The sequence below is a fragment of the Lagopus leucura genome, unplaced genomic scaffold, assembly GCF_019238085.1.
Source record: "Lagopus leucura isolate 7727_CA_CO unplaced genomic scaffold, USGS_WTPT01 Super-Scaffold_100002, whole genome shotgun sequence".
Classification (NCBI taxonomy): Eukaryota; Metazoa; Chordata; class Aves; order Galliformes; family Phasianidae; genus Lagopus; species Lagopus leucura.
Window position 1 is genome coordinate 72213956 of NW_024962263.1, and position 60948 is coordinate 72274903.

The 60948-nt window shown below is 40.5% G+C and overlaps 2 protein-coding genes across 3 annotated transcripts; one reads left to right on the top strand and one right to left on the bottom strand.

Annotated features, from left to right (window-relative positions):
- Positions 1-14202: 14202 nt before the first annotated feature.
- On the top strand, positions 14203-24070 carry LOC122179093 (dendrocyte expressed seven transmembrane protein). The gene is made up of 4 exons (XM_042869758.1): positions 14203-14258; positions 19630-20686; positions 21264-21578; positions 22628-24070. Exons 1-4 carry the CDS (start codon positions 14242-14244, stop codon positions 22709-22711), a joined length of 1473 nt encoding a protein of 490 aa, XP_042725692.1. The 5' UTR covers positions 14203-14241; the 3' UTR covers positions 22712-24070.
- A 4812-nt stretch (positions 24071-28882) lies between these two features.
- On the bottom strand, positions 28883-59933 carry DPYS (dihydropyrimidinase). Of its 2 annotated transcripts, none has more exons than XM_042869459.1 (10): positions 59578-59933; positions 56259-56417; positions 54600-54779; positions 53904-54093; positions 44041-44197; positions 42591-42732; positions 41952-42094; positions 32820-32962; positions 30544-30614; positions 28883-29000 (listed from the first exon to the last, which is right to left on the bottom strand). In XM_042869459.1, exons 1-9 carry the CDS (start codon positions 59830-59832, stop codon positions 30592-30594), a joined length of 1392 nt encoding a protein of 463 aa, XP_042725393.1. In that variant the 5' UTR covers positions 59833-59933; the 3' UTR covers positions 28883-29000; positions 30544-30591. The 2 variants fall into 2 exon arrangements, with proteins under 2 accessions (XP_042725393.1, XP_042725392.1); XM_042869458.1 differs by having other exon boundaries at positions 32755-32962.
- Positions 59934-60948: the final 1015 nt, after the last annotated feature.

Sequence of the window (60948 nt, forward strand, 5' to 3'; positions counted from 1 at the left end):
CATTGACAATTATCATAGAATCATAGAATCACAGACTCATAGAATGGCCTGAGTTGAAAAGGACCACAACGATCATCTGGTTTCAACCCCCTGCTATGTGCAGGATCACCAACCAGCAGACCAGGCTGCCCAGAGCCACATCCAGCCTGGCCTTGAATGCCTCCAGGGATGGGGCATCCACAACCTCCTCGGGTAACCTGTTCCAGTGTGTCACTGCCCTCTCTGTGAAAAACTTCCTCCTAGTATCTAACCTAAACCTCCCCTGTCTCAGTTTAAAACCATTCCCCCTTGTCCTATCACAATCCACCCTTGTAAACAGCCATTCCCCTCCTGCTCAAATGCTCCCTTCAAGTATTGGAAGGCCACAATGAGGTCTCCTTGGAGCCTTCTCCAAGCTAAACAAGCCCAGTTCCCTCAGCCTTTCCTCATATGAGAAGTGCTCCAGCCCTCTGATCAACTCAGTGGCCCTCATCTGGACCCATTCCATGAGATCCACGTCCTTCCTGTACTGGGGGCCCCAGGCCTGGACACAGTAGAATACACTTAAGACAAAACATTCTGTGCAATTGTTTCCTTGGATGGTCATATTTTGTTACCAAGACTTGTAGTCTGTTCTGTTGCTTAACTCTGCTCTGCTTGTGTTAACACAAATGACTACTTTTGTCACCAGTTGGCTAAGCTAAATGCAGAGTAAGGAAAACACATTTCCTGAGCTAATGGCAAGAACAAATAGACACAAAAGTGTATATTTACATGTTTCTCCATTGGGATACAAAGTTCAGAATAATTACCAGAAACACAGAAGATGCTGTTCTGGAGTTTTAATTAAAAACAAAAACAAAATAAAATGCACACAAAAGTTTTGAGTTGTGGAAAGAGAAATAAGTGCCATCCTTTTTGGTCATAAAGGTTAATAACAGCTATTAACGTGATGCATTTGTATCACTAAAATAATTTCTCTCAAACATTTTAAAATAATTTCTTAGATTTTAAGGAAAAAAATCCATGGGCCACTTTGTGTAGTCTTCCAAGCTTTGGTTGGCAGTTCAAAAATGTTGAAGTCAGCAGAAGAAGTACTTAACATTTGTACAACTGAAATAATGAGGTCCTGCAAATATTACAACTTTGCAGTATATTGAAAGTCATTATTCAGTGGGGAAGGTAACAACAACTTGACATTGGTTTTGCTCATGGCTTCATCCTCATATACACGGACAGAGTATTCAGGACAGAAAGTTTGGCTGTTTTAAAGAGGGAGAAAAATCAGCGTGGCCCCATGACTTGAAGGAAATGCCCTGTGTGTGATAAGGGGTCTCTGAAAAAAGATAAAACCATGAAATGGTTCAGGACTGGAAAAGAGTGAAGGCATGGGGTATATTTTATTGGTTTGTCTGGATATATGATTTGTTTGGAATGCCTCAAGAAAACCATAATTAATTTACTGGAAAGGTTAACATAGCGTGGTTGCGAGACATCATGGGTCTGAGCATGTAACTGAAAGCTAGACTTTCTGCTAGGATGAAGGTCTGCAGTTCCAACTGCTATAAAGTTTTCTCAGAATAGGACAGTGTGGCTGAAAACCAAGTTACCTCCCAGGTAAATTCCACTGATGAAAAGATCTTGGCCTTTACTTTTGTTAGGGACATACTATGCTGTGGCACTTAAAGAAACAAAACAAACAGAAAAGTTTCTCAATTAAAAATGTGAAAGGAACTAATTGTCTTAAGAGAATGAACATACAAGCTACAAGAAACAAAGATTTAGTCAACACAGACTTCAGTAGTTACAAGGTTTATTATACTGGAGCCATATTAAGCTCTCCGTGGTGTTGGTATTCTACATAAATGGTAGCAAATCAGTCTGACAAGTTTTTTTCTTTCCTAATCTGATCTTTATTGTCTACCTATTAGTTAAGTAGCTAAGATATAAATCATCTTCTTGTGAAAATTAAGTGAAACAAGGAACATATTCACCTACTTTTGCTGAGAAGACTTGGTTGCATTTCCTCTTAGAGACATTTTGTCCAATAATATTCTAATAATATTCTAACAGAATAGATAACAGAAAGGATAAAGAAAGGAGAATGAAAGTTCTCAGTATAATTCCAATGAAGGGGAAAGATCCATCAAGAGCTCGTAGATTAGGGAAAGGAAAAGTAATTATAGTGTATTAAGTATTTTATTATTCCCATCCAATTGACTTGAACATTTACAGCAAGCCAGAAGCAAAGAAAATCTGTAATTGTTTCACAGCATTGATATTTTCTCTGGAATTGTTGAAAAGTACATAATAGTGCATTTGTCAGCTAAGATCAAGTTTTCAAGCAGCAGTTATTCATTTGAATTATAGTAGGACAGAACTTTTAAATTATAATGTAACCCATGAGTGCCCAGCCTCTTGGCTTGCCAGGGCCACATTCAGTGACTAGAAATTGTCTTGGACTGCATATATGTAGGTTGCTCCGGAAGTAATGCCTCCCACTCCTTTCAATGGAAATGACAGTAGATCCAAAGAGCATAATAACACAATTTGACAGAGCAAATTCTCAGCTACAAAACACAATTTTTCAACATAATCACCACCATTAGTTATGCATTTTTGCCAGTGATGAATAAGAGCCTGTTTGTCGCACTCATAGCAATCTGTCTCACTTCCACCACTGCTGAAACACACCACCCACCATCTCACTGTGCTCACATTCACTGTTTGGTCTTGATAACAATTAAGAAAGCACAGGTGAGTGTGGAAGAAGTTTTTTCCACATGGAGGAATTCAGGATCCCACCTTTGCTTCACAGGCACTTCCAATTCAGATGCCATTTTGTCAGACTCCCCCTTTGTTGCCTTCCGTCACACTGCAACAATATGTAACGGAATATTGGTGGGAAGATTCACCTTCTACTGCCATATCACCAGTATCCACCTCTGGTGTCGTGGGCCAACATAATAGAACAGAAGGTATAACTTTCAGAGCAGTCCTTGCAAAATACACAATATTGTTAATGTATAAGTAACAAAACACTTTAATTTTAAATATTTTTCTTAAAACGTTAAAAAAGAAGAGAGAGGAACAAAAATATAAAACGAGTAAGTTAATTGACCTTGTTTTTGTGAATCTGACACAGAAGTCTGGTTTGATGGCAATGGCTGCAATTCTTAGTGAGGTCTCAAGTTGTTCATAAGAGAATTTTGATGAAATTTTACTCTTTCTGTACTTTATCCTTGACAATAATTGTTCAAAATATGTGTACTGCCGAAAACTGATGGCGTGATAAGGTCTGATTATGAAGTGAAGGATATTTTTCTCTCCTAAAATAGGGTAATGAAAGTCCAGAAAAGAGACATGATCCAATTCCTGAGTTGAATATCTGATTGCAACTCCATACATTCCATTTGAAAATTTGCAGGTCATTTATTCATATCAACTGCAAATGATCTCACAAATATAAATTGCTGATTTTATTTATTTATTTATTCAATCTTGCAATCCCAAGCTGTGGGGTGCAGCTGACATGCTCAAGGAACAGAATATCATCCAGAGAGATCTAGACAGGTTTGGACAGTGCACCCAGGTAAACATCATGAGTCTCAACAAAGGCAAGTGCAAGGTCTTGCACCTGGGTCAAGGCAACCCCTACTACCAGTGCAAGCTGGAGGATTAAAAGTCTGAGCACAGCCCTGACAAAAAGGACTTGGGAGTACCAGTGGATGACAAGCTGGATATGAGCCAGCAGTGTGCGCTTGTCAGAAAGCCAACTGTATCCTGGGCTGTACCAAAAAAGCATCACCAGCAGGACAAGGGAGGTGATCCTGCCCCTCTGCTCTGTGCTGGTGAGGCCTCACCTGGAGTACTGCATCCGGATGTGGAGTCCTCAGTACAGGAGAGACGTGGACCTGTTGGAGTGTGTCCAGAGGAGGGCCACAAAAATGATCCAAGGGATGAAACACTTCCCATGAGGGTAGGGTAGGCTGAGAGAGCTGTGCCTGTTCAGCGTGGAAAAGAGAAGACTCCAAGGTGACCTGACAGCAGCCTTTCAGTATCTAAAGGAGAGCTACAGGAAAGAAGGGGACAGACTCTTCAGCAGGGTCTGTTGTGATTGGACAAGGTGAAATGGTTTCAAACTTAAAGAAGGGATATTTAGACTTGATACAAGGAAGTATACAAGTTTTTTACAGTGAGGGTGGTGAGGCACTGGAACAAGTTGCCTTGTGATGTAGTTGATGCCCTGTCCCTTGAGACATCCAAGGTCAGGCTGGACCAGGCTCTGAGCACCCTGATCTAGCTGTGGAATCCCTATTCGTTGCAGGGGAGTTGAACTAGATGACCTTTAAAGGTCCCTTTCAACTATAAGGATTCTATGATTCTGTCATGCTATTTTCAAATTCCTGTATCAGAATGGAAAGCACAGCTGCGTATTCTTCACTGCTCAGAGCCACATGTTTAGCCAGTGTATCAGCATGCATACAGTTATGTGCCATCACTGGAGTCAGCACTGCACAGCACTGCCCTCCTCATGCCGTGTCTACAGTTGACACGTGCTGATAGTGCACCAATGGTTTGACTACTGCTGAGCAATGGGTGTGTGCCCTGGGCTGCTCCATGGGGAACTGCCGCTGTCCTCATGGTGTGGGAAGGGGAGGCCACACTGTGAGCTGTGCTGGACCACATATGGCTTGTGGGCAGCAGGTTGGACATGCCTGATATAACCTATGTTTCAGATTTGGGGCATATCCATGACCAGCTCTCTTTGTGAGGTGCTTCTCTATTGCTGCAGGTCCTCATTGGGCAAAGAACCAGCACTGACCTCTGTGCTGCTTCTAGAAGATGAGGCTGGTGTTTCCAAAAATCCGTATCTGTCACAATTATTACCATGATCTTTCAGCACAGTGTAATTCAACCCATTAGTAATTACTGCTCAAAACAATGCGTCTTCAAGATAACTGACTTATCTATAAATCTGCCTGCTAAGTTCTTTTTTAAACTGCTACAGGTATATGAACTGTACTGCCTGAGCACTTGAAGAAAAACAACTTCAGCTGCATAGCTTCTTCAAAGACTCATTGTTGGACATTCCTCACACTACTGTTTTATGCCAAATGCTCTATTATATAGAGCATTACATAACTGGGAATGTTTAGTCTGGGGAAGAGGAGGCTGAGGGGAAGACCTTATTGCTCTCTTCCATTACCTGAAAGGTGCTTACAGCAAGAGCGGGGTTGGTCTCTTCTCACTGGTACCAGGTGACAGAATGAGGGGAAATGGCCTCAAGTTGTGCCAGGATAAGTTTAGGTTGGATATCAGGAAAAACTTCTTTACAGGAAGGGTTGTTAAGTACTGGAATAGGCTCCCCAGGGAGGTGGTTGAGTCACCATCCCTGGATGTGTTTAAAAACCATGTGGATGTGGTGCTCAGGGATGTGATTTAGCAGAGGATTGTTAGAGTTAAGGTAGTATGGTTAGGTTGTGGTTGGACTCAGTGATCTTTAAGATCTTTTCCAGCCTGAGATTCTATGATTCTATTACCTGTGAAATCTTTCATGTTGCAACTTGCTGGCTGATCAAAAAATGTATGTTTCCTTCACATTTCCAAAATGCACAGAATGTTTTGTAATTCATCTAATCTTGAATGCTACCTTTGACTGATTGCAGGAAAGTAAACGGTTGATTAGTTGTTTTCTTCCTAATAAAGTACACATGTTGATGAATGCTAGTAGAAGTTGTTGTGATTACTGAAGAAAGGTTAATACACTGGGAATTTGAATGCTTCCTTCAGCAGAAGTGCAGGAGGAAATAAATCAGCTAGAACAGAAACTGCTTTTATTTGAAATCACATATTTTAACATCTAGTGGTGTGATGTGCTTTTGTTTTTTCCTTTATTAGATGTATGTTCAGGATGCCTACCTATAAAATCTTAAAAAATTAATTGCTGCAATTATTCTATTAAACTCATTCAAAACAGGCAAAGAATGGGCTTATGATACCAAAAATTGCTGTAACTATTGGAAATTTCTTCCATTCTCTCCTCTTTGTATCCAGCTAGCAGCACTGTCCTTTATTTATTGTCATCAATAAGAAAAAAATTTTCTTCCACACATCAGACATCTGTAAGTGTCACATGGTTAATCCTCTCACTTTAATAATGAATCTGGCATCACAAATTTCTGGGTATGTCAGAAGAGAAGGTGCTGCCATATCTTTGAGTTTATGTCACTGGAAGCAGACTTTTTATTGGTATTGTAACGTTATTTATAAATACCCATTTAACTTCTATGTTTTTATCTTCCTCTTTCTGACTAGAAGTGTCATGAGTTGCAACTCATGTATGCAGAATGTGTACCTTCCCTTTTTCTTTGTTTCCTATAATTTAATTGACTCCAGTTGGACAAACCAAATAAACTAAAAAAATCCATTACAGAAACTATAATAGCCCAACACGAATCTTTCTCATCTAGCTTTGTCATCATTCTTAGTGCAGTTCCTTCGCAAGATAGCTCTGTTTGCATTTGTATCCTCTCTGTGTCCTTGGATGTCCTGCAAACCAGGGCTCCCGATGAACCAGAAACAGGAACATCTTTTTAGTGATGTTTCCGTTTGCAAGCCCCCCTTCTTGCAGAAGTTTCTCAGAGCCTACATGCAGAGGAGGATTTTTACGGGAAGGCTGCATTTAGGATGTAATCAATCCCTTTCTTGTTTTCTCCCACTACTTCTTACTGAAAATAAAAGGACTGCTACCCTTTTCCACATCTATTAGGCAGCCCTACACTGTAGTTTTTTGCCCTGATTTTCTGGGGGAACTGCTGAGTAATGCTTACTCTCAGTTCCTAAATGCTTTCATCTCATATCTTTGGTTTTGAGAAGCTGAACTATGCTGTATTTTAATGGCTAGAATGTTAATATTTTTGGAGTTGATGGAGGCTTTGAATGCTGGGGAAGATGTCATGTTCTGTACAGATTCAGGATAGAGAAGAACCTGGAATGCTAGATACTAAGATCTAGTGAAATACTACCTATTTCTACAGTTCTGCAAACTTGTGTTTGTTAGGTATGCTTTGTGGGTTTCATTCTGTACCTTTCCCTTTGATAGCAAAGCAGTTCTTTCTCATCAAAACACTATTTCCATGCTGCTTGTAGTATCATATAATCATCATACACTACAACTAACTTCATTGTATCAACCACTTCACCCCAATACCTTTTTTTTTCCTTAATTTAAAGCCATTCTTTAGCTAAACTATGTGAGAGTCAGAAAACAACAGACAGAGAATTTGATCTTTAGCCAAAAATAGAGAACACAAGGAAAGACTCTGAGAACAGTGATGAGTATTGTCTTCTAAGCCTCAGGCTGCCTTGGTTTTTTCATGTTTAAGAAGGAAATTTCTTATTAGTCACTAACAAAACCCAATCATCCAAGACTGAAAAATAGTACTTTCTTGCAAGTTTGAAGCATGTTAGCAAAGTTATAAAACCCTTCAAAGTAATTGAGGGGTAAGGATGGAAATATCAGACCTATTTTATGACAATGCTGCCAGATGCTTTGATAGATTTACTGTAAATTCTACTTACATTATTCTAAACAAAGATTACTATCCACTTTGTTCTTTGGATATTTTATTTCTTTCCTTATCTCACAGGTTCTTTTCATAGCATTCAGTAAGGAATTTATTAGTAATGTATCAGATTTCCTGGTAAGATATGGTCCAACAAATATTTTCATTACATTTTCTTTTTTTTTTTTTCATATAATCTTTTTCCTTTATCACTTTGGCAGTCTGTTGTGAGGAGGTTTTCACTGGAGCGTTACTAGTTTCATCTATCTGAAATAGTGTATACTAGGCAAAAAATAATATGGAATAGTTTTGTATCTCATTACATGACTGTCTGAGGCAAAACTTTTTTGTGGTGCATCCTATTTGTTCTTCATTTCCTTAGAGTTGTTTAAAAGAGTCAGTTATTTTGTTTGGAATACCTTTTGCTTAGGCGAAGAATATAATGAGATATTAAGTGAACAATAAAGGGAAAGCAGAAAACTGAATGAAAAATCAGAAAGATAATGAAGTTATCAATGCACAAATAGGTTGGGGTTGAATTTAAGCTGATGAAAATGATTTGGAATATATACTGGAGAATGTGCTTTGAGTATCCCAGTTGTCTCCCAGCAGGAGTTTGCACTGCACATCTAGCCTGCCACTGAGCTGGGAACTTGCCTAGCTACCTGTTGCCTTTGCTTCGGCAACCTCTGATTAATGTCCCGTCGTGAAGTGCTCAGACAGCCCCGGCCAAATCACACACTTTTATGACACCAATGTGGTGAGCGGCAAATGGCACTTATTGCAAGCAACACACTCTTCTTATAGTTGTCCCTTATATCACAGTGCTACCAATCACCCTTGCTACGGTTATCTGTGTCCAATAGACATGTGGCATGTCTTGTCTTGCCATGTCTCATCATGGTTTTCTTATGAGTCAAGGAGCCCCCGCAGAGCCTGATGACTGTTACAGCCCCCCTTTCACGTATTCGCTAACCACGCAAGGGGCCCACACAGATTACACCTGGTTACGCCTGGTGACCTTGACAGCCCCCGCTTTACGTATTTCGTTGACTACATCTCTAACTTATGTATTTTGTTAACTACAGCTACCCTCAGACCATCCCCAACACTACGGCTCAGTGGAGATTACTTCCCCTCATATTTTCTGGAATAACCTCCTGTGCAATTTTTAGCTAGTAGAAGTGACACAGCTTATTTTAAGGGCTTTTAAATAGCAGCCTTTTTAAAATGTTTTTTAAAATGTTATTTTGAAATGGATTAAAGTGAAAAGTGGTTTTAAGTTGAAGGAAAGATTTAGGTTGGATGTCAGGGGGAATTTCTTTACAGAGAGAGTGGTGAGGTGCTGGAACAGGCTGCCCAGAGAGGTTGTGGATGCCCCATCCATCCCTGGAGGTGCTCAAGGCCAGATTGGATGGGGCCCTGGGCAGCCTGGTCTAGTATTAAATGTGGAGGTTGGTGGCCCTGCATGTGGCAGGGGGTTGGAGATTCATGCCTTCCAACCCTGGCCATTCTGTGATTCTGTGAAAATACAGTATTTGGGCCAGACTCTCTGTCCAAAACAAAGTGTGTGAATGCACCAGAGGAATTACCACAAAAGCCCAAAAGTCAGGCTTTAGTGTAAAGGGCAAAAATCTCACAAGAAGCCACGATCCCTGCAAGAATGTATCTCTCAGTAATATTTTTATCATAGACCATATCATATAATTAACCCAGGATCTCTCACAAACCTTGCATCCTCTTTTTCAGCAGAGCTAGCTAGGTAGGTGCAGATTTTCATTATATCTATGAAATGCTATGTTATTTTAAATATTGATTTTATTATTCATTAAAAATATTTCTTCTGTCTGCAGCTGGAGATACTAGCTATTGCTGTCTGCATAATTTGTTGAGTGGCATCTCTGTCATAGAAGATAATGAAGCATAAACAATATAAAGTAACTTACAGAAGTAAAAAGAGGTACTTCCAGCTTTCATTAAAAGAAGGATGTGACAAATCTGTGCTGAGGACAGTCACTTCATGATATCTCCTGAACACTCAAGTAGTAACCCATGGGGAGGTATCAGGATTATCCTATGATCAAGCTGGGAGTGTTTCTGTGGAAATCAATAGTGTATATCCAGGTGAAAACTTCCTACTTTGCTACAGACTGTTAAGAACCTTGCATTTAGCTCTTCCTCAGCTCACTCTACAGGGATGTTTCTTTATAGCAAGCACCAGGTTACTTTTCATAGTAACTCAAAGACATTATATCATACAAAGTCAACTTCAGCTACCAACCTCAAATGAAACTTTAATCAAACTCAACAGTATTTGAATCAGTTTTTTTCAGTGGGCCCCATCAGAAGTGAGTTTCTGTAATCCCGGTTCACTCTGGGAACCATTTACTCCTGGCCATTACATGGCTGGCTCCAGACATACTGCTCATCCGGAGCAGATCCGCGCAGTGCAAGCAATGATCCACTGTCATTATTTCATTTCCTCTGATGTTTAGAAAAGAAAATGCAATTGCCTTATTTTAATCTAAATTTCTGCCGTAGCAGTAAAACAGAAACAATAATTAAAACCAGGAGTAAAAACAAGACCACAAATAGTTACAAATACTGATCTTTGTTTCTTTCCTGGCTTTCTGGAAGCCAGTCACAAGGAAGGACTAGTACTGCTAGCCGGTCTTCCTTAAGGAGAAGCAGGCAGAACAGAATAACAAATGGTTTAAATGTGACACGGTGTTCTCAGTTCCAAACTTGCTTTGTTCTTGCAGCACATGGATATGTCGAGGAAGAAAGTAATGTTCAGAGTCCTAAAGAAAAGCTCAAAGAAATACACTTTGTGCTTGCATATTAAAATAGTGAGAAATCCCTGAGTTACCAAAACTGTGTTAATAGCAGCATCATTATCAGCTGAAATTCATTCGGGAACTGCTAGAGCAGTAGGATCTTCAGCAATGCCATTTTTAATACTTTTTATGTGGAGGCAAATTTTGTTAGTCTTTGTGCAGAGATTAAGAAAACAAATGAGAAAATTCTTAAACCAACCTCACTTTTTTAAAGCAGGCAGTGAGATTCATACTGCACCAGCAGATTGAGGGGAAGAAAGAAACCACAGCCTTTAGAGTATGGTTATTGAAATTAGCAGAATGTAAGTTCTTCCCATTTCATGGTGCTCAGTACTGGAAAATATTAGCAGGGAAGTCCAGGAATCAGGCAGCCCCAGCAGCTGTTAGCAAGACAAAATGATGCTGCAGCAGAGGCTGCTGCTGCAGTTTGTGACCTTTTGGATGCGGGAATTGTAGGCTGGCAGGTATCCATCTTGGTCCAACAGGATGTGGTTCACAGCTGTTCCAGTACCACAGTTTTTGAAGGTCAGTGAAATATTCTGCTGCAAAGGAACTCTCTCAAAAGCGGTGACACCAGCACACTCGAGAGGTGTGCTGAGAGTTGCTGCATATTGATTGTGAAAGACCAAGAAAGGCTATGAGCACTCGCATTCTTCATTTCCAGGACTCATTTGAACATGTATTGTGCCCACAGTTCCATGTTCTTGAAACAATAAAGGATGAAGAAAGGGACTCGGACAGAGATGGGTGTGTGAACATCATGCAGCTCAACAAGGCCATGGTCAAGGTGCTGCAGCTGGATCAGTGTTGCAGAAATTGAACAGACCAGCAAGGGAGAGTTAGAGGCTGAGCAGCAATCAGGGCAATCCCAAACATGGATACAGGTTGGGAGATGAGTAGATTGAGAACAACCCTGTGGAGAAGGACGTTGGGGTACAACTGGGGAAAATATCTGACTGTGAGCCAGCGATCTACACTTGCAGCCCAGAAAGCCAACCATATCTGGGCTGCATCAAATGAAGTGTGACCAGCAGGTTGAAGGAGGTGGTCCTATCCATTTATTCCGCTTTTGTGAGACCCCCACCATAAGTACTGCTTTCAGCTTTCAGGGCTCTAACATAAGAAGGACAGGGACCTGTCGGAGTGAGTTCAGAGGAGGTCCATGAGGATGGTTGGGGGGCTGGAGCACCTCTCCTAGGAAGATTGGCTGAAAGAGTTGGGGGTTATTTAGTTTGGAGCCTCTGGGAATACCTTATAGCTGTCTTCCTTACTATAGTAAAGGGGGCCTTTATAGGAAAGACAAAGAGGCACTCTTTAACAGTGATGGGATGAGGGAAAACGGTTTTAAACTACCAGAAGATTTAGGTTAGAATCATAAAATAGAATCATATAATGACTTAAGTTGGAAGGTATCTTAAAGACTATTTAGTTCCAGCCCCATGCCTTGGGCAGGGTTGCCACCTGGCACAGGCTGCCGAGAGAAATTGTGGATTCCCCAATCCCTGGAATTGCTAACGGCTAAGCTGGATGAAGCCTTGGGCAGCCTGATCTGGTGGGTGGCTAACCTGACCATGGTAGGGGATTGGAACTAGGTGATCTTTAAGGTCTATTTCAACTCAAACCACTGTTTGATTCTATTCTTTGTTGGAAAGATTTTCTGGAGTACATCTGATCCAGTGCTCCCCTCCTCAAGCAGGGTCACCATTCTATGAATCTCTAAACACCTGCTACATGATGAATTGAAGCTAATAAGTTGGGTTAGATAGAGTCTTTGTCTGCCTTAATATGCCCTTACCTGGATCACTTTACAGAATTTTCTCTTATATGATACTATGAACAATATGCTCTGCTCAAAGGATAATTTAATTAATTTCTTCTATAATGAAACTTTAGAAACTTTCTCAAGTTATGGATGGTCCACTATATCTAATTATATCTCTACATTATGCATAATTTAGATGCTATAAGTATTATTCTATTTTCATCTTGCTGCCTGAGGACTTGATGAACTTGTGCAGTAGCTGCTCTTGAAGTAGCAGGGGTATGGCTGTTCTGTGGAGGGGGAGCTTGGTCATACAGTGAACCAGTGCTCTCAGTGCCTGCTGGAAAGCCAGTTATTTGTAAAATTACACGCAGAGCCATTTCTACCAAGGCCAAATAGATAATGTTCATGCCAACACTTCTGTAGTTGCCCGTTGGAATCTACGGTTCACAAATAGACTGAGGACAGGACTAAACTTGAGGTACAACCCTGGATCTCTGAATTCAGAATTTAAATGAAAACTAATATCCAGTTTAGAATTCCTTAGGTCTAGCAAATAACATTTCTGCAATGGACTTAGGAGATTTCTGATAAAACCACCAGGCATATTTTATTCCAAAAATGGTTCTGGAAGTTTAAACAGAAACAATGAAGCTGTAAACGCAAGTAAGTTCTGAAAGTGGCTGTAAAAGACAATCTAAAGAAGATATTATTGGAAAGGTATCATAGGCATTTACTGAGTAGATTGTGGATAAGGATTCTCTTACTACTGTTACTGTTATTATCCATTTCAAAAGGTATAATCAGCCTTTGATTTCCTTTCAAGTAAGTCTGTAGTCTTCTTTTATCAGGTAGCTCTGATGGAAACTGAAGGAAAGGACTACCCGGTTCAATGGATCCATCTAAGAACTGATAAGACCTGTGTGACTCATTTCAAGAGGAGAGGATGGGTGTCAAAGAATTCCTCCTCCATTACACACAAATATACACACAAAACATAGTGTTCGCAAAAAACAGTAGTTCGTTTAAAGTAAAATTTAGAATTGCCAAAGGCTTGATTAAAGCAAAACAAAATTTTTATAGATTTTCCAGAAAGTTTTAAGAAATATAATCTTATTTAGCTACTGAATAAATCCAGAGTTAATAGAAGTCTTTGCTGTGTGTTGTGTTCCCATATCATATCATACCAATCATATCAGATCATAGAATGGTTTAGGTTGGGAGGGACCTTAAAGACCATCTGGTTCCAACCCCCTACCATGGGTTGATTGCCACCCATTGGATCAAGCTGCCCAGGACCCTGTCCAACCTGGCCTTGAAAGCTTCCAGGGATGGGGCATCCACAGATTCTCTGGTCAGCCTGTGCTCCCTCTGAGTGCAAAACTCCCCTGCAACATTTAACCTAAATCTCTCCTCTTTTAGTTTAAAACCATTCACTCTTGTCCTGTCAGTTTCAGACCCTGTAAAAAAATCCCTCCTGTTTATTAGCTCTGTTCAAGTACTAGAAAGCCTCAATGAGGTCTCACTGGAGCCTTCTCCAGGGTGAACAACCTCAGCTCCCTCAACTTGTTTTCAGAGGAAAGGTGCTCCAGCCCTAGGCTCATCTTCATGGCCGCCTCTGGAGCTGCTGCACCTGCTGCATATCCTTCTTGTGCTGGGGGCACAATATTTATAAAGGTCTCTATAAGAACATTTCTAGAGTAAAAATACTTAGAGCTTCAAAGTTCTCTGGGCACTGAATTGCTGCAAGTTTCAATGGGAAGCACCAAAATAGCTGAGATGTTCCAGACCTAAGGAATTATTTGACATAATTTTAAGACATTGAAATCTGGGACCAGAACTCATTTGCTGCTATCTATTACTCTGCCAGAAAAAAAAGGTGGAAACTGGCACTTGCAAATTATATACTATATTCGTTCTCGTGCATAAGTTACTTCCTTATGAATCTTAGTCAAAAGTAGAGTAGTTTCAAAATTGTGGTATGCTTGACTCATCGAGGGAGGGTATGGAAAAGAAATTACTCATGTTATTTTTTGTTAGAACCCATCCCGGTTCCTCACCAAAAGCAAGAAGCACGGCTCTTAGAAGATCCTTCATGCACTTTACAGGAAGGTCTGTAAGTAATACTTCAGGATAGTATCAAGTAATGGTGGATAGTAAAGATGGAGGGGGTTAGTTCTTCTAAGGTAAAAGAACTTGCTTTAAGTTAGTTGTTTCCACCTTACTGATTGGATGGCCTATTCCTAAGGTTTGTAAACAGCATAGAGCTAGGCTCTGCCTATAATACAGAGATGTAAAATACAGGGGAAGGGACTGTGTAGCCCTCCTTGACAGTGGTATTTTCTAGAGTTGTTTTCTTTCAATAGGAAAGCTACCGTTTTATTTTCTGAAACTGTGCCCCCATTCCTGCCTTTGCTTTAAGAGAAACACGTCTGTGGGTCTGCTGCATCAAGTCCTCCAAACTGTCCACAGCAACATCCTTGAGAAAGCATGACTTCAAACTTGTTGTTCTTTCTGTAGCTGCCCAGATTCTACAGTTGCTTGCAATATGTGCTATGTCCTGTTCTGAGCACTCAGCTCAGCCAACAAGTACCCGTGCTTACAAAGGAGAAACATAGAATATTTGATACAGCTGACTTTAAATAGCTGTCTCTGAGCAGTCTGGAGGCTTTTTGTAGTAAATATAGGGAAGAAGCTCTCATAGGATGCAATTCATGTCACACTAGCATGGGCTTCTAAATCAGGTCTAAAGTTTGGCTCTGGAAAGCTGTGCTTCTCACTGACATTGACACAGGTAGCTCGTATGTGAATATTGCAGTTTTGACATCTGGTGTTAGATCACATTTAACCAATTCGTAGCATCTTAAAGACCTGATGATATCTCACAAAGTTCATAATTTTCCTGATCCAGTGTTTAAAAGAAGAAAAAGAGATCTTGATCAGTTATGATTTTTTACTTGTGTTGTTATGCTTTTTGATGGGGCCCTTTTTTTTGTACGTTATTGTATTTCTGTGGCTGTGTTTTTTACTCTTTCAAATTCCTAAGTGTACACATTTAATATTTCAAATGTCTTTAAATCCTCACCTGTGTTTGTTGTGTAAAATATGATTTACTCTCCTTCCTCCTGCAGTTAGAAGCTAAGAATGTGAACACAAGAAATGGCAGGCTACTAAGGAAACCCTGAGGTAGTTCCATCCATCTTGATGGATTTTTGATTGGACTTCTATTTCTTTGCTGAATGCCCTGCATTAACAAGGGAAGTAATGTGAGACGACCTCTTGTATTTTTGTCTCTTGCTAAGACTAGTTTATCATTGTATTTTTCTGATGGTATCCAAAAAAGGGAAGTAATTCTCTTACATTTCAGTGCAAGAGAATTTCCCAGCCCATCCAGGCTGGGAAAGCAGGCTGCTGACACTGCCAAAAAAGGAAATATTTGTTTTTATGTTCTTATTGTGCGCTTTTTCCTAATTCCTGTGTAAAATCCAAATCGGATTTATGAGGCAAAGAGCGCTGTGTAGCTAACACTTTACCATCAAGGAGGTGTAAGTCTCCCATTCCACCTGATCTCTCCCTTTTGTGGTGACTTGTGCTCTGAGATTGGGGCACGGCACGGCTGTCTGCACAGCCACACTCCTACTGAGCTCTTTCAAATAAAGCTGTCCTGTGGAGAGCAGTGTCTTCACTGCCAACCATAGAATCGTAGAATTGTTTGATTTGGAAGGGACCTTAGAGGTCATCTAGTCCAATTCCTGTGCAGTGAACAGGGACACCCACAGCTACACCGGTTTGATCTGAGCCCTCTCCAGCCTCACCTTCAGTGTCTTCAGGGATTTGGTCTGCCATAGCCACTTGCTGTGATGACTGCTATAGTTACATGGATGCTCCTTGTATTTGCAAGAGAGTATTTCTGAAACTGTTTCTACCCAGGCTATTGCTCGCTTAGGAATTACAACCAGACCTAAATTTACCATGTATGGGTGAGTCACCCATGCAAACTCTTTTCTTAATATAATGGAAGAAGCTACTGTTTCCTTGAAATTTATAGTGAGAAAAAGAATCACAGAATCACAAAATAGCCTGGGTTGGAAGAGACCTCAAGGATCACGAATCTCCAACCCCCCTGCCACATGCAGGGTCACCAACCTCCACATGTAATACTAGACCAGGCTGCCCAGGGCCCCATCCAATCTGGCCTTGAACACCTCCAGGGATGGATGGGGCATCCGCAGCCTCTCTGGGCAGCCTGTTCCAGCACCTCACCACTCTCAGTGAATAAATTCCCCCTGACATCCAACCTAAATCTCCCCTCCCTCAACTTAAAACCATTTCCCTTTGTCCTGCTATTATCTACCCTTTCAAAGAGTTGACTCCCCTCCTATTTGTAGGCTTCCTTTAGGTACTGAAAGGCTGCAATGAGGTCACCTCGCAGCCTAATTGTTGCAGTGCAACTTAGCTATTTGTAATGGGACTTAGTAATTTAATAGCTTTCACGAAATATTTTGGGTGGTGGATATAAGTTATAAATGAAGACAGACAGCAGGGACAAACCTTATTTAGCAAAGCTTGACAAACACCATCACATCTTTAAGCCTTCTTCCTGTTTTGATGCAGATGTAACTCAGACAAACCTGGTGCCACCATATAGTGGAAATTGAGCTCTGGTTGCTCATCAGAATAAGGGGCTGGGGCAGGGTCAAATCAGCAGTGAAGACGACCATACTGCTTGGACAGTGACCACAAAATAACCACGGTAGGCAGGGAAACAAATCATACATGGTGTGAATAGGCATATACAACAATGACACAGCTTTAGCTGAAAGCTTGTGGCTGAGCCAGAAAAACATTTTCTAGGGATGCTCGATGCTATGCACTTATTTTTCCACTTATTTCAAATCTGTAGGCAATATCTGAAATATCATAAGCATGAACTTAAGTACCAAATACCTCTGAACTACATTGCCTTAATCTCAGTACATCACAAGCCTTAAGAAGCATGGACCAAATTCCTTGCTGGAAAGAATTTGTTCTCATAATTACTCCTGCCAGCATGCCATATGGTGGATGAACATCATATTTCCAGATTTGATTAAGAACTTCCCAGAAAGGGAAACTAAGGCATAGAGGGTTTCCCCTTGGGTTCTGCAGGAAACCCAGGTTCAAAGGCAGTTTCCAGCTCCCCTCTGTGGTGCATGCCACAAGAAAACTATGGTGGAAAGACTTTGGCACTTAAAAAGAAGAAACTGCTTTTCCAGACAAATTCTTTCCTTATGCTACATTAATAAAGGTAGCAGTGCCACATCGGTACATGATATGGGACAGAAGAAAAAACTGCTTTGCTTCAGACTGCAATAAAATGAAGGTTTTGTTCCTGTCACCCTCCTGGTAGAATTCCTATCTGTGCCCAGCAGCTTTAGGAGAGTTTTTGTGGTTTATGTTTTCAAAAGAAAACAGTTCAGAAAGCTCTCAAGGTTTGTCTTTGAGCACGGGATTAGCCTCTTTCACTGAGGCACTGAGCTCACTGATGTATTTCTAACTCTGAGCCAGGAGGTTATTTTCCCTTCTGAAGCACTCACAGCTGTTTAAGAATTTTTGGTCTCCATAATTTTTTAGGCCTCCACTTTTCATCCTTTGTGTGCTTCTCCTGCACTCAGTATTTACTTCTGCTGCTGATGTCCTATGGAGAAAATAGAGCACCCAGCTGAGGTGCTGAGTCACGGCTCAGCCCTGGCACTGCTGAGATCAGGGACAGGCTCTGCAGGAGTCAGGAATGCGTGCAAATTTTCCAACCTTCAGCCATCAGGCAGACACCTGAGTGTTTGCCACAGGCTTCAAAAACCGATGGATGGCTCCTATGTCATTTACCTAAAGTCTATTTAACATTGACAAGAATGAACAACAACCATGCATACAAACACACAAGACTGATTGAGAACAGCAGTGCTGTAAAAGAAAACTCAGATACTCTCAGTATCTTTGCATAATGTTACATACATGCGAAAAGTTTTTGCAGTTGATTTTTTATGACTTCTAAAATCAAGAACAGAACTCCAGGTCTGTTCACTGCCAAAGGTTACCTCTCTTTGATGTACAAGAATGTGCAGCAGTGCTTAAAGATCCTGAAAAGCTGGAGCCTGGTTTCCTGTGTGCTGCCTCCTCTCCCCACTTTGCTTACACCACTTTCCCAAACACATGGGGACTTCTACATACATCTGCTGAACACTTCCTGGACAGTCATTAACTAATTTCTCTCCTGTGAAAGAGCTACTATGTGCTGTTACTCACAGCTGAGGCCCTGGAGGGAAGCAGCCTTCCCAAGCCTGTGCCAGGGACTGAGACCACTCTGTTGCTGCCCATCTCCCATCCTTGCTGGGGTTGGGAAGCACCCAGAGTCTTCAGCATTTCTCAGGGTATCCTTCAGCACTGGGGAGGATCTGCCTGCCCTGCTCATCCTCTGTTCCTGTTGCATTCACAGCCAATGGCAACAGAAAAAAACAAAACTGGTAAACAGTAATAAGGAGAGGAAGGGGAAAATGGCACAGTAAATGCTGGCAGAATTCATAAAGTCAAATGCCAGAAAAATACAGCATGTCTATAAAATAATTGTTTGGTTCCTGGCTACCTGCTGTGTTCAAGCTAAACAAAAGACAAAGTAATATCTTCAGGATGTATTTGTGAAGGCAACTGTTCCTTATTACAGGGTAAAATTGAAACAGTTTATTTTATTTAATTAGTATCTTATTTGTTCTAGTATGTTAAAAGGCTAATAAGCATATAAATTAGGAAAGAAAGGCACTAAAAATGTATTACAAGGAAGCAGGAAAGATGTGAATATGGAGCAAATACAGTCTCCCATCAGATTGAATTAATTTACAGTGTGGGCATGCTGTAGGCAGAGAAGAAGGTGAGAAGAATGAGCAATTAGAGTTAACCATATATGTGGGCCAATATGCTGTCCCAGGAGAGACCCAGTGAAGGAATAATGCCTCTGAGACTCGGTCTGTACTGACCTACCTCCAGCGGAAGGAGAAGCCCTCCATCCTCTTTCCTTATCTCTCACTGTTCCCCATCTCACTGCTTTCCATCTCTCTTCTCCCCATCTCACTGCTCCCCATAATCATCCCCTACACATTGGTATATGTGGAACATGTTGCCAAGAGAGGATGTTGGATGCCCATCCCCAGAGACATTCAAGGCCAGGCTGGACAGGGCTCTGAGCATCCTGCTCTAGCTGTAAGTGTCCCTGCTCATTGCAGGGGAGTTGGACTAAATGACCTTTAAGGGTCCCTTCCAACTCTAACTGTTCTATGATTCTATGATTCTATCTATACTGAGATTCAGATTTGGGTCTCATTGGGGCAGTTCAGCTGCCACATGAGTCGGATCTGTATTTCTCATGATGTGAAGCTGTCAATCAAATATGCCCTGTTGTCAGTACTGTGACCCCGCATCTAACAGCATTTTTGTTTTCCTTTCTTTTTAGTTTGAGCCTGTTCAGTGTCAGCAACAATCAGAAGAAAATGGGAGTATTTGCCTTGGCAGCCCAGAAAGCCTGGGGAGTGTTTGTGTCAGAAAGGAGGCTTGGCTGGAAGTACCTGATACAGCTTTTTGCCATTTGCTCTGCAGTTGGCTTCCTCTTAAGCGTTCTCCTCTTTCTTAGCATCCATGTCTCCTTGGAGCAGCAGTCCACGGGACTCTTGCTGCTTTGTGGCCTCGTCTGGGTCTCACTCTCCATCGCTCTTTGCTTCTCCAAGCACCTGCGCTGCTTCAGTGCCCTATTCCTTCTCTCCTGTGGGCTGCGGGAGGGAAAGAATGCTCTCCTTACTGCTGGTACAGGTGTTGTGGTAGCTGGCAACATCCAAAGCATTTTCCACAACCTAAAGGTTCTGACAGACAGCATAACCTGCCATTTAGAGTATGAGAAATTTGACTTGATAAAATATTACATTGAGGCTGTAAAATGGATTTACGAGATGGCCAATCTTCCTACCAACGCACTTTCTGTGACAATAAAGCATGAGTTTACACCATCTTACTCAATTTCGGATGATACACTGAAACAAGAGCTGAATGACACAAAACAAGAAATACAGAGAGTTGCTAACCAGATATCTTTTATGCTGAATATATTGCCCTGTATAGGCCAGAAAGTATTGCCCATAGTGGGGATTCTTTTAGTTTGTTTTGGAGCTGTGCTCTTTATCAAACATTTTGTGGGCTCTCATAATGCCAAGTTTAAGAATACTTATATCACAAAACGGTTCATCACATTTGATGAGCATCAAAAGCAACAGCAAAGGCCATGCCTTCTGCCACTTAACAAAAAGGAAAGAAAGAATTACGTGACAATCCCATCTTTCAGCTTCACAAGGAAGGAGAGAAAACAGATGCAGCATTTTTTTCTCCCTGTATTTATTCATCTTTGTGTCTGGCTTCTGTTTGCTGCAGTAGATTATTTGTTTTATTGGCTAATCATTTATGTGAATAAACATCTCCAAGAATTACCAGATCTGGAGATTCAACTCAGACTCTCTCAGCAAGTAAGTACTTATCTGTACTTTATATTTCTCATTTTAACTTAGTGTTGAAAACTTTCCCTTCATTTTCAGCAGCTGCAGGAGCAGAAGCAGAGCCAATAAGCTGACAGTTTCTTCATGGCTTTGTAATTCATACGTTTGCTTGAAAGAGGACCATTGCCATTACAGCTACATATATAGGTGGATGCAGAAGCACTGCTCATCAAATACTGAGCCAAGGGGATGGGCATGTTCTGCTCCATGGCGTTACTCACAAAGAATGTCTCCCCAGCAGAGGATCTGAGCAGATTCATGGGGGTGGGAATAAATTAAACTACTGCAGCCAGAGCAGTTAAACATTCTTCTGGCAGGGCTACTAAAAATGTAATTGTAGGACATTGCCCCAGGAGAAATGGGGAAAATGCAGTTTGAAATATTTTTAAAATAGCTAATAAATATATTGTTATTCATAGGCACTGGATGGATTAGACCATTAATGGACCTTAGTTAGACCATAAATGTGAATATCCAATAGGAGAAATATTATAAAGGAGAGAACCAGTACTATCTTCAACTCTCTTTTCCCCTTTTTCTTGTGCAGAAGAATAGTCTTATCATTGTCATGAACGAGCACATTGCAAAGAATGATCTTTTGAAGATCTCTTTGTTTAAGAATAACTGCATCCCTCAGCCAGAATTCCACCTCTCCACGACATGGCTCCAGCTTGGAATAATCATCTTCTTCTTAATCATTTTTGGGTTATCCTCTGGCCTCTTGACCCAGCTTAAAATACTTGTGTCAAATTCATTTTATCCTGACGTGGAGACAAAGCGGATACAATATTTACATGCAAAATTACTCAAGGAAAGAGCAAAGATACAACAGAAAGCTGTCAAGAATGTGTTTGCTAGAACGGTAAGCCATCAGCACAATGGAAACAATCTCCTCTCAGCATCGTAGGCAGACTCCTATCCAGGAAATACCTAAAGGCTGCTTAATTTAAAGTATGTGCTAATAGACTTTAAGCAGCGCTTGCCTACACAAGGGCAGGAGACAACTTGCCTACTGGTAAAATTAGATTACAAAACTGTGTTTTTCTGCCTTTCAATTCTTATGCATCAGCCACAAAATGGATACACCCCAATGGGTATGTGCTGCAAAAACTTTGAGCTCTAACAGAATTGTAGAAGAGATCTCAAGAGATCATCGAGTCCAACTTGAGGAGAAACTTGTTTTCACAAATGTCTGATAAGCATCTGCAGTACAAAGATTATTTCTGGAATGCAGATGGCAAATATCAGGCATTTGAGAGCAGACCCTTCGTGCTGTACAACATGTTATTTGGGAAAACAGAAGGTGTATAACCAAGATGTTATAATTGCAATATAATCAAAAGAGGAAGGCAAAAGCAAACAAGGATCACAAAAGAGAATAAGTAGAAGAGCTTACCCTTGGGTTGAGCTCACTAGAAGATACCAGAAGAGGGGATCTCCAGAAGAGATCCTTCCCCTCTGGTAGCCAGCTCTTAAATAGGTCCAGGAGGGGTGCAGCCTGGCTCCACCCCTTCCGGCAGCACAGGTGAATTGCCTTCACCTGTGCTCCTCTGGCTGACTCAAGGCTCACCTCAGGTGATTAATCAGAGGTTCAGGCCGTGACTCAGCAGTTCCCATACAAGAAGGTAATATATTTCTGTTTTAAAAGCACAATGGTATTGGAAATGCAAATACCATTAGGAAATAGAAATTTTCAATTGTAAAAACATTAATTCCATATCTAGACATATATATGTAGAAATGGAAAAATACACATGCAAATATTTAAGGCAAACATTTACATGCTGCTGCAGATGTGGCCATGCTTTTTCTTTTATTCATTTTTAATAGCTTTCAGTACTGACTATAGTGTCTGAGTGAACTGTAACTCAGAAATACTATGACCTAAAAATCATATTTCTTTATTTTCAGGTCAATTTTTGGCTCCCAATACTTAGGACAAGAGAAACCATAAGGAAGAAAGACAAGGCTGCATTAAAGGACAACATGGTGTGAACAAGACCAAGTGAAACTTTGGATAAGGCTGGACATATGCTTTTGTTATCTGAATGAATAAATACTTAAAACTTTCCAGTAGCAAATATCAGAAGTTTTTTTCCACCTGAAAAACTGAAAAACATCAAGTATGGGGCGAAAATGACTCTGTCTCTGTGGAAGATGACCACACGAGAGAACACTTCAACAAACTGATGGGATGCACCCATGGGTGCTGATGGAGCTGGCTGTGCCATCTTGAGGCCATTCCCAATTGTCTTTGTGAGGTCATGGATGCTGGGAGAGACTCCTGAGCACTGGAAGAGAGCAAATTTCACTGCAGTCTTCAAGAAGGACAGGAAGGAGAACCTGTGAAATAACTGGTTGTTCAGCCCCACCTCAGACCCTTGGAAGGTGATGGACCCTGGAATCCATTTCTAAGGCAAAAATCAGGCAGGTAACTGGGACATAGCCTGAGCATAATAAAAACTTTTTTACTTTGAAAGTGATGGTGAGATTATGGAGCCTTGGAGATGCTCAAAACACAACTGGAACAGTCCTGGGCAACTCAGAGCAGTGAAATCAGAATGCAACAACCCCAGAGATGGCTGCCAGCTACAGCCACTCTGTGACTCCCTGCCTATCACAGAAACCTCTGCAGAAAACCTAAGGCATGCACAGCAGAAACTTGTGTTGATTTGCACAAAGCAAATGTGTGCCAACACTAGTGTGCCATCACACAGATACTGCCACATAGCCATCCTGGTGTCATGCGCTCAAGCAGACTAAAGCCCTGCACACACACATACCTGTGTGCTGAAGGGGAACAGAACCGCAGGCAGAGAAACATCTGCTCTTCCCTGCCTCCCTACAGCTAAGAGACTGGGAAGAATGGCACATTCTATGCATTATTTTGAATTCTAAAACAAATTCCTCTTCAGGGCCTCAAATACATTAGGGTTCATCCCAATGGCAGAACAGTACGAGGTCTGCTCCTTCTGGGCCCAGTGGTGGAGAGGTAAACACCCACTAAACTGCAGTCCTTATGCTGTGCAGCTGTAAGGGTGGGTCTGCCTCTCCTGGCATTGCAGAGACATACTCCTCACTCTCTGCAGCCTCTACAAGGGCTCCCATTTGTTTCTGTCCTGTGAGCTGGAGAAGTTTGGGGATTTGTTGACCTTCAGCTTTCCCCTCTGCGTGTTGTTCAGTTCCTTCCACTGCCTGTTTATCATAGACCTCAAACACGTGGTTACATCTTTTCTCTTCTTCTCCTTAAAAAAAAAAAAAAAAGAGTCTACAAGTTACATTAAAAAGGCAGCATTCCATCCACAATTATTTCTGTTTTTCTTCTTTCCTACCCTCTTATTTCCTGAATTTTATTTTGGCTCTGTTCCCCTGTCCTCATAACTCACAGTCCTCTTTACCCTTTTGCCATGTTCTCTTCTGCTCCAATAGATCATACTTCCCCATGGATAAAAACCATATTTTTTTTTTTTCTTTCTGCTGAGTAAAAGTGAACTGTGTTTGAAATTAAGGGTTTTATTTATTCATTTATTGGCTCAATGGAAGTTTTAAACCTTTTTCCTCATAGTGGGCATTGCCTCTAGCTGCCTCTCTAGGGGCTGTCAGAAATGCATCACACCCTCAGTGCTCAGAAAAGCCTGAGGAGAGCTCTGGATTTGACTTTTGACCCCTTCATCCCTTTCCTTCCCCCAACTCACTGCAGAGCTTAACTTTCTTTTTAAGCACCCTTCACCAGTGTAAGAACTGTCTGATTTACTGTGAAAAATCTCCCAATTGCATCAAATCTGGTTTGCAAAATTAATGAGAGGCTGCCCTGATTGTTTTGTGAATTTAATTCGGAGAGACACATTGGCTCTCCTGACCCTGACACACAGCACGAATAAGGCCATTTCCTACCAACAATTGTGTTTATGGAACTGTCCTCATTAGCACCAGGCCCTGGATTTGGCTTCCTTCATAGCTAAGAGGAAGGGTGTTTTTTCGGTTGCTTTTCCAGTTCTTATTTCATGCGGGCAGCTGGGTGTGCTGAGGCAGAGGGTGCTGGGTTTGGAGCTGCTTACACCCTCCCTGATTCATCCCTGCTCTGTCGGCATAGTGACACAGACTCCTTTGGTTTTTATCACAGTCTGAATGGCTCCGATGTTTTAAAATAAATAACAAAGGAGTAGGCAAAGTCGTTCTTTTAGTTCTGCTTTACATTGCAAATGAAGAAAGTAAGGGTCAAAGGACCACTACTCACTGCTGATGAAATAAGACCTAGGAATAAAGATATTACTGTCGATTTAGTGAGCACGGGCCTCAAAATATGGGACTATGCTGCTCCTGAGCACGGGAACAGCTTCCAGCCTGTGTGCCACGCCAGCCCTGCCCTCCAGCGGCCCTGCAGAGCTGCACGCCCGGCGATGCAGCTGGACTCAGCTCTGGGTGCTGCAGCAGGAGAGAAGCATTTAATGCCCCTCAGCTCTTCACAGGGAGCTGGGCAATAAATCTGCTGTGGCCACAGATTATGAGGATGAAAGAAACATCAGGTATGCCAGATCTCCCAAACTGCTGTTCCTGCTCTCATAATCCTTATTATCAGAGAATGGGGTTCTAGAAATCCCAAATTTCTGTCTGGATGGAGAGAGTGACAAAAATATCGTTACTTTTTTTCTTTTCTTATTTAATTGGATCTTAACCTTTCTTTGCAAGAACAGAGGGAACCCAGCAGTGTCCCAGTGAGAAGTGTTAAGCTGTTCTGTGCTTCAGCCCTGGCAAAGCAGATCCTCAACTGCTCCATGCTGAGATCTGCTGCTTCAGAAAAAAATGAAAATAAAAAAGAGTTTAAGGCAGCAATGCCAGCATTCAAAGCAATCAAGATGTAGTCCATTTTGCCCAAGTGGCCAAAGGACAGAAAGAGGAGTCAATGAAATCCAATGTTTTTCTCAGTAGAGGCTGGAGAAAGTGCCTGAATGAGGCAGGAAAGCAATTATTTTACTTCCCTGGGGAAGGCCCAAGGAAACTGTGTGAGCTGCAGAACTCATCTCTAATCCAGCCTTCCAAGGCACTGGGGTGCAGCTGTTGACTTAGGAAAGCAGTTATAGCACAGGCCCAGCAACAACTTTGTGCAAATATAAATTGCAGGCTGTAGATAGGATGAGGCTGTAGGACAAACAAGTCTTATAAGGTCTGGAGACCAAGACAGGGCTGGGAGACCACTCAGTGCTCCTTCCAGTGCTTCAGCTGATGAACTGTGCTAAAGTAAATGTGTTTTAAAATCACTTTTCTTCCTAAATTACATATTACCAGTTCTACCATATTTAGTTCTGCTATCACTCATTACTCGTGTTCTGAAACAAGGACCTGGGTAGTTGCAAAATTATATCCCAGGGAAGATCCCACCATTACAGTGCACCCATTATAAGTGGGAAAAGAAAAATAAAAATGTAGGGATTTGGACCATGACAGACTCAACTTCTGGAGTAGTAGTGCCTGGATAATGCAGCTGACAACATTTTGGCATCACACTGATTCTCAGGGTTCATATCCTGGGGCCAGCATGAGCCATGGCAAAATAAATACTCATGAATTTCACAAACCCGATAGGCCTCAAGGATGTAGAGACAAAACAGATGCTTTGATGGAAATTCCAATTCACAGTATGCAGGTAATTTTTTTCACATCTGCACAATATGTAAATGTCATTGCAATTGGATAGTATACATTTGTTAAGAACAAAATCTTAAGGCTTCCCCCATAAGGAATATAAGCCATGACAGAGAGCAGAAAACACCATCATAGGGATGAAGAACTATTTGCTAATGGCACCGGGAGAAGCTCCCTCACTTCTAATCTAACAAAAATGTGTAGGAAACAGAAAAAGATACATTTTTCCATGGTTAATATACTTTCATGGCTTAAAAAGCTCAGTTTACATGATGGGTGTTTATATAACTCATAAAACTGCTTGCTGTTATCTTACTGTGAAAGCATCTGGTGTTAGAAAAATGACTAACTTAGTTCCTTCGCGTTGTGTTTTAAACCACTTTGATCTTAGTAAGGGTCCCAAGAGGAAAAAGACATTTGAAAGACCTGGACACCTACCTCCACAGTACCCAAAGGGCTAGTAGCCTTTTTCTCCTGGGTTTCATTTCTGTAATAATTGAGTCACTGTGGCCTTGAGCAACACATTTAAGCCAACGCTGGATGTTAACGCTGGATCAGTCGGCTACACATACTCAAACACTTCAGAGCTTTGAGAATTCATAGATCTCATGAGTGTACAGTCATTATATTTATTAGTCTCCCAGGTATATCATGTGATTGCAAGGCTCTAATAATTGTTAAACACTCATCTTAAAGGCTCCATGCAAATTCAAATTATCGTTAAAAGTATAAATACATCTCTAGTCCCTGCTTTTTTCCCTTATTCTTCTCAAATTTCTGCTCTTCTTCCAAGGTAGCAAAAGATTAATTTAAAAGAACGGCCACATACTCTTGGTGAAACAAAACATAAGACATTCATCCATCTTAGCAGAAAGTTGTAGTTATGAAAGGGAGATATGGGCTGGGTGGAAGGTACCTGCAAGGTAGACATCTGCACCCAAATCAGGCATACTGTATGCCTGTAATAAGTGGAGTGGCACTGCAAGAAAACTATCCATCTCATCCCAAGGGAGAACAGATCTGGACAAGTTTATCTAGCCTGTTTAAGATCCTGCTGTGGAAATGAATAGTGGAGGACCTCATTCTCTTTGTTGTTTACAAAGAGACTAGACATAAACTCACATACAGATCTATACATCTACAGATCTAGAAGTCTACACAGAATGTGAATTCTACTACCTTTTAACAGTGATTGTGATAGTGCTGGATACCTGGTTCTGCCATTCTGTCAAAGAGAGCTGGAGAGCTGGGAGCCTGTGCTAGCTCTTCCTAAACACACGCAATTAACCTCCATCACCTTACAAAGAAGAGTCTCCTTTGCTGTTTAGAGACAGAAGAACTACCAATGTATTAGAGTTTGTTTCTGTTACAAGCTCATACATCATCATATGCCTATGAATGTAGCAGGAAATATAAGACTGTCTTCCACTGTCAAATTTAAAAGAACAGTAACTATCACATGCTTTCTGTGTCTGTCTTACAAAGATGAATGTCCCCCATGTGCTTGTTTGGCTTACGGCTTGCACAGAACAGGTTACAGTGCTTCCAAATACAGGACACAAAAATCTCCATACAGGCGGTGTTCTGTTGGCCTCATTTCTCTCTTAAATATTTCTGCTGCTTAAAAATAGAGGGCTAATGCATGTAAAAATTTAAATTTAAACCTAATTCTAGGTTTCTGAAGCAAAATATGCCTATATGGGGAAACAGATTCATGCTTCTTAGAATACAGTTACTTCTCAGAGGGGAAATCAAATACATTTAAAAAGTGAGAATATATATTTTTAAATTCAAGAATCCTATCCTAGAAAACAAATGAACAGAAAACTCACAATTTGTATCATTTATATTGAGGGAAACTTCACATTTTCTGTAAAAAGATCTTCAAAAGTTCTGGTCCTAATAACCTCGATTCATAACCCTTTAAGTTAGAAGGTCTATGTCCAGAATCAATACAGTAGATGAGTTCAGCAGCACAATTAGCATAGATTTCCGTAGGTTATAATAGGAAATGCTTGACCATGCCAATAAACACTTGGCTGTGTAACTGGCAGGATTGAAATCCACGTTAAACACAGAACAGGGAGATGTAGCAGCAGCTCTAAAATAGTGACAGTTCCCCCTGAGTCAGTACTTTTCTGTACCTGATCCCTTTCAGAAATAGAGAACAGGAAAAGAGAAGAATCAGCTCCAGGATCTGGTATGAGAATTCCTTGTGTCCCTAAATACAGAGATCTTTCTAATACATTAATTAGAGAATTAGGGTTCATAGGCTGTGACTGGATAATGTATGCCATGTGTTTAAAGGCTACTGTTCATTGCTTTTACTGTACAGGTTACCAGACCCCCTTTAAAGATAAATATTAAGAAATTGCCCCCAGATTTACCCACATTTAAGAATCTACAGACCTACTGCCATATTATAATTGCAATTAATATTTAATATTATGTCATTTTCTAAAAAGTGTTTTCAAGCTTTACTAATAAAATTTCTTTTAAAGAGAGATTGCAAGACAACTTTCATGCAGGAAGCGCAGTTTATTGGTTGCAGTTGTTTCACATTGGCACTTGAGAAGCTGGTTTTGAACTAAATGTGCACTTCTTCGGTGGAGACATCAGGGTCATTTTCATCTGCTTTTATCTACAGAGAAGAAAAAGACAATATGATGTAATCTTTCAAAAGAAAATCTCTGCTTTGTAATTTGTCTCTCTGAAAGGCAATAATGGAGAATGAGTGCTAGGAGCTAGAAAAAAAAATGATTATTTCTCCCTCACTCTATTGCAGCTTTAGCCTTTACTCATCTCTATCACAAAAGCTTTCTCCCTTATGACAGAGGAAAACAAATAGCATGCATTCTCTTGCCTCTCCTGATCCCCTATACAAACTTCCCTCTGAGGGAAGTTTAAAATAATAATACAATAAAATGTGGAGAAACTAATTTAGCCCTCCCACCACCGTGGGTTTGTTCCTGCCCTCACATTAATTAGCACCAAGAACAAACACATTTTATGTGATGTGAGAACTGGGGCTTTACATCCATCTACTGACAAATCATTTCTCATGGTAGCAACCTCAGTGTTGGTACTTATATGTACCCAAAAACTCAGCCTGCCTTTTGTCATGCTTACTACCACTCACCATACCCCTGACCCGTATTAAGCAATGCCCTACGGTAGCAGACAAACATTTCAACTGCACTTGGTGTATGGCATCATCATGTTCCAGCTGTGCTGTCTGAAGTTATTTTATTATATTCTGAAGCATTTTTGCAATTTGTAAATGGTTGAAGACTGAGATGCTGTTGCCTAGCCTTTCTTGCTAGCTGCCTTATCCCATCCATATGCTGCATAGCCCTGATCCTTGCTATGTTCTTCTAAGAGACAGTTCAACTCACTAAGCCATCTAAAAACTAGTCCAGAAAAATGAAGCTAATTGTCTTCTATTGGCTTCGCAAGAAAATCAACTCACAAAAAGATATACCAAGCACCAGAGCTTACATAGTTCAAGGAATGTCAATAACCAAGCTGTGCATTGTGGACACTGGTAAAGAAGGAGAGGGCAATGCTGGGCATAACTATATATCCTGTTAGCAGCACTGAGCTTAATAGCAGCTCAGCTGTCCATCAGACCACAGCTGTCTTTGACTTCAGCACTTCTACTGCATGAAGACAGATACTGTCATTTCAGTACAGACTTCTCAGCTTCATTCAAACAGCTCAACTGATGGACATTTATTGTGTGTATGAAAGGAACATTAGAAAATCTGATTTTTCACATCAAGCTGCTCCTGTGTTTCCTGTAAAGTTGCAAGCTTAACATTTACACTTTGTACTCCTGGTGCTTGAAAAGGGATGTCCTACCTGAGCTCGACTTTTCTATGAGACTTAAAATTCATATCTCAGTTTAATGATCAAACTCCATTCTCTTCTCTCATAAGAAGTTTTGAAATTATGCTCCAATCAGAAAGGACCTCCATATATGAGTTGCCACTCATTTTCATCAAATTCAAAGATATCGCAACAGCTCCCCTTCCAAGAGAGCTCATTTCAGACAAGCCTGTCTCATGCCAGAAGGCCAGCTGCATTTTTCTTGGAATTGAAGGGAAGAATTAAGTAAAACAGTTTTCACTAATGAAGATAGGCAGTTACTTGCAGGAAGCAAACCTGAGGATTGCAGCTATTACCTTGGTGTGACAGGTGTTGCTGAGACCACGCCTGCATATGGTTCTCTCTTAACAGGAATTGGCTGACAGACCTGCAATAAAGCATTTCAAACTTTAAAATATTATTTTTCTTCTCCTTGCAATTGCTAACTGTACATAATGAGAACAGCAATCCTGAGATAGCCCAGCTTTGTATGTCATGTTACACAATGACTTCATCAAACTTCTCTCTTACAAAGGTTTAAAACTAAACTGTTCAGTTCTCAGCTTTCATCAGGAGGTAGTTCAGTCTGTTCAGGATTCTAACAAAGCAACTCTAAAACCATTTTTCTGACAAGAAGCTGACCATGTTCCTCCTCAATTTATTTATGCTTCTCCCTTCCTTAATCTAAACAGATCTCAGAATGGAAATATCCCAGAGATTGTGGCATATAAATAATCAAGACACGCTAAAACATGATCATAAATCAGCTATCTGCAGTATTTGGTTGTTTCTGTGTGTACATTTAATATTTTTTTCATCTACTTCAGGATATCTCAGAAGAGAAGATGTACAGCTCTCCAGAAGAGCTGACTCTTTGCCCATTCACAGTGTAAACTTGTTCCTCATTACTGTGTTCACATTTCCCAGTGATGCTCTTAATACAGATACGAGTAAAGTGAACATCAAGGAAACAAAGCCACTCCTGCCCTGTGTGGCTTTCTACCATACACCACCTCAGGTGCTGACTACACAGAATGTTGAGCTGGTAGAAAAATCACTTCTGAAGTAATTTCCTTAACTAAAGCACTGCTTCGATGGAAACTTCGATGGGAAATAGAAACCACAAAAGTCACTGAAGTCTTAGAATTCTGTGATTGCCAAATTTCTCATAAATTTTAATTTAGTTTTGATACTGCCCTTCCTTTCACACGGGATATAAAGCTTTACTAGCAATGCCAGGATCTGGGTTCACTAATAGTTATGCTGGAGGAAGAACTTAATTATCGTTTAGTTCTATTACTGGAAAAGGAATGCCCTAAGTCTTTTTTAGTGTAATGCCAGTACAAATCTGTTTCAGTGGCTAGCTTCTATAACCATTATATGGCATTTATATTGCACTGAAAGCTAAAGGAACTAACACTGCACAACAAAGGAAGTGCAATAATCATAAGCAGCTCAATCTTCAGTGTCTAGTGGATTAAACAGACTCAGAGGCACACAGAAATTTGTGTATCATACATATCCAAAGGGTTTTCAGAAAACCCAAACATGCATCATTTATTTACCATTTCTAGTTTCCATAGAAAAACTGTGTGCTCATGAAAGGGCTGCTCTGCCTATCCCTGGAAGTGTATCACACCTATTAGCTAGCAGACAGACCAACAGCTCCTGGGAGAGTATAATGTTCAAAGGAAAACCTCAATGATTTTCACCCACCTTTCACAGTCCAGCAAGACAACAGTGGGATATAATGTATAGAATCATCTTGGAAGCATTTCTAAGAGTCATATCGTCAGAGACATTGATGTTTTCTAATTTAACTTCTAGATCCTGCAGTGAATTCTAATGATTCAGGTTGTGATTTTCAATTATGCTTAGTCTGGGTGCTTTTGAAAATCCTACCCGTGACAAGCAACACTATGGCCTCAGAAAAATTCTTCATGAATGCCTGCATGGCAAATAGACACTGCAAATTCATTCTGCATTTATTTTTAATTTGTTTTTCTTTAAAAAAAGTCAGAAGAAGAGCTTGAACAATAAGTTTGGTCCAGCAGAGTGTTTTGCACATGTTCAGCTTTTAACATATTCTCGCTGGAAGAAAGCTAAGTGTTCAATATTCTACAGGGCTTAACTCTAAATATTCGATCTGTTCCTCCAGTATAGGTTCTATTCCTGTGTAAAATGCCTTTGTGATTTTCAGGGAAAATAGTGGTGAAATCTAGCAAGTAGTCAGACCGCCTATTTGCAAAATATTTTGGCCAATTTTATTGCAGGTGGGATTTATTTTAAAAAGTACCTAGACTTTGTCTACAAGCTCTATAGACTATCCTGAGAGCAGGAACTAATCTATGATATTTCTCTGTAATATGAAGAACAATAAAAATTGATTCCTTAGTTTAATTTCCTCCCACCTCGGTGGATTTTGATTAGTAAGCAAAATTGCCATTGAATCCCCAAACCTCTGTTCCCAAGAGCTTGTTATCCTCATGTTCTAGGAAGCATTACAGAGATTTATTATTTTAATTAACCTCCTCCCGCTGCTTGACTCGTTCATAGACATATGGAGGAAATGGTGGACGAGAGACGTATTTGCCTTGTCCTGCTGTGACATTGAAAACTCCGTCATGATAAACCACTTTGCCTCTTGAAATTGTTGCAACAGGGACTCCATGACAGACCATTCCTTCAAACACATTGAAGTTGTTGGCCTGGTGATGTGTCTTTGCAGATATTGTCCTGGGTTTACAAAACAAAACAACACAAAAATTACTATGACCCTTGCATTATAAAATTGTAAGGAATTGATAGAGGAAGATTTAGTAGCATTATTAAGCTATGACATTGGAGAGTACATCATGGAATAGCTGTAAAAATAGAATAGAGCATTAACATTTCATTGAACAGTAATTGCATTTCAAAAGAATAAAGAGGGAGTCAAAAGGACAGAACTTTGCAGCCCTGAAACACAAAATTTTCCACTGTAAAGAGATTAGCAAAAAAAAAAAAAAAGAGACAACCAACAGGTTATAATGTTTTATTTGGATAACATGATTGAATTCTGCCTTATCAAGAAAATATCTATGCACAATAAGGTCAGAAAAAGCTCTGACCTCTTAGCTGGAATGACTTGCAATTTAAAGTTTGAAAGGTGCGGCTGCAGTGTTTCAAAGACTGAAACACACAAATAAGGTAAAGACTATTTAACTGGAAATTCAGTAGATGGTAATGAATTTTGGTAACTCCTAATGTGAATTGGTTTGATCCAGTGACACACAGCCTAAATATCTCTATGCTGTCAAATAATAATCACACTCCTACATACCTTTTCTCCAAAGGCACTGAGCAAATATAACGTTAGATCTCAACTATATCAATCTGAGCTACAGTATTATTGCTTGGTTAATACATAGACTGCATTCTTTACCTTCAGAATTTTTCTAGCAAATTTCTCTAACCCTAACTGGCTACATGAAAGTCAGACTCAATGCTTAAGATGACATTGTATTTGGAAGTGCAGGCTGTATACACTTCCTTTACTACCTATTTTATCTACTAAGCTATTTATTATGTACTGTGTCTAAAATGGTCATAAGATTTTGGAATGTAATATCTGCTTCCAATCTTAAAATTCATTTATTCTTTTAATTTAGAAAGCTTATATTTTAGTTGCTATCTGTAATTACTGAAAGGAGGGAAGTTTTTTGTTGATCATTCAGAATTTTCCATAATGAGTGTGTATGTAGTAAAAAAGCCCGTTGTGAACACGTAGCACTATTACTATCTCAGACATAAAGTCAGAGGTCCCTTGTATTCACCAATCCTATGAATACCTGTTGAACAAGTTTATCAGTAGGTATCATAACAGCCCTGCAAAGAGCTGGTGAACATCTTCCTCTGATTACATTACACATATGGGTCCAACTGATAGAACAGTAAGTAAAAACTACTATAATTATCCTTAGCATTCTCTGGGCATACCTCATATCTATTTGAAGGCAAGTGCTGGGACATAAGAAGAAAAATGGAAAAAGTACTTGAGCAAATGATCAGAAAAATAAGCAAGATCCTTCAGTTCAGCAAACAAGCTGTTTAAACGTTCTAGAGCAGGACCACTGGAGGTAAACATGCCTCAAAGACATGTATGTCCTTCATTAAAATATAGAAAACTAATAGAAGTTAGTGCATTTGAAAGAAACATCCATTCATACACGTAAAACTTGCAACATGAGAAAATAGATTTCCCAGAGCTTCTCTCAATGACAAACTTGCATAGAATTAATTTACAACTCTTCTCTTGAAACAAGATTTTGATCATGCTACCCTTTCTGAAGGTTCAGTGCAGTCTCGCTTATGGAGCTCACCAAAATTCACTTATGTTTCGGTTTCTAATGGAAGTGAAAGTTTCAGGTAGAAAGTCGGCGATGAATTAAAACAAAGACAGTATGCTTGGATCTGGAGCTCACATCTCAAACACCTTATGCAACACACTGTTCAATGCTGTATCAGCCATCTCAGTAACAAGCAGCTTGCTAGAAAGCTTGGTGAAATTCCAGTATTTGCTTGAAACTGAATGCTACTGTTCCTCAGCTAATGGCAAGAGCATCTGAAATAATTAATAATCTGAGAAAGTAGATTGACATCACAGTGAAGTAGAATGTAATGGTTACCTGCAATGTCCCAAGTGATGTCTGAGACAAGATGTCATTCAATGTGAGAAAGCAGATTCTGAGTCTAGGCTTCAAAAATTTGAATGGCAATTTTTTTTTTTTATCAATTCCATAAAATTCTCTAGTTCTTGCTATAAATTACAGAGGTTCTTGTTGCAAATAACTTTTCCTCAAATGGAAACAGAGATCAGAATGATTACTTCAGGATTTTAAATAATATTCTTTATGAAGAGGATATTGCAAAGACATCAGGCTCTGTTTTTTCTTCCTACTTATATCAGTGTTTTTATGTAATTCACTTCAGCTGGTTTTGATACATCTGCCTTGCAAACAGATTTCAGGCAATAAATTAAAAAAATGATATTCCCCAAGAACCAAAGACAAAGACTTACTTCTGAGATTGTCCTTTATTTTCAATCCAGTGCATCTATCCAACCAATTTATAGTCAAAAAGCAATTCTTCTATGGCCAAAGAGCAATTTGCAGACTTTGCAATTCAGCATGTGGTAACCTTGTACTTACTTATGTTCTATGGGAGGAAGGGCTTCTCAGCCATTCTTAGAATATAATATCTAAATCAACCAGAAACAGAAGTTTGAAACTTAGGAAAGAGCATCAGATAAGACTAATGCTCCAGTGTGAAAGGTTGTAAAGCTGTAGTGCAATATTCAAGAAAGTACAGGCAGTCCACCCAAAAGCTATGCACTTCATAAGACCTGAAGCTTTGTAAAAAGTTAGAGTTACTAGATGGCAAGTCGGACACAATCCAGGAGCATCACAAACATGTCTTAGCCCACATCAGCACCTGAAATACTGAACAGTGAGTTACAGCCAAGCAAGGAGGCCATCCACATGAAGGGAAGCAAACATGACATTAGGGTAATCTTCTACACCTCATAATACATAGGAAATGAAGCTACATTGGCTCAGTGAAGGTGGATCCATTAGACTAGAGTGAGCTCTAGGACCTAAACTTTGACTGATGTAAGGATTTTATCTGCGTAGTTTTCAAGAGGGAGGCATAAGAAGCTGAAGAACATAATTAGTTCCAGTGGAAACTGGATGCAGACCTCACATAATTTTCTTTAAATACTCTAGGCACAGGAATACAAAGGGATTCTGTAGCCAACAGCCCTTAGGCAAGAACAGCTGTTGAACACCTCATCAGAGTGGAGGGACACAGATTTTATAATTACTTAAGTGAAAACATAGTAATAAAAGGCAGCTAAAATGATCTGAATCCATTTCTGAAAACTGCTTTGCCAACAACTCCTATAGAAAACCAACTTACGTTAAAGGAAGTACTTGAGATGTAAGCAACTTCTCTGAGTGCTTATAATGAAATGTCTTGAAACTTTTCAGAGCTGAGGCCAGTTTGCTGAGGCTAATATCAGCCTCTGCAATTTGCTCCTTCACAGTACTTCAGCTGCCTTCACACTGTCATGTCGTTAACTTCCTTTCCTAAAATCTAGTCAAAAATGCATTTCTGGTTCATCATCCTGTGCTGTCCTGAGGCACTGTTCATTTATAAAGATGAGTAAACTGGACTTTGTCAAAGAGACAGTTTTACTACAAAGAAAAAGAAAGAAGTAAACAGCAGAAAAAGAAGAGATCTATGTGGATTAAAAAGCTGAGAATCTATTTTGTATTACGTAGTTGTTGTAACTGCACATACAAATTGCATCCCAAGCTGCTTACAAATATGCCTAAATAAGCAGTCTTTCAGTAGTTGTAGGAAGTGAGAGGATCTGTGGATAAAATAGAGTTGCTAGAAGGAATAGGAAGTAAATGATTAGGAGCTCTTTGTCACAGTGGCATATCTGAGGGATGGGATCTTTATTTTACGCATTCTTTTCTCTTAAGATGCACCACTTTAAGATGGGCAGAGAATGACAACAAAATGATTTTTCTGATTATGGTAAGCAACTAATTTGTCAACAATACCATCAGTCTACTCCTATCAATCACTCCAAGTGAGAACTGTCAAATTGTATGATGGGCAGGAGGGAAACAATGATGAGAAATTAAGCTTGCAAGAAAGGATAGAGAGGAGAATAGAAATGAGTCTACACAGTGACTAAAGCAGACCTGGGCATAGTTCCTGGAGAGAAAATGACAAGCTTATATGAGGAAAAAATGAGAAATAATCTTTTGTTTCTTGGTAACTTTGCTAAGATTCAGTTCACTAAAGAGAGCAGTTGACATTTGGTGAGACAGCAAGTTACTAGGGAAACATACCTCTTGCTCTCTCATAGAGGTTTATTTTGTTACAGTTCATAGAACCACAGAGTCACTACAGTTGAAAAGATCTCCAGAGATCATCTCACTCCATGCATTGGGCAGGATCAGCTACAGCAGGTTGCTCAGGGCTGTGCCCTGACAGGCTTTGAGTATCACAAAGGATGTGGACTTCAAAATCTCTATTGGCAAACAATCTGATCTGCTTTGTACCTATACATTCTTTCTCCATGCTCCCTAGATTGGAGATCACAGGTTTTGACAGGAAGTCTGGGATTCTAGGGAAGTTACATACATTCATGTATGTGCAGGCTTGTACTTGTGCAAAAGAATATGGAGCTATTGAAAGTGCTGGAACATGCTTGTCCTATGCGTACGTATTTGTGTGCTACATTAATTCATTTTGCCTAATTCAGTCTAGATGAGATTATCCATTTGCTCAGTATTCAATATTATGATCATTCATCAAAAGAATAAGACACAGCATTATTTATTCTAATCATCAATGAACATTGTTGTTTTTCTTTTCCTCTTGCATTGCATGAACAATTACAGGCAGTAGTTTGGGATAGAGTCCTTAAATGTTGTTTCTTGTCCCCGCTTAACTCTGAGGCTGAAGACTTTGACTACAAATGGGACAGTCATAAGCTGCAGATATTGGTTCTAACAAATGCAAAATATTTATCCATGAACATATCTATATACAAGCAGAGGCAAAGGGGGAAACAAATGCCAGCAGACTGGGCCACTATGATTTCTTGCTGATTTGCAGCCAGTGACTGTTTCCTGCAAAATGCATTAACAAACACTGGAAATGCGGGTTAGAAACCTCTAGTTATGTCATAGCTGGTAGGTTACAAAACTAACTTCTTTTCCTCCCTCTCTTTCTACCTCAGGACTCCTGCATTCCCTATCACCTGGGCATCCCCTCCAGTGGCCGTGCATCTAGGACTGCAGCTGTCACCACTGGGCTCGGCATTGAGCCCAGCTTCCTTGGTACATGCTGGGCATGCCAGAGGGCCATTCCAGAGACAAGGAGAAAGAGTTGAGAGACTACTGCCTGCATAACCCTCTATGTCTACATTCAAAAGTGACCCAACTTTTAGGCTGTACTAGCTAAGTGAGAAATCAATGGTGAGGAACGCTTCCTAGACAGCATGCTGTTATAACAAAGTGGCTTGATAATTTAACTGGACTCAATTAAGCCCCATATGATATTTTTTTCTACCTATGCTTTTCAAATTTTTTTCTGATCTGCATGGCCTGACCCAGGGTAAGCAATTTGCAAGGCTCTGACAGGCTGCAGTTAGTTTATGGAGCCCTGCTAGCATCCAGGAGCTGAATATCTCTTCCAAGATTTAGCACCTTCTTTACAGGTGATGCTCAGCTCTTTCCACAGTCTGAATTGGGTACTCAGTATTTAGATTCATTGCGGAGCACTTCTGACATAAGCCCTAGAGATTTTGTATTCTTGCTTCCAAATGGCAAAGGTATCAGCTATAGAAGACACTGGCTTGCTGTCAGGTTTTTCCAGCAGTTCTCACAAAAAAATTCCTGTGTGCACAGGCTGTACTTGGGATGCTGAGGGCGTTGATGCTCACAAGGTGACTGATGTTTGGTAGCACATAGCTGCAGTAAACCAGTTGGTCCCTTCAGAATTTGTTCTAAATATGACATGAGTATAAGAAAGCTAAGAAAGAAGCCTAACCATGCAGAGCTCACAACCCATCTTTTCTAATGCAGTTTCTAATGAATTTGTATATTTCAAGTGTTTCTTTCCAATTCTGCTTGCTTTCATGTTGAACCCCTAAAACCAGTATTTGAAAAGCTTGAAATACACCAACAAATTTGGTAATTTTCATACATTTTCTGCAGAAATTACCAGCAAATCCTGCAGAAACAGGCCAGTCACTGTATGATACCTGTAAATAAAGCCTCAGCAAAAGCAGCTGAGTGCTGGAAGTAGAGCCTTGAATTGCAACTGCTTCCAGCTTGCAAAGCTGTCATACTGAATTCACCAGGCTTTTACAACCTAGAAAAGGAATGTCCTGAATGCCCAGATTGTACCCATCAACTTGCTATTGGGCAATGATGTGGAAGGCAAAAGGCAGCTAATTTTGCAGGAATTTAAGATTTTCTATTTTGAAAAGCTTCACTCATAAAGTGACTTCAGAATTCTCTGCCAGAATACGGTAACACCATACCAGTTCTTCACAGCAATGTTTCAGCAATTGCCAAACTATCTGAACTACTATCAGCCAGCCAGCATTTTAAGACTACAGCAATACAGCATCGAGCCAGAACTGTAAAATGACATTTTCCTATCTTGAAAGATTTAGATCTACAGATGTGAAAAATAGTTACCGTCAAAACAGGAAGGAGTTTGCTAGAAAGAGGAACAAGCCTATTGTGAAATCAAAATCTAATATCCAAATGCAACAAAAGCATATGAGACTGTAGGTTGTGTAATATCTCAAATGGTTTAAGTCCGTTAGCTAGATCCTTTTTTTCTGTCTGGCTGTTTGTGCCCTCTTCAGGATTTATAGAGAAATGAATAGACGAGCTCAAGATTTATTTATACTTACCCATGGAGTTCACACAATGGTACTTGCACAGTGGCTTGATCTCAGCAAAGCCAAAGGGATAAACAATGGGAAATGTACAGATTGGGAGGATGAATAAAAGCAAACAGGTTGATTCAACTTAAAATCAGCTTGCTCAGTAAAAAAATACAATTTAATTTCTGAAAAGCTATTTGAAGAAAAACTGCATCTTCAAAGCTGCAACGGTCAAAAGTTATAAGAGAACTATCAGGACAGTGAAGGGAGGCAGAAGGAACAGCTGGGAAGCAAAAGATAAGTAATTTTAGGAGCTGACAAAGCACCTTGAGAACAATGTCATAACTCCACTTCTAGTCCCATTTGTCCCCAGGCAGAGCAGAAGTGAACTCTAAAATAAACCTTCAGGTTTTTGTTTTTTTTTTAAATCAGAGTTTATAGCACCACTGTCCTGAAAAAGCTCATTACTAGGATCCTAAATATGCTTGCTCAACATGCCAGGAGGCATAATGCACATGAGCTATTTAATACCCAGCAGCAAAATCTCTCTGACCCAGCACAGGGCAGGACTCTGTGTTGATTGACACTCTTGAAACTTCTGCTGGTATTTACAGCTTTTTGTGGGACTTCTGAATAGTTAGTTCCAAGTCCTCAATCTTTGCAACCTGAAACACAGATTGCTTTTCCGTGTCACTCTGTGTGGTTTCGCTATTCATGAGTATATTGAAATGCCTGAAATTCAGAAACCAGAAGATAAGTCTAAAGAATTGTGTATACGTAAGGTAAATCTAGGCTTAGGGCTTTTTACCTCCATTTGCTTTCTGAGCCTCAGATTTATCTACTTGTGTTTCCGAAGTTTGCTTTACAATCAGAGAAGTCTTCAAGTCTGTTTTTTAAAAACAAAGGCTGAAAATCTATTGCAATTTCTTGGTTAAAACAGCTCAAGTTTTAGGAACACCAAACACTGTGATCTCTTGATGAAAACTGGCAATGCTGTTATCATGTCCAGCACCCCAAGAAGCTCAGCTAGGATTTGTGATTGCTTTCTTATATGGAATTACTCACTGATTAGACTGACATCAGTGAAGGAATTTCAACTCAGTGAAGGGTCAGTGTGTATGATCGTGCTGCTTACTGAAGCTAAGCCTGACACCAGAGCACCTGCCTGATATACATCCTGATCAGCTGCTGGTATGTGCAATGGCTGAATGTGGTCAGACTTTGTACTCAACTGCTTAATGCCTGCAGATTTAAGGTGACCTGCTTGGAGGTCAGACAGTGGAGGTGTCTACAGCCCATAGGCATCTCAGCAGATATTAGCAACTTCCAAAGGCAAGCTGCATCTGACAGCTTGCTCCCAAACCGCTTTCATGTAGTTTAGACTGCTCTTATACCAAGGTTGGGCATAAGAGCCAAGTGAAACACTCGAGAGATACCTGAGATACTTACAGTAGCCTGATTATGGATTTGGCTCTTGGTGTGAACAGTTCTGAAGACAGGAATCAGCTCTATTGCACAGATTGTGCTGTGTGAGTTGAGGCTCTCAGAAAGACAGTGGATGTCTTTTGAAGCATGAATGTACCATGGCATCAGGCCATGCAAGGCAAGAGATTGGCATATCTTTTGTGCTTCTGTTGCTGGTGTAACAAGTTCTACTTAAGCAGACTTACTGGGCACAAAGTCAGAAAGCTCCTTAAGTACAAGCACATACAGCTTGAGCTTCAGAACTAGGCTCACTTACGGCTTTACCACTGTATTTGTTCTGCTAGCTCGGAAGGAGATGTTAACAGGTCAGGACCCCATACTAATGATTCTGGCCACCTCTGAATATGTTTGAAATAGCTGTAAGCTCAAAACACAAGCTTGTGATGGATCACTCTGCAGGAACACAGGCTTCTCTCCCTGCTTTTTGTGGTGGAAGGGAGCTAAACATAGTCAAGCGCTTAACAGTTACTCTAAGATCCAAAAGTGGTTATTTTTACTCTTAGGATACCATGCCCTGGTAGTATAATGTATGGATCTTGTTATTTTCGTGCTTGGTCAGCAATTTGGGAGATTTTTTTAAGGCCATCTAGAGATCAAGGATCTCTACTTACAAACACTACCATAGGAGTCAAATAAATAACTTGTAAATAATTCACACAAAGTACAGTTGAAAAAACACCATAATCTCTCCCCAGAGGTTTATTGCTACACAAATGGATTGAGGTACTTTTTTCCTCCAGAGGATCTGGATGGAAGGAAACAACTTCCCCTACATACCTTGTAGCTTCAGGATCCCAAATTACGATATCTGCATCAGAACCCACAGCAATTCTTCCCTTCTTCGGATAAAGGTTAAAGATCTTTGCTGCATTTGTGCTGGTAACAGCTACAAATCTGTTTTCGTCCATTTTTCCACTGTACTGAAAGAAAGTACACAAAAGTAAACTCACTGTTTTTTTAAACAGGGAATGTAAAAAATATTTGTGTTGATGAAAAGGTTGATCTCTACCAAAATCACAGCAGCACATCAATTTACTGATGAGTTTAAAAGAAATAAAAATAACTATTTGTCTCTGGTGCACACATTAAAAGGCACTTTCACCAAATATGGAATATGATGACTTTGTGTCAGTTTACCTCATAATAAAAGGGAAAAAAAGACAAATTTAAAGCTATGGTCATAGTTCATAGTCAACTGGAATCAAATTTCTTAGCTGGCTTCTGAATCTGTAGTTCTGCTGAGCAGTTTCCTCAGGAGACACAACATTTCGCAGGTATCTTGTTTTCTGAAAACTGTGTTATCAGATATCCTGTGATAAATACATTTGATAAATCTGAGAAGCTAATTATACTGAGACAGTGTATTTTGTTGGAGACACCAATTACTTCCATGTTCAGACACCTTGATTTACTTACAACGCCTTTTTCCCACACTACTGACATCCTGTCTTCCACTCCATTCAGTCCATTAGGGATTTTGGTGAAATCATCCTTTCCCAGAGCTTTCTGGCATGTGTCAAAAGTGCAGTTGTCAGTCCCTACCACAGACAGGTCATCACTGTGGAGAAACAAAGTTAATTATGAATTGGAGCATGTGTCAGACAGTGTTGCATAGGAAAATCTTTTGCAAGGCTGGGTAGACACATCCAACCATTCTTCCTGCAAAGAGAAACTGAAAACATCCTGTCAGCCTGTCTTTAACCCATCCTCCAAGAGTATCTTCACAGTGACTGCCAGTTTCTCTTCCAAAAGTCCTCAGATAATACCAAGGATAGAAAAAACACTCTTAGTTATGGATATATGGATATTTGAATATGCCACAGGTGTTCCACAAATGGAACGCTATCTTTTTTTGCCCAGAGCAAAATTAGAACAATTAGAACAATGTCCCCACTTAGAACAATTTCGGACTGTCATTCCACATATCCCCTGAATCATAGAGTATCCTGAGTTGGAAAAGACTCAAAAGGATCATCAAGCCCAACTTCTGGTTCCACACATGGCCATTCAAAATTCAATCCCTATATCTAACAGCACTGTCTAAGTGCTTCTTGAACTCTGGCAGGTTTGGTGCCACAACTACTGTTGTGGAGGGCCTGTTCCAGTGTCTGACAACCCTCTTGGTGAAGAACCTTATCCTAATCCTCAGCCTAAACCTCCCCTGACACAGATCCATGTTGTTCCCTCTAAGTTACCCCAGATTTGCACAACCATCAGCCACATTTTGTGGCTCTGAAGGACCATAGAAGCATTTGAGTTGGAAGGCACCTTCAAAGCTCATGTAGTCCAACTCCTCTGCAATAAACAGGGACATCTACAGCTAGATCAGGTTGCTCAGAGCCCCACCCAGCCTGACCTTGAATGTGTTTTGGGATAGAGCATCCACCACCTCTCTAGGCAATAGTTCTGTTCCTAATTCCTTCTGAAGCAAATGTAATGAAGTAAAATATATTTATCTGCTTTCAGAAAACAGTGGGCTTAATTTTCATGTAGTATCCAAATTTCAAGTGAAACATTGAGTTGATAGCAATGCCCAGAACCTCTAATTGTGACATCTTTTCACAAAATTTCCACCAACGTACAGCCTTGCTGTTCTCCTGTTTTACTTTTTGCTTCAGTACTAGCAAGACAAGGCTTATTGACTAAAATCCAGCGAGGACAGAAGGTCGCAACAGTTCCGAGAAACAAAATCTGAGCAGTTTCTAATTTCTGTAACAATTTTTTTTTTAATCTTTTTTTTTTAATCTATGGTTTCACCTTCCATTTCACCTTCCTGATAATTCTGTACCTAAAATATCTCAAGGGAAACAGACAGAATTTGCTGAGTATTTGTGCAACAGCTGTCGGTGTTTGTTCATCTGCTTACTTGGCCAGTAAGTTCATGAGGAAATCCGGAGTAGAAGGATCTGGACTGAGTGGAGGTGACATCACATGTGCTGCAGCATGAGCCCAGTCTTCATTCCAGTAGTTGGTACCATCGATGCCAAGACCAGCAGCAATAGGCTCCCCGTAAACCACCTTTCCTAAAAGCACGTAAAGCAATTGTATCATCACCAAGTTACACAAAAATGAATTTCTTGTATTTCCTCTGTTTCAGAAATTTTTGGTGGTAATATATTTGAATTTGAATGAATATTTCAAATTAAACATCAATACATGGAAGAACATAGTAAACTAAGATTAACTAAGCTATAACACAGCATCTCTCTTCTGAATATTCTGCTGGTGATTTCCCAATATATTTTCTCATAAGACCATTGCTTTGGAAAGCTTTTTAATTAAGTTGTTGACAGATATATTATAATGGGTTTTACACAGTGTTTTCTAGGCACTTGATTGAGATTTCAAAAGGAACGCAGTCCTGGGTTGCATTAATTATGTTCAAGATCCATATATTTCTTTCTGTTTGATGTTCTGAAATTATTGACTATGTAACAATGTAATTTAACACATACAGCAAACAGACCTTGCAAGATGTTATTTTTAACTTTCAGACTACAAATGCAGGCATGCTGACCAGGAAGAACAACAGAGCATCAGGTATAAATTTTAAAAATATAAAAACATTTCCAAATTAAAAACCATAAATACTTTAATTTTATAAGTTATTTTCCAAACTTTATTTGTGTGTGGCATAGTATTCTAGGTTTCTCATATGAGGACTGCCATCTAAACAAGCTGTCAGCCTTTGGATAGAGCTAATATAATTTAAGTATTTTTTCCTCCTAGGAAACATGGGCTTGAAACCCATTAGAAGAAGGGAGCTGAAACAAGATGTTTTCCTCCTTTAGGAGTTGATTCAGCCATGTTACTGTTCTGTGGGCAGAGCAGATAATGCCACTAACCATTATAGTTTCCAAAACATCAGAGCAATCTGGAGCCTCATGCACCCACTCATAGGCTGCTTGGTGCTTGTTAAAGGCAGCCTTTGCCAGATCCTGGCAAGAGTTTTCTGCTGCCCCTGCTCTTCACAGACAACAGTTACCTTTCTGTGGACCTTATATTTCACTCTAGTAACTAGGGGCAATTTTTGTTAAAACTATCTCTATGTTATCTCAGCAAGAGTTCAGATGGCCACTGTTCTGTTACTAGATAGTATTCTTTTTCTGGTGTTCTGCGTGTAACTGAGGCATTTATCTTTACTACTGGAAAACAACAAAGCAAACCACTGCAATTTTTTCTCCATGCATTAAGTTCTGGTATTTCTGTGAGTTGCTACGCTTGCACAAGTAGCTTCTGAGGAGCTTAGTTCTTGTCAAAATGCTTCCTACTGCAGTAGTGCCATTTCTTGACCTTTCTATGCTAGACTTGTAAAAAAAGCCACATACCATTTCTGAAGTCTGTATTAAAACCTACAGTTCTACAGTTACTTCTACAAGGTTTCAAGACCTGCACTGGCATTACCATACTGTACATTTATTCCAAGACTACAATAGTATGCCATGACCTACATACTTTCTCTGAGCATAATTAATTTGCTGTATCTAACTCATCATGCTCTGACATGCTGAACTGATGTTCTGATGCCTTGGCTTGGAGCATTCTAAGCTTCCAGTCCCATTTATTTGCACCACCATAAGTTTTTTGGACTAAAAATCATGATTTAAACAGTTGTTTTTGAAAACCTTATTTTCAAAACCAAAAGCACTGAATGTGAGGCTATCCACTTAAGCAATATAGACACCCAATGAATGAGGAGGTTTGAGCTGGATTTGTGTTTTTCTAATTCAGAGCTGCAGCAGGAGTGAGGGAGATCTTGGGCTTTCTTTGGGCAATTCTGAACACAGTATTTGAGGACAGGGTGTCACAGTATAGATATATACTCAACAAGTCCAGCATATATACACAATGCAGGATGATGCAACGATATTCACACTCTTGAAGGATATCAGACAGGCAAAAAAAAGAGTAAAATTAGAATCTTAATTTTAGGAAAGCCAACTTCCAGCTCTTCAAAGAGTTATTCAACAAAACCCTCTGGAAATCTGTCCTGAAGGAAAAGGGAGCAGAGCAGAGCTGGTAGATCTTTAAGGAAGCTTTCTTTAGCTCTCCATCCTGAGGTATAGGAAGTCAGGAGAGGATAGCAAGAGACCTGCTGATCAAACTGGAGACCAAAAAGAAAATGCACAGGCAGTGGGAGCAGGGACAGGTAACCTGGGAGGAGTATAGGAATAGTGTAGGGACAGGTCAGGAAGGCCAAGGCCCAACTGGAACTGGACTTGGCAAGGGGCACAAAGAAGGATAAGAAAGGCTTCTATAGGTACATCACTCAGAAGGAAGGTGTTCCTCGCCCAGTGAGCAATACAGGTGGGCTAATAACAATCGACAAGGAGAAGGCTGAGATAAGAACCTTTTTGCCTCAGTCTTCACTAACGACTGCTCTACATGCAATCCTCTAACAGATGGTTCAAATGGTGGGAACTGAGGGAGCCAGTTCTGCTGTAAGTAAAGAACAGGCTCCTGCTGTAAGCAAAGATCAGGTTTGCAACCACTTGAGGAACCTGAATGGCTATGGGTCTTGATGAGATGCACTCCACAATCCAGAGGGAATTGGCTGATGTAGCTCTCAAGCCACTCACAATGATATGTGAAAAGTCACAGTGGTCAGGTGAAGTCCCTGGTAACTGGAAAAAAGGCAACATCACATACATTTTTAATGGGCACAAGATGAGTAGAAAGGATGACTCAGGGAACTACCGACCTGTCAGTCTTATCTCAGTGCCAGGGAAGATCATGGAGCAGATCCTCCTGGAAGCTGTGATAAGGCATACAGAAGAGAAGGATGTGATATGAGATAACCAGCATGGCTTCACCAAGTACAGGTTCTGCCTGACCAACCTTGTTACATTTTCTGATGGTGTAACTTTATCAGTGGACAAGGGAAAAACTGCAGATGTAATCTATTTGGACTTCAGCAAGGTCTTTTATATGGTCCCCCGTAGTTTCTTTCTCTTCAAATTGGAAAGATATGGTGGACTGTTCGATGAATGAGAAACTGGTTACAAGATCATAGCCAGAGAGTGGTTGTCAATGGCTCTCTGGATGGAGATCTGTGAAGAGTGGTGTCTCCCAGGGGCAGTACTGGGACCAGTGCTCTTTAATATCTTCGTCAATGATAAGAACAGTGGGACTGAGTGCACCCTCAGCAAGTTTGTGGCTGACAGCAAGCTGTGTGGTGTAGTCAATGTGCTCGAGGGACGGGATGCCATCCACAGAGACCTAGACAGGCTCGAGCAGCAGGTCCTCTTCTTCCCCTGCTCCAACATCTCCATGTCCTTCTTATGTTGGGGGCTCCGGAGCTGGACACAGTACTCCAGATAGGGTCTCACAAGAGCAGAGTAAAGAGGCAGAATCACCTCCCTCGACCTCCTGGTCACACTTCTCTTGATGCAAACCACGATACAATTGGCCCTCTGGGCTGCAAGAGCACATTGCCAGCACATGCTGAATCTTTCATCAACTCACACCCCCAAATCCTTGTCCTCAGGGATGCTCTCAAGCCATTCTCTGCCCAACCTGTATCTGTGCTTGGAACTGCCCTGAATCAGGTGCAGGACCTTGCACTTGGCCTTGTGAAGTTGGCATAGGCCCACCACTCAAGCCTGTCCAGGTCCCTCTGGATAGCATCCCTTCCCTCTAGCGTGTCAATTGCACTACTCAGCTTGGTGTTGTCTGCAAGCTTGCAGAGGGTGCACTGAATCCCACTGTCCACATTGCCTACAAAGATGTTAAATAACATTGGTCCCAACACCAATCCCTTCACTTTGCAGGAAAGTTGAACTAGATGACCTCTAAGGACCCCTTCCAACCCAAAGGCTACTATGATTCTATAACAATATATTCTATATTAACCTAGTAGACTTTTGACAGAAAAATCAATGGAAAGCAGAATGTGCCTGTGTCTGTGATCTCTCCTAACTGCAACAAGATGAAGAAACTTTCATACAAAGCAAACCTGAACTAAACAACATTAGGTCATAGCTAAAAATGACAAACATAATAACAGTAGAAAGGGAATATATGCTCACTTCCATAAATAATTTCTTACATTATTTCCATGATATCCAAACGAAATTACATCCTCAAATTCACAGCCATTTATACTGAGTTGATTCAAACTCATGTACCAGAGCTGATAACAATATTTATGCAGCCAGAATTTGAACATCTCCCCTTGTTGCCATGAGACAGAAGGAGTAGAAGCAATTTCTGCAAGTGACTTTTGAGTATGAACACTGCAGCTTCAACAGACTGTATCTGAACACTTGACTGACAATTTCTTGCATTTCATTTGGACTATGACTAGTCAGACTGATGGGTGCAATAATGCAAAGATTTTGCTAAAGCAAAACCCAAATAGCAAGGGAATTCCACATTAAGGCTCTTTTAACCCAACTGGCTTCTGTCTGTAGACATAAAATTGGAGTAATGCAGTAATACATCGGATCCTTCCTCTTGTTACGTCTTCCTGCATTCAATAAAAATAGTAAGCAGATAGTGTTCTGTCGTTTGGTCTTTCAGACACTCTGAAATAGCTGGGAAATAGCTGTAGTGACTTCTTTGTTAGACATAAAACTGACTGGAAAGAGCTACATTCACATAAATTAGTTTCAAACAAAGAAGATCACACAATTGTAATTTCTTCTAAAACCTTTCAGAATTCAAAAAGAGCTATAATCTTCAGAAACAACTACTAACATTTAAAGGCTTGTAAAACTGGTCCTTGTGTGTTTGCTTCAGTAAAATTTTCAGAAGCACTGAAGATAAGGTCACATGGGGCAAAGGTACTCACTTGATCAGCTACAATCTGATAGAGGTGGGAATGCAAAGCAGGGCTTAATGGCGTAGGCACATCATTGCATTAGTTAATCTATCTACAGCCTGGACCTGAGCTGTCCTGCATGAGCTATCTAAAAAGTCTGGATTTTCAACTGCATTCCTGTGCTCTGCATCAGCTTGAGAGTCTGTACACTCACAAACATGTCCTTCCTCTCAGTAAGATCTGACCTAGTCTGTAGCTGATGGTGTGAGGTATGGGATTTTTGTAAGTCTAAGCATGCTTCTTGTAATTTGAATAAGTATATATTCTTGAACAGCCCACTGAGATGACTATGTACAGTTCTCAAAAAGAGATGTGGCTTTTGACTCCCTCAAATTGAGAACCAGTCAATGACTGCTTCTGTAAATAGGTTGGTAGGAGCCAAAAAAGAATAAGATGGTAGTTTGAGCTCTTCCTCTCCAACACAATCAAAATATGTAGAAATATTGGATTTTCTGTTGAATTCAGCAGCACTATGGCTATTGCTGGTGTACATGAAAAACATGCTACTGTAGTCTGGAGACTTCCCTTGGTAACAGGTATGGCTGGAGATGAGAGCATACAGTGGACTTCAGCATGGAGGGAAGGAGAGAGAAAAACTGTCACTCATAAAATTTCCCTGAAGTTTGTTACTCTCATGTATTCGAGTATTCTTAGTATTCTTTTACAACCTGGATGGCTGGTTTTAGCCTTTAAGATTTAAGCCTCAAATCAATGGAATTATGCTTTCTTCAGAAAGTTGGATCAGGCCTTCAGTTTCTAACTCTAAAAACAATGTTCATCTAAAAGATAGGCAAAGATGAACTGGGCTCTTCTTATACTTTTGACCAGAAAAATCACCATCCCTTAGAATCTGAAAAGCATCCCAAAGAATCTGAAAACCACACTGCTATCATGCCATCACACAAAATATACATTTTCTCTCTGAATACGTATCTCACTGAAGATAAGTCTACCCCTTTTTCGGTTGTGTGATGGAACAGCAAAGAATGCCAGTATTCCTCCAGTGTAGGCTGAGAGGAATATGCACTCACACACAGTACTTCACGCTAAGTACTTAGTAAGAAACATGAAAAATTTCACAACTGTAAGGAGCAGAAAGCTAGTATCAAAGGATGGAGAAATCATCTTGAAAAGGTGAATAAACTGTGTTAAAGTAAGTATTTTCAATTCCTTGGAGTTTCCCTCCCTATGTATAAGAGTTTTCTCTGCTTTCATATTAGAGTGGTTTTAACTTCTCCAGGTTGAATATACTTCAAATATTTGGCTTTTTACAGAATCACAGAGTGGCTGAGGCTGGAACGAACCCTTAGAGCCATCAAGTCCCACCCCTGTTCAACCAGGGACACCCAGAGCAGGGGGCCCAGGTCCATGGCTAGGAGAAGACTCCATAGCCTGCAGGCAACCTGTGCCAGTGCTCCAGCACCCACACATCACAGCAGAGCTGCCTGGTGCACAGAAGGAGCCTCCTGTCTTCCAGTTTGTGCCCACTGCATCTTGTTTTGGTACTGCACACCACTGAAAGGATCCTAGTTCCACCTTCACACTGCATCCTCTCTTCAGGTATTTCAGGTATTTATAGATATTGAGATCCCCATATGTATAGATATTGATGAGATCTCAGGGAGGATCAGCTGCTCCAAGTTCAGCAGGCCCAGCTCTCTCAACCTCTCCCCACAGAGGTGCTCCAGACCCTTCAGCACCTTGGTGGCCCTCTGGTGGACTCTCTCTCCAGTATGTCCAAATGCCTCTTATACTAAGGGGTCCAGAATTGGATTCAGTTCTCCAGATATGGCCTCATAAGTGCCTAGCAGAGGGGAAGAATCATCGCCCTCCACCTTCTGGCAATTCTTTACCAGTTTTATTTACATCATGTATACAGTGCTTCACGAATTTAAGTATTTTTGTCTGGAACTCCTCATTTTGCAAAATCACTTTTAGTTGAGGAATGAAAAATAATACTTACTGAAATTAACAACAACAGTAGATATCTAATTGCCAGAATTTACACAGACCAGTCTCTCTAAAACCTGCAGCTGTTATACCAATCTTTGTAGTACATTAGTGCTCTTCAGTAATTTCTTAATCAATGCTAGATTTCTTTCTCCTAAGATACATACTTCAATGAAAGCAGAAATTAATTATGAAAAAATGTGTTATATTGTGATGCATAAAGACAAGCATTTTGACAATTATGAACACAGGAAGCTACAAAATGCAATTTGCACAACAATAAGCATAAGTAATACCAATTTATTCTTTTTACACTCTGAAGCAGCATACTGTGATAAAGCCATTTATCATACTGGCACTGCAGTCTATTCCTACAACATATGTCAGACAGTATTTTACAGAATTTACTGACGACATTGATTTGTACTTGATTAGTGTGTTACAAACAACACCTCTTCTCTTAGGTCTTTTACATTCACAGCCAGTGTTTTCTCTTTAATCTGAGTATTTTAACTGTTGTTACAGCTTCTTGTAGTTAACTTTGACATAAATGTCAGTGTTATGCCTATGCCTATGAATGTACAAATTACAGTACACTGATGGATAGAATTCACATCACCAGCAGCACTGTCATCTAGTGGAGAAATTTAATATAGCACAGTACAAAAAACATGCTACTAAAAAATATGTTGGTAAGATTTTTTATAAACCTGAATTATAGAAAAGTCTTACTAGAAGTCATAATCAATACATATTCCACATAAACATTCCAATTTACTTTTGCACACTGATGTCAGGCTGATTTCGGTTGTATTTTTGTCCAAGATCTCAAACTGTGCATTTTGATATTAATAATACATGCCACTAGTGTAAAGTCTAATTCAAGAAATGAGGAAACAAATCTGTACGCATTTCACATTAGGTGAGATGAAAAGATAACAAGGACAGATAACCCGTAAGAATTCAGGCCCTTCAAATCATGGGCTTCAGTCTTATCCCTTCCACTGATATAATGTCCCCACAGTGCTGTGCTTCCACAGGCACTTACAGAAGAATACGTGCAATAACCTAATTCCTACGACCTGCAGGCAGCTTTTAGTCTGCCCAACAGATGGCCAAGAGCATCAGTCAGTTCTGGCAGGCCAGAACTGATTATGAACCTTGTAGTGCATGAACTAAGAAACCCTTCTCTGGAGTGAATTTAAACTTTTGGACACTGTCAACATCAACCTGACTTCTAAGTGCCCAGTAAATACATGTCCTCATCATGTAACACCACTGTCTGTACAAATATGGCATTGTCACTGTTGCACAATTTCTCACCTAAATAGCTGATATAGGCTTGAAAATTGTAGAATCCTAGAATCATTAAGTTGGAAAAACCTGCTAAGATCACCTAGCCCAATCCTCAGTCCATCACCACCATGCCCACTAAACCATGTCCCTAAGTGCTGCATCTACCCTTTTCTTGAAAATGCTCCATGGACAGTGACTCAGTGACTCCACCATTGCTCTGGGCAGGCTATTCCAATTTCTTATCACTCTTCTGAGAATAATTTTTTCCTAATGTCCAACCTGAACCTTCCCTGACACAACTTAAGCCCACTATACCTCATCCTATCACTAGTCACCTGTGAGAAGAGGTTGACCCCCACCTTTCTACAACCTCCTTCAGGTACTCGCAGTGCAATAAAGTCTCCCCTGAGCCTCCTCTTCTCCAGACAAAACAATCCCAGTTCCCTCAGCTGTTCCTCATAAGATTTGTGCTCCAGATCCTTCATCAGCTTCAGTGACGTTCTTTGGACATACGCCATAGCCTCAGTGTTTTTCTTGTAGTGATAGGCCCAAAACTGAACATAGTAAGTATTCAAGATGTGGCCTCACTAGGGCTGAGTACAGGCATGATCACCTCTCTGCTACCGCTGACTGAACTATTTCTGATACAAGCCAGGATGCCATTAGCCTTCTTGGTCACCTGCGCACATGGGTGGCTCATGTTCAGCCAGCTGCTGACTGTAACTCAATGAAGGAGAACAGCAACATATCCATTACCTCAGGCTGGTCACAGTACGCTCCCCCATCCCCTGAACCTGACCTGTATTCCCAAAAACTCTGCTCAAGTGATAACTACCAGTGGCAATTGCGATAGTTGTATCCAACTTAAGTAGATGACCAGGAATTGCAGCCATGATGGATGCAATGGTTCCATCACCTAGCTCAAAGTGGTGTGGGAAACATAACACAATATAGCAAAGGGTTGATTTGCACAGTGTACCCCCCTCACCACAGGGCTGGTCAGTGTCTTGACTCAAGTCAAATTTGGAAGACACTAATATTGTTGGTATACAAACATGACTATGAGTTAATCATCTTATCCCATAGATAGTGAGCAGCCTGTTGAGCCCTCTTGCACAGTAGCTGGCTGCAAAACAGTATCTCCCTTTGAGCAGTGACACCTCTTGAGGTTATGCTTGCAGCAGATTCCTTATGCCTGGATACCAAGAGATTCCTTGCCTCAACAGATCTTCAGTAAGTGACTTATAGCCTGTAAGCTATGTAAGCTTCACTGAGATGACTGTATCTTAAATTGACTGTGCACATACCATTCTTTAGACATAAATTAGTGACCATGTCTAGGACAATGAGGAGATTCAGTTGCATCTAAGCTCCTTACTTCTTTTTGTAACATCACATTGTTTTTAATGCAGTGCTGTTCTGGCTACCTCTTCAACTGTGAAGATGTAGCATGAAGGAGAAAAAGGCTATTCTGGGGAGAAGGGAAAGTCTCAACCTCAGTAACTGTCCTGTCACAGTTCTTAGCTCCACACACACAGTTTAAAGATCCCATTGCAAGGAGTTTACCTATGCTTTTAGGGTTAAGGCAGCCCTGCAGACTGAGACACTGATGACACTCCCTTCGATGCTATGGCCAAGCATAAAGTAATTAGGACTTTTACCTTCATTTCGTGCATTGGTTATCATCCTTGCTGAAGACTTACTCATCACATGGACTACATAAAGGGGGCAGTTTATGGTATTTGCTATGGTAATTGCTCTATGCGTAGCTTCAGCTTCCACATCTTCACTATGTGACAAAGCATGACCCTCAGGACCAGTTATCCCCATTGCCAGCAACTTCTTCGTGTTCTGGACATAAAAACATTTAAGAGTCAGTTTAAGTGAAACCATGCTATTGTGAACATACAGTCTGCCTAATGGATCCTAAACCAGACAACTGCAGTAAGTTTGCGAAGGAACAAGTTAGTTACAATACTTTCTTTCTCAGGGAATTTATTATTGTGCTACATAGGGTCAGGCATCATACACCTGACATGCAAATATTTGACCAAGAACTTCCCCTTCAACCAAGCTCAGGCTTTGCCTGATGCTTTCTTTATCAGCCAAGTATACATTGCAAGTACATGTGTTATATGGAAAGTATGACTCTAATTGTGACAGAACCATTTGCTTCCTATCTGTATTAAACCCAGTATTCCAGGTTAAAATATTTACGCCCATCACAAACATCCTTTGGGATGTAGTTCTTTGGTTCCTTGGAGTTTAAATAGGGGAAAAAAGCTTTTCTCTAGAGTGTTTAGATAACAGGACAAGTTATATTTCTGACTTTGATGGACAAAATATCAAATGCCCACCTGTGCTATTAGCTCCCCATTCTCCGCGTGAACCTGAGCAATTGTTCCAAGTTCCTTACAGCAGGAGAAAGCTGCGTACAATTCATCATCACTAAGCATGTATAAATCTTTATAGGCCATAAACATCTTGAAGGAATTGACACCTTTGTCTTGAACAAGACTTTTCATTTCCTCCTTCACCTGAAAGACAGTTAGCAATTCTCACAAAACAACAATACAAAATTTTACCTGTTAACTTTCTACAAGGAAATTGGTATGAACCAACAACCAGGCTTTATTCACCCATCAAAAATATGTTCAGTTCAAACAGCCCAAGTTACATATGTGTTGACTCCGTTTAACTCCAGTGCAGTTACTGGAAGGGATCTATTTTTTTTTTTAAGACAGTGAAGTAAAATTTTATTCCGCTGAAAACCTTATGTTGAAAATACTCTAATAACAAAATCTATGTATTCAACTTGTAACACCCATTAACTAACTTAGAATCATAGAATGGCCTGGGTTGAAAAGGACCATGAAGATCATCTAGTTTCAACCCCCCTGCCATTGGGAGGGTCACCAACCACTAGAACGTTAGCTCTCCCTTCCCAGTAAAATGATGGTGACACTACTTCTTGCATATTTGTGGTGCTATTACAGTTTCCATGGGCTTCTTTAGAAAAATTAAAACATTATAGTTCATCTTCTCTCTAGTAATCTGCTTGGATCTGCCCAAGAAAAGTGAAAGATTAACAAAAAATCAAAGACTTCTGTGTTGAAGCATTGTCTTTACTGGAATTATCAAACAAATAAATGTCTGACACAAGACCCTAATCTGGCACAAATATGGAAGAAAAAAGCTAACTACTATGGGAAGGAACTCTACAGAATGTATAACTTTAATGAAGACTTTAAATCTTGAGGAGTGGATAGCAAATGAGAAGGGCATGGCTTATGTGTTCTGAAGGATAAAAATTAGAAGAAATACTTCATACTTCATATTTTAAAATGAAATTTGATTAATATATCCAGCTACTGATGAAAATTCTCTAAGGATCCAAAGTGGTCTTATATAATATAGGTCATGTTCAGATAGATGTCAAGCATCTGAAACATTCATTTCCTTGGTAAAGCTTTTGGGCAGTTAGCAAATTTTTATACAACAATGATGATCCTTCCTTACTTAGACTCCAAAATGTTTTTCTAGGTAATCTCATGTTTCAGCAATTCTTGGCTCCAACTCTGCTTTTCTTTAAGGTGATATAAGTGCAGTTACTCAGGATCAAAATTCTTCCTTTGCAAATAAAGCTAACTGCCATATTTTTCATTCATGCCCTTATTAATACACCACCACAAACGCTACCCCAAGATTTAACAGGAACACAGATTACTGAGTGTTCAGACAGAAAAGGCAAAATTTATGCAAACACCTCCTGTCCTTCTGGCTGGTCTTGACATTGCACAGCCTGCTTCCCTTTCCCTTTCCATCAAATTCATGCAATATTATCCAAACATGTAGGTTATCTGCAGACTTTTTTCTTTTCCCAAATACATATAAAGGTGTGGACTATTCCAGTTTGTACATACAAAAACATATTAACATTCATTGTCCTCCTGAGGACTAATTCCAGGCAGGTGTGGTACAAATTCATGGAACTGAAAAACGCCTGTTCTGTTTACCTTGTCGCTCCACCAGGTAACAGCCACATGCAGTGCATAATCACAGCAAACCTTAGGGTCTGCCCAGCTTTTCCATTTATTAAAAGCTTCAATAAGAGAGCAGCCTCTCTGAGGAATGGCAAAGTCAATGATCATAGTGGTGCCTCCTGCTACAGCAGCCTGAAAACAAAAAATTAATATTTAGTAATCAGTAAGAAAAATAATACAGTGTCTCCTATGTTCTCCAATTCCTTGTGCAGTGGATGAATTCAGAGAAAGATGAGCAGCCTCAAACCCCAGCTAACTTGAGATATGCATTCTCAGAATCTATTTGGTTGAAAAAACAAACCTGTATGACACAAACACACTAAGGGATAGAGACACAGTGGAATAAATACCATAACATTTCGTTTAAAAGTTCGCTGTAAAAATCACCAAACTCTTGTCTAACACCAGAAGGATTTTAAAAGTATTTTAAAATTTTTGTTGTTGTTGTTACTGGAGGGGTATAATTTAGAAAAACTGCATAGTAGATTCCCAAAATTGTTTATAAGCTATCTGCTATTAAATGTTTTATATATGCTAAGAAGTGTCAAAGTGCTTTTTAACTGATTCACTGGTAGTCACTGCCAAAAACCAAATCCTAGACTACTGGAAATTGCCAGTAAGGTAATTTATTTGCTGCAATTTCTGGTCTATTCCAAGCTAGCCAGAGAAATTCTCTCTATTGCTCTGAACAACATCCCTCTGCATAACAGCTACAAGCTATTCAGATCAAAGTAAACACAGTTCATGCTGTATTACTCAGTTTCTAAATAAACCCATTTCTTCTTTCTCTAAATGACACTTGTTTGACTTTGCCTTACTGAAGCTCACAGATCCTTCTAAACAAAGTTCTAATATTTCTTTCAATCAAGAAAAAATATTTGGCTTGACCCCATGCAGGTTAAGAATTTATTATTTTTTTACTGGGTTGTTGTGTTCTGTTCAAAGGACTGCCTTCATTTAGCAATCTGAACTAAAACTGCAAATAAGTCAGTATATTTTGCAGACAAAAAGAAGTTTGGAGAGTGACACCTTTTTGAATCAGTGATGAACACTAACTAAGGAAAAGTTGTTCAAACTATCAGTTTTTTGGTTTTTTTTTTTTCCCAACGAAATAGCTTCTTAATTGTTAATTGAGATTTAAAATTAAAGAATATTTTTAAGTTTGAAGGTAAAGAAATCCCACAGGTTCTACTCCAACCAAATACTTTTCTTCCCAAAACATTTGTAAATGCCTTCTTTTATTCAACTGAATGGATAAGTCTTAGCTTATTATTACAGCAGTTGGAATGCAATTTTGCCTCTACGATTCTCCTGCCAAGATGCATGTTAGATGATGATCTTGGGTAAAGAGCTCCAAACACTTCCCACACTTTAACCTGGGTCAAGATGGTCCACAATACCTAACTTTGTGACCTCTGATCATTGGACTGGAGCTAAAGCCTCCTGCTGGCCACCAAAGTCACTGACTGGATGTCCTGTTCCGGATATGCAATCTGTGCTATTTGGACATCCTGTTCTCTAGATGCAGTTTGTGTTTTGGAGCTCCTGTGTCCACTGCCTCCAGTACAAATAATTATTGATAAACTTAAATGCTAATTCAAATAATTCCCTTTTTTTTTTTTTTTTTAACCTTTCCTAATTTGGGATTTCATAGCCTAGGCATCTACATTTGAATTAATCTGAATCTTTGGATCTCTGGAAACACCTTCAAAAATAAGGTCTTCAGAGAGAAATATGGGATTGTTGCAAAAGTAGTTTAAAACCCCAAGATATTGAAGTATATATTCAAGTACTGTAAATTATACAAACTAAGTATTCCAGACATCTAATCCTGTAATGCATTCGGAAGAAACCTGCTTTGTGAGATCTGTGTTTCTATCAGTTTGTCACAAAAAGTAACACAATGACCAAAAACTGCTTGTGGAAGCCATTTCGATAACTAAAAAGCGTTTTGAGGCCCATATAATAACAGATTCCCCCATTTCTACCAGAACTTATCTGCTGTGATGGGCAAAATAATTTTCGTCAAGCTTGTGCATAATAATTACAACCTATTTAATAAGGCACCGTAATTTCCAAACACACAGAGAAGAACAGTTATTGTGCTTAAAGCTGCATGCAAAATATTTCCATTCCAAATAACAGCAGCACTGGAAACAAATGTGTCTGGAGTTGGGAGTAGTGACAGTTATTATTGAAAGAAACACGGTAGTAATTTAAGGATAACAGCTCATTTGTAGTTCTCCTGTCAATGGCATCATGGAGCAAGCAAGAAAAGAAATTTTCTGCTAAAGAAGAGGGTCAGACTAAGCAGGACTGCAAAGCTAAAAGGCTTTTAATAGTTGTGTGCTTACTGCATCCTACCACTTGTTAAAATGAGTTAATTTAACTTATTTCAGCTATCTTAAAGAGGCAAGCTAGTATTTTTCACATTAGAAAACATCAGTGAAATCCACTTCTTTAGAAAGGTTTCACTGTTGCTTTCCCCTTTTTGGCAAACCACAGTTAAGCCATCTCATGGACAGGATGTAGCAGGCTCTCTGAGGATGCAGCCTCACAGACCAGCCACTTCACAGGGCAATGTCATCTCTTCTGTGGGCAAAGAATTTCAACTTGTACAGCAAAGCACTAAGTAGCTTACGAATTTCAGGGAGCTCTGTATGAGTATTTTTCTCTATAAAGATGATGCATTGCTACTACTAATAACTGATAACTGCTAATGCAAGTAATACAACGAGATCAGATGAAAATCTGAAAGAACTCCAAGTACATAAATGGGAGAAAAGAGATAATTTTAAGAAAGTGCATTTGAACTGGTATTTGAACTCTCACTGAGACAGTCTGGACAGAAGTGAATGACATGAAAAACTTGCATTCATGCTAACAGAGGAGAAAGATCAGGTTACCACAGAAGTGCTCCCAGCACACTGGGGGAGTTGCACTGTTGCTTTAGTTAACCTTTGTTCTGAAAAGCATGAAGCCCATACTCCAAGGTGAGTTGCACTCGGCATGGCGACAGCCAGGGTAAATGACCATTCTTAACACTTGCCACTGGCAGCCAGCGAAGTCTTTGAAGGAACCCAAAGAACATGCTAGTGGAATGCACCTTTGGGTATCCTGACTGCTTATTACAGTGGCTGAACCAAGAAACAGCACAATTGCCTTTACTTGAGGAATGCTATTTTCTCTCCATTAGCATTAATACTGCATAATCAGCAGACATGTTTCTTTCTGAGAAAGCTCAGATGCACAGAAAGAAAAGCATATGTGCACAGTGGTCACATGCACCCACCTTTGTTCCTGTATAGAAGTCATCTTTTGATGTGGTGCCCATGAAAGGGAATTGCAAGTGCGTGTGTGTATCGATGCCCCCAGGGATCACCAGCTTGTTGGTCGCATCCAGCACGGTGAGGCCACTGGGAGGCTTGGGATTTAGGTTTGGTCCCACATCCTGCACCACTCCTTCTTCCACATACACATCAGCCTCCACAGATTGGTCATCATTCACAACTCTTCCGCCCTTGATCAGAAGCCTCTGCTTTGGCATGGGGGGCTGGAAGACAGGGAATGAAGACTTGGCTCAGAAAATTGCTTTTCGCTCAGCCTACCCTTCCTGTATTATCTGCAAATGGCCCTAAACACACACAAAGTGGGGATCTTTAAACAGGAATTGAGCCCGTGGCCTTCGGCAGCTCCACCCACAGTCTTTGGGGAAGCACCAATGACCAAGGGAGTGCAGTGATCCGAAGCACAAAGCCTGCCTCTGGCCAAGAGGCCTGCTTCTGGGCATTTCTGCTGTTTCTTCTTTACCTAGAGATAGGAACCAGGCTTTCAGGGCAGTCCAGCTGTGTTCTCATGGTGCTCACTCCAGCCCTGCCCTTTGCACTGTGCAGTTTATAATATGCTGGGCAGCTTTAGAAATCTGGCTGTTCACAGGTCTGGATGCCCAAAGCTGAGCTGCACTGCTCTGCAGTGGCACTGAGGAAGCCAAGGGTGCCACGAGCTCTCCATGACAGCAGTCGGGGAGCCTGTGGGTGCCTCGAGGGACCAAGCTTTGCACTCACAGGTCTGAGTGCAGGGGCTGCCCAAATCCCCTCCAGGGGGCACAGGCTATAAGCGGTCTCTCTCAGCCTGCATCCTGGAAGACACTTTGGGGAAAAGTGCGCTACCTGGGGTCCAGGTCCCTTCCCCCAGATACCACTACTCAGCGGAACAGAGCGGCCGTTGGCTGGGGCAGGGTACCCTGCGGGCTTTTCTGGGCGCTGCCGAGGCCTTCTCTCACCTCAGGCGGCGGAGGCGTCTGGCCATAGTCAAAGGACCACATGAAAACGATCTTCCGGCAGTTGTTGCCCTGCGCCATCATCGTGCCCGCTGTCCCGCCTCCTGCGCTGCGCTGCCCCCGCCCGCTGCCCCGCGCCCCCAACGCGCTCTGTTCCCGCACAACGGCCGGGGCGCCACACCCTGCCCGGCGCGGCCCCGCGGGCGGCAGCGGCCGAGGGCGGCACTCATCGGCCTGGCCCGGCTGCGGAGAGAGCCGCGGGGACGGGAGGCGGGGGAGCTGGGGGAGGGTTTGGGAGAAGAGCCGTCGGGAGCCCTCAGGGAAGGGCGGACTCGGCTTGGAGAGAGAGATGGGAAGGTAATAGCAAGGGGGCTAGAAAACGAT

Coding starts and splice junctions, on each gene's coding strand:
- LOC122179093 (XM_042869758.1), top strand. Junction 20,687..21,263: donor AACTCAGACTCTCTCAGCAA/GTAAGTACTTAT, acceptor TTTCTTGTGCAG/AAGAATAGTCTTATCATTGT. Junction 21,579..22,627: donor AGAATGTGTTTGCTAGAACG/GTAAGCCATCAG, acceptor CTTTATTTTCAG/GTCAATTTTTGGCTCCCAAT.
- DPYS (XM_042869458.1), bottom strand. CDS start 59,832: ATGCCAAAGCAGAGGCTTCTGATCAAGGGCGGAAGAGTTGTGAATGAT. Junction 44,198..53,903: donor AACCAATGCACGAAATGAAG/GTAAAAGTCCTA, acceptor ACGTGCTTTTAG/GAAAGGTGGTTTACGGGGAG. Junction 42,095..42,590: donor TAGTGTGGGAAAAAGGCGTT/GTAAGTAAATCA, acceptor ACTTTCTTTCAG/TACAGTGGAAAAATGGACGA.